General features: G+C 46.8%; 1 protein-coding gene across 1 annotated transcript; it reads right to left on the reverse strand.

The window, feature by feature from the left end:
* Positions 1–18266: 18266 nt before the first annotated feature.
* On the reverse strand, positions 18267–38333 carry DLX3 (distal-less homeobox 3). The gene is made up of 3 exons (XM_081838193.1): positions 37774–38333; positions 34383–34573; positions 18267–21503 (listed from the first exon to the last, which is right to left on the reverse strand). The coding sequence occupies exons 1-3, from the start codon at positions 38102–38104 to the stop codon at positions 21123–21125; spliced, it is 903 nt and encodes a 300-aa protein (XP_081694319.1). The 5' UTR covers positions 38105–38333; the 3' UTR covers positions 18267–21122.
* Positions 38334–71774: the final 33441 nt, after the last annotated feature.

Raw genomic sequence — 71774 nt, forward strand, 5'->3', positions numbered from 1 at the left:
TTCAAAAGTGCAAATCACACACTGATATGGAAATGGGGAGAATGGGATTTAGGATGGGAAATATAAGAAACAGAGAGAAACTGAAATTTACAGATTCACTCAGCACTATTTGTAAGCCTGCTATGTCTGTCTTCTCCTATTTTGCACCAGCTGGTGGGCCTTTGGGGCTCTATTACAAATGCACATATAAGCTAAAATAGCATGAATAAAACATGTGATATTCTAGGGGAATGTCTGGCAAAAAATGTGTATATTAGGCAAAACTGCATACTGAACTGCATGCATTAGGAGAAATTCGACATTGAAATGCTGATTTAATTCTCACAGGGACTTTTTTTAAAAGATACATGCTTGAAAATATGGAGAATTTTACTTATAATGAAAAAATGAGAAGCAGAGAAAACGAAAACTGACAGATTTGCCATTCCCTACTCCCAGGTAAGTGCCTGTAGTCTAAGTCAGCTGTAATTTGGACACCTGCCAATTCGGTTTACTATTTGGGTTCCGTCCTGAGCAGGAACGGCGACAAAAAAAGAATGTGTTAATTTCCAAAGCTCCTCCAGGACTCTAGAGTCAGCCTCTTCCTTTACTGTGCCTATTAAATATTTCAGAGTTAGGGGGAGAGCTCTTCCATGCCGGCAAGCAACACACCCACAAAGCAAGGACAACTGGGAGGGGATGTCCCGGATTTTGCTAACCGCACCCTGGTTGTCTCACTGTCTCTCTCTCTCTCCCTCTCTGGGCTGTAGCCGCCACCCACTCTGTCCCACCGGTTTGGTAACAAGTCACTGTTCGGCCTCGTCAGCGAAACAAGTTGGGCAACTTCTGTTTGGCACGTGGCTCTTCTGAGGGCGAGGTGAGCTTGGGCTGTCACCCCTGGGCAGAATGCCTCTCTTCCCTTGTCATAGGAGCTTCCTGTCATGGCAGGACACTGGGGACACCAGTGGGAGGGAGGAGGAACAGCAAAGTGGATTAGGGACCCGACAGGCCCACCTTTGAGTCACTCAAACCCAAGGCTCTGGGGCCTTCTGTTTCGTGTTGGCTTTGAATGATCTATTTATGCAGCTGATATGATCTGTGTTCTCTGAGCTCTCAAAACATGTGGCGGTTTGTAATTCCTGTGCGAAAGATAGAAAGCTTAAAGGTAAAGGTAAAGGGACCCCTGACCATTAGGTCCAGTCGTGACCGACTCTGGGGTTGCGGTGCTCATCTCGCTTTATTGGCCGAGGGAGCCGGCATGACTAAGCCGCTTCTGGCGAACCAGAGCAGTGCACAGAAACGCCGTTTACCTTTCCACCGGAGCGGTACCTATTTATCTACTTGCACTCTGATGTGCTTTCGAACTGCTAGGTTGGCAGGAGCAGGGACGAGCAATGGGAGCTCACCCCATCGCAGGGATTTGAACCGCCAACCTTCTGATCGGCAAGTTTAACCCACAGCGCCACCCTCGTACCAAATCAGACCATTGGTATAGCTAGTTCAGCACTTTCTATGTCAGGGATGGGGAACCCGATATTTGTTGGAGTATTTGCATGAGGTGTCAGGGGAGGGGCAGTACCTCTGGTGGGGCACACGTCGTGCTCCTTCTGAGGTAGTTTGTGCACCTTTGGTCCTCACCCTGCTCTCAGCTCTCACCCGTGGCTCCTAGAAGCTGCCAGCATGAAACAATGGCCACATCCCGGGAAATGGCTTCGACTTACCAACAAAACCAGGTTGAGGGTAGCTGATGGGTTTCAAACCCTTGGTGAGTTAGGGATTTCCCCTGCATGCAAAGACAGACTCCGGTGGATTGAGTGGAAGAGGCCAATGGTGGGTCCAATGGTCAAGAAGGTGGTTTCTGCATGTGCTGTAAAGGAAAGTAAGGGGCAGGTGGGACTCATCCACCTGGGAAGGTAGCCCATCTAGGAGAAGGGAAACTCTGGTGCTAAATCTCCACTGCCTTGCTGAGAGAATGCAACTGGCCCAAGGTCACCCACTGTGTTCCATGGCCTAGCAGGGATTTGAACCGTGGTCTCCCAGGTCTTATTCCAACCTTCGAACCACTACTCCACACTCCTGGTCTGCAGCATTAAAAGGCCAGGATAGAGATACTGTCAGGAACATGGCTCACCCAGCACGGGGGAAGAGTCAGACTCTGAAATTGAGTCAAGTGGAGAGAGGCCAACTTTGCAGATGAAAGCTGGCCGGGAAGGGGTAGTTCGACTCCCACTTCCTGAAGAAGACACTGTTAGCTCTCAAGAAGTGGGAGAGTTAGGAGGCAGCCAGAGCATTGCTAGGCAATCAGCAGAAAAGCAGAGGACTGAGAATGTGTCGAGTAGAAGTGGGGAGGGGGAAAGCCAACCTCTCAGTCCCCGTTTTTGGAGACTGGATAAGGTCAGAGGGCAACGGAAGGACAAGATGGGAAGGGCGGGTATTTGGCATATTTCCTGCTGTGAAAGGGGAGAGATTCAGACTGACCAACTCCCGTCAACGTGAGCAGGCAAGAAGCTGTGCTCCGGATGTGTTTTTGTAAATAAACGTAACATAAAACTGCCGGAGAGTCATTAATTATTTTCGGGGCTTGCATGCCTGCCTGTGATCATTACAGATACAGCATCTGCCTATTGGCCAATGAAGGGTGGGATAGCTGTGTTAGAAAATAAACAAATAAATAAATAGCAAGCAACCACATCAGCCTTCCTGGTGCTCTCCAGAGATTGCCAGACTCTGGTGGATGGTGTAGGATGGAATAATGGGAACTACAACCCAACAACATCTGGTCTACAAGTTGGGGAAGATGGTTCTAGAATTACTTGGCCTTACCTACCTCTGGCTGGGCTGATGATGAGTTGTGTTCTGAAACATCTGGAGGGCACCAGGTTGGCAAAGGCTGAACTAGATGGAGGAAGGCCACTCCGAGTTTCTTCAATTGTGTGTTGTTGTTGTTTTTTTAAAAAAATGCAAATGAAACAAACGAAAGTGAGAAATGGAGGAAGCGTCTGACAAGGAAGGAGACAGGAATGGGTGGAGGAAAGCAGACGAGCAGGAGGAACGTGAGATCTAGAGATTTCTATGGAGGAATAACTCAAACTGAATCCTGCAAAATATTGGGAGCCGGCCAAGAAATGCAAAGCAGAGAGGCAGGGTCATTTGGGGGGGGGGACGGGGGACAGGGGCTGAAGAGTTAGACAGCCTGCAACCTGTTTTCTGCACACCACGAAAGGTCAGGTGTGAAGTAATGATAATGACATAGCTTCTGAGCATGTGCAGAATCTGTCCTCTCAATCACTAAAGAAGGAGAAGGAGAAGAAGATACATGTCACCACCACTGCCCCCTTCCCAAAACCCATACAGAGATATTCTGCTTACTTTTAAACTGGATGATTGAGCATTCAGTTTGCTTGATGCTGAGACAAGCAGTTGATCCATTGAGCTGAATACTATCTACACTGGATGGCAGTAGCTCTGCGAGTGCTCTACCACTGAGCTGGCTCAATACATTTTGCTGCCTGAGGCGAAGGACAAGATGGCACCCTCCTCCAAGTCACATACAAAAGCCAATTGGATGGATGGTTCAATCTTACTCCAATACTGGCGAAAGGACAGTGTCTTCCACTGCTGTTGAGGGCAGCAGACTAGCCTAGGGGGCCACACAGCAGGCCACACAGCCCTCACAGCTCTGTGCCCCCCCTGCACCTCCGTGTTGGCCGCTTGAGGCAGCTGCCTCACTTTGCCTCATCGTAGGGCCGGCCCTGGCTGTGGCCCTTCTTCTTCAAAGCATCTTTAGCAACAACCAGAGGTGTGCAGTGTATGTGTGCATGTGTGTCTGCTTTTAAACGAACTCCCAGCATGGACTTAAACATGTCAGTCAACTCCCTGATTCTTGTTCTCTCTCTCTCTCTCTCTCTCTCTCTCTCTCTCTCTCTCTCTCTCATATATTCTTTAGTTGGCAGCCTTGTTGTAGTAAAATATGCTGCTGACTCCACATTGTCTGCCCACCCGCCGGCAGAAGGATCCTGTTTGCACGCAGCCCTGAGAGGAGAAAGCTGCGTGGAACCGTGTGTGTGTGTGTGTGTGTGTGTGTGTGTGTGTGTGTGTGTGTGGAGTTACTCCTTGGATTAACTCTTTAGTAGTTCAAGACATTCTATTCCAAAAATTGTACATAAGAAGCATAGGTGCCGGGTGCGGGGGGTGTGTGTGTGCTCCAGCTCCCACAACATTCTCCATGAAGGGGCACCCACAATTTTTTGCACTGGGGCCATGCACACCATGGGGGTGTGAGCACCTGACGTCAGCATGCCCAGCAACAGAGCATATGCTCCCGCTGCCTGGCTGGAGTGCATAGGATGTGCCGGGAGCCGGTTTGAGGAGAGGGGTGGCAATGCTGCCATGACTATTCTTCTTCTCTCCCCTTCCCAGGTCAGAACTGACCCGGGAGCGGAGCTGTGGTTGGGCAGGAGGGAGCTGGCTGCTCCCTCACATGAGCAGCCCAAAATGAAGCATAGAGATGCAGTGGTACCTCGGGTTACAGACGCTTCACGTTACAGACGCTTCAGGTTACAGACTCCACTAACCCAGAAATACTTGGCTTCAGGATGAGAACAGAAATCACACAGCGACGGCGTGGTGGCAGCGGGAGGCCCCATTAGCTAAAGTGGTACCTCAGGTGAAGAACAATTTCAGGTTAAGAACGGACCTCCGGAACGAATGAAGTTCTTAACCTGAGACGCGGGTGGTGCTGTGGGTTAAACTACAGAGCCTAGGACTTGCTGATCAGAAGGTCGGCAGTACGAATCCCTGCCCCGGGGTAAACTCCTGTTGCTCGGTACCTGCTCCTGCCAACCTAGCAGTTCGAAAGCACGTCAAAGTGCAAGTAGATAAATAGGTACCTCTCCGGCGGGAAGGTAAACAGCGTTTCTGTGCGCTGCTCTGATTTGCCAGAAGCGGCTTAGTCATGCTGGCCACATGACCCGGAAGCTGTACGCCGGCTCCCTCAGCCAATAAAGCGAGATGAGCGCTGCAACCCCAGAGTCAGCCACGACTGGACCTAATGGTCAGGGGTCCCTTTACCCTTTACCTTTACCACTGTAGTAAAAATCATACAGCAGCTAGCAAACTGCCTTACAATTGCTTACAACTGACAGAAGAAGAAATGACGTGGTTTGCCAAGGCAATTTCAAGTGGTCTGTGAGGGGAGCCACTGCGTTGATAGGTGCATTTCCTGAACACATTTATTTGGTTGGAGAGCTGCATTGCGAAATCCGGAGAGGCGTGAATTTTGAAGGCTGCCTGTCTTTCTGTTTCTGAAAGTGCGAATTAAGTAGGTTTGCTGTTAAACGTGAACGGAGTTGAATTTCTTCCCATTCCCTACCAGACAGGCACATAAACCCAGAGCATAACAAGAGCTTGCTTTTCCAGGTGCCTATGGAAAGTCCACAAGCAAGAGTGCTCTCTCTTCCTGTGGTTTCCACTAGAGTGGTACCTCGGGTTACAGGCGCTTCAGGTTACAGATTCTGCTAACCCAGAAATAGTACCTCAGGTTAAGAACTTTACCTCAGGATGAGAACAGAAATCGCTCAGTGGCAGCGTGGCAGCAGTGGGAGGCCCCATTAGCTAAAGTGGTACCTCAGGTTAAGAACAGGCAGAGTATAGCCATTGTGGCTAGTCGCCATTAATAATCCTCTCTTCCATGAATTTGTCTAATCCTCTCTTTTAAAAGACATAATTCTTTAATTGTTTTTCACAGGTTTTGCAAATTTACTTATATTTCAATATGGTTCCCCCCTCTTAAATATTGACTTCCCGCCCTCACTTCCACAACATTTTTATTCCTACTACTGCTTTGACGCTGCAACCCCAGAGTCGGTCACGACTGGACCTAATGGTCAGGGGTCCCTTTACCTTTTAACCTAATACAATTATCCTTTCTGTCACTTATCATTGTTTTCAATCCGCTGCTCAACATTCAAACCCTGCCTGCATTTTCATTTTACTATAACAGTTATTCAGGTATGCTGAAAAGGGTCTCCACTCTTCCCTGAACTGTTCATCTCTTTTTTTTTTTTGCCGTCAATTTTGCCATTTCTGCATAGTCTGTTAATGTTTGAACCATTCCTTCTTAGCTGGCACTTTTAGGGGAGCGAGTGGCGCTGTGGTCTAAACCACCGAGCCTCTTGGGCTTGCCGATCAGAAGGTCGTGGTTTGAATCCTTGCAGTGGGGTGAGCTCCCGTTGCTCTGTCCCAGCTCCTGCCAACCTAGCAGTTTGAAAGCACACCAGTGCAAGTAGATAAATAGGTACTGCTGTGGCGGGAAGGTAAACGGCAATTCCATGAGCTCTGGTTTCCCTCACTGTTGTGCCTGAAGCAGTTTAGTCATGCTGGCCACATGACCCGGAAAGCTGTCAGTGGACAAAGGCCAGCTCCCTTGGCCTGAAAGCGAGATGAGCGCCGCAACCCCATAGTTGCCTTTGACTGGACGTAACTGTCCAGGGTGGGTCCTTGAACTTTTACGTTTACTTCTCTTTCTTTCCATTTTTGTGCCTAGAGGATTCTGGCTGCTGTTACATACCTAAATAGTTTAACTACCTTTTTTGGGACCTCCCTATTATCCTGAGGAGAAAAGCTTCAGGGCTTTATTTTTTAAAATGTTTTTATTAGCAATTTCAACATAACAACACATCAAAACTTATCATATTCATTATCCCCCCCCTTTTCCCCACCCCTCCTCAAATCCTCCCCCCCCCCCAGAGACTTCCCTCAGCTCCTCTCTCTGGTTTCTCAACCCATATTGTTCTCTGCATGTTATAAAATTATACAAATCCTCACATTCATAGCTGTCAACTTTTCCCTTTTCTTGCGAGGAATCCTATTCGGAATAAGGGAATTTCCCTTAAAAAAGGGGAAACATTGACAGCTATGCTCACATTATCTGACTACCATGTTATCAATCAATAAACTTTTCACAAATTACTTAAAAAGATAACAAAATGAATTGGACTCCTTGGCAGGTTTTGAATAAACATACACAAATTTATTGAAAGCTTCAGGACTTTTTGAAAATTTTCTTCAATTCTTTATCTATAATTCCCCAAAGCCTTTAGCTTTTTTTACATGTCCACCAAGTATATTAAAAAAAAGACCCTTCAGTATGCTTACACTTCCAACATTTACTTGACACATTTTGTCTAATCCTCTTTTAAAGTCATCGAGGTTGTGGCAGGGAGTTCCATAGTTGAACTATGCGCTGTGCGAAGGGCTTTCTTTGATCTGTCCTGAACCTTCCAATGTCCATTCAGCTTCACCCCTAAAAGCATATGCCCTGCAACATCAGGGAGAGGAAAACGGGCGCACTCAGCATGTGTGCACCACTGCAGTTTTTGCAATTCGGTACACAGAGCGGGAGAATTGCAACACTGACAGGCAGCATCACGCCAGCTGGCTTGGTAAAACTGGTAAGTTAGCCAGAGCAGGAGGTGCAACTTTGGGTGACATTAGAAATGCATCTACGCAGGAGGGAGACGAGGGCTATGGTGAAAGCCTTGTGTGGACACTTCCTTCAAGTTAGGAGTGAAAGGGGACCAGTATTATTTTGCAGGAATCGACCCTTTTTTTCTACATTGCTGGGTTCCACCAATACTCTTCCTAGGATGGTCGCTTAAGGCACTGTCCCCAAAGAGAGAACGCGACACACACATGGGAGCAGCTTTGCACTGAATGCTCACATGCTATTTTTAAAGCGTCGATGCAAATTTAGAAATTAACCACTGTCATTGAAATATAGCACATCTCTGCACACTGGGGAGGGCAGAGGGGAGGTGACCTGAACACTTGCTCAGTCTGCTCTCTTGTTGCAAACTGTAGATAGGCAACTTCAAGGCCTCTGCCCTTCTTTTAACCCAGTGGTTCTCAAAGGGTGTGGCTCAATGGTCTCGCCAGATAGCAAAATCCGTGTTAAATTGCTGTTTTGTTGTTGTTGTTGTTGTTTAGTCATTTAGTCGTGCTTGACTCTTCATGACCCCATGGACCAGAGCACGCCAGGCACTCCTGTCTTTCACTGCCTCCCGCAGTTTGGTCAAACTCATGTTCGTAGCTTCGAGAACACTGTCCAGCCACCTCGTCCTCTGTCGTCCCCTTCTCCTTGTGCCCTCAATCTTTCCCAACATCAGAGTCTTTTCCAGGGAGTCTTCTCTTCTCATGAGGTGGCCAAAGTATTGGAGCCTCAGCTTCCCGATCTGTCCTTCCAGTGAGCACTCAGGGCTGATTTCCTTAAGAATGGTTAGGTTTGATCTTCTTGCAGTCCATGGGACTCTCAAGAGTCTCCTCCAGCACCAGAATTCAAAAGCATCAATTCTTCGGCGATCAGCCTTCTTTATGGTCCAGCTCTCACTTTCATACATCACTACTGGGAAAACCATAGCTTTTACTATATGGACCTTTGTTGGCAAGGTGATGTCTTAGGGGTTGTTTTTAAAATGGATTCATTACTTTCTATGGGAAAGCGTGCCTTGGTTTTGGAATGCTTTGGTTTTGGAACGGACATCCGGAACAGATTAAGTTTGAGAACCAAGGTACCGCTGTAGATTTTCTGCATTGGATCTTTGAGGTCACTTCCAATTCATTCATTCATTCATTCATTCATTCATTCATTCATTCATTCTTGTGGTGTATCCCTAGGGCTCAGAGTGGTCTTCAGCTGTTTTTCTCAAGCTGAATAGTTCTGTTCCCAGGAGGTTTACAGCTGCTCCCAGGGGTGGTACAGCTGGGCACCTGCTGAGGCCCACACCTCTGCAAGGATGTCCTCCCAATCACCACTGTCCTGCCCTTTCCCCTTCCATTCCCATTCCCTTGTCTCTGCCCAAGCCAGCTCCAAAGTCCATAAACAACCCTTGGGCTGCAGCAGAGAGCTTTTGCAGCAGCCGTGCTTCCATGGGGCAAGGACACAGAGTGCCTCTGCAGTGAGTCATAGCCCAAAGGCCTCCCCCGCAGGGGGAGGGTGCAGGAGGACAAACATGAGGCGCTCGCCGCCCCCAGATGTTTGGCTCTTTGTTTATGTGGTGTCAGCCTTCCTGATGTCAAAACACCCTTTCTTCTGGCAAGACCTCAAGGGCTTTTTTTCCTCCATAGACTCATCGCCTCATCCTGCATTCAGAGCAACTGGGGACAGGTCTGGGCAAGGAAGTGCAATATTGCCTGGCCAGAGAGAGTATGGCTTCTTGTTGGTTTGAGCCCCAGGACTTCTCTCTCTCTCTCTCTCTCTCTCTCTCTCTCTCTCTCTCTATCTCTCTATCTCTCTATCTCTCTATCTCTATCTCTATCTCTATCTCTATCTCTATCTCTATCTCTATCTCTATCTCTATCTCTATCTCTCTATCTGTGTGTGTTTTGCCAATTATTTTTTTATCTATTTTTCCAAATTTTAACCCACTTATGTGTTGTTTAGTCATTTAGTCATGTCTGACTCTTTCTGACCCCATGGAGCAGAGCATGCCAGGCACTCCTGTCTTCCATTGCCTCCCGCAGTTTGGTCAAACTCATGCCGGTAGCTTTGAGAACACTGTCCAACCATCTCATCCTCTGTCCTCCCCTTCTCCTTGTGCCCTCCATCTTTCCCAACATCAGGGTCTTTTCCAGGGAGTCTTGTATTCTCATGAGGTGGACAAAGTATTGGAGCCTCAGCTTCAGGATCTGTCCTTCCAGTGAGCACTCTGGGCTGATTTCCTTCAGAATGGAGAGGTTTGATCTTCTTGCAGTCCATGAGACTCTCAAGAGTCTCCTCCAGCACCATAATTCAAAAGCATCAATTCTTTGGTGATCAGCCTTCTTTATGGTCCATCTCTCAGTTCCATACATCACTACTGGGAAAACCATAGCTTTAACTATACGGACCTTTGTCGGCAAGGTGATGTCCCTGCTTTTTAAGATGCTGGCTAGGTTTGTCATTGCTTTTCTCCCAAGAAACAGACATCTTTTAATTGCATGACTGCTGTCACCGTATGCAGTGATCACTGATCACTGCCTTGCTGTGGCGAAGGGGCTTGAATAACTCAGAGAAGCTATGAGCTATGCTGTGCAGGGCCACCCAAGATGGACAGGTCATGGTGGAAAGTTTTGACCAAGCGCGATCCACCTGGAGCAGGAACCGGCAAGCCACTCCAGTATCCATGCCAAGAAAACTCCATGGACAAAGACAACCCACTTATACAAACTATTATTTCCAAATTGATAGAATTTTTAAAATTTGTTTTTAATTGAAGATTTTCTTGTGTTAGAAAATAAACAAATAGGCAAGGGAAAGTACATGGAGCATCTCCACTTTCGATTCAAAGAGTCTTTTTCACAGTTCGCTAGCATTCAGTATGAGACACCAATGTCATGGACATCTTACGGTTTGGGGAAGTTAAAGGGGAAAGAAAAGGGGGGAAGAGATGGAGATATTGTTCTATTGTTCTGTCGCTTAGTGCTAGTGTGGGAATTTGTGTCAGCATCACATGGGTAGGTTCTTTATTTATCTTTACTCAGCATTTGTACTTAGAAAGAGAATTACATGAAAACGATGTGCCAGTGGTATCTGACTCCTACTAAGCTGGCAAAAAATGTATAGGACAAGTACAAATACCTGATGGAAATGTAAAGAAAAAGAAGGTACCTTTTATCACATGTGGTGGACCTGTAAGGTAATAAAAGCTTTCTGGAGATGATATATAATGAAATGATTTTTTTTTTTAAAAAACATTTGTTAAAAAACCAGAAGCATTTTTTTTAGGAATTACATCCACACTACTGACTCCCTGTTGCTACTCAGCTTCAAAAAGGAAAAAAGGGGGGGAAAAGAGTCCCCTGGTTCATTGAAAAAAAAATCTGGTAACCATAACCTGGGAGGTAGAATGAGACCAAGTGATTGGCCCAAGATTGCCCAGTGAGCTTTGGGGAAGGGACGTAGCTCAGTGGTAGAGCTGTTGCCTTGCATGCAGAAGGTCCCATGTTCAATCCCCGTGATCTCCAGCTCCCATCAGTGCCAGCTCGCATGGCCCAATGATCAGAGGACGGTAGGACAACAACAAAGAGGAGGGCACCAGTTGGGGGAGGCTGACGCAAAGGCACGGCGGCACTGCAAGAAGAAAAGAGTTGGCCAACCTGCTCCACAGGAAGCTTCAAAGGCGAGGAGAAATTGGAAGCAGGGTTTATTACAGCCCAGCCCAATGCTCTAATCACTGCACCACACTGCCACTCTGCCTGGAGTACTTTTCATAAACAAGGCACGCACACACACATGCACACACAGTTGTCTGCTTTCTGATCTGGATTTCCAGCTCTTCCTGAGGTGTCAGTTTGGGGTGAACAGCAATGAATTCCAATCTGGTTCAGGGAGGTCCAAAGGAGCAAACCATCGCTCTGCTACATTTACCACCCCAAACTAGGATCCAGCAGAGCTTCCCAGAGCTGCTTAGCTCAATAAAAAAAAAGTAGGCCAGGTACGAGACTGTGAGGGAAGCAAATGATGCTGATGGAAAGCATGCAGTGAAATCGAATGACTTTCATTTCAGAGGCTGGAGAGTGGAAGGAACAGTCTCCTGGTCTGGGGATTCAACTTCCTTAATGCAGGGATGGGGAACCGCATGCCCAGAGCCCAAATGTGGAAGGATGTCTGGATTAAACCCGCCACAAATGCGCTACTACAGCATCAGTGGCGCGTGGCAGAATACACCCACCCCAAAACACATTTCCAATGTAGCAGCCAGGCTATTGACTAGCTCTTGTTGGTGGGGTCAGGGGTGTATGTAGGGGTTGGCCAGGCTGGCCGCCACCAAGAGCCCAGGCCCAGGGGAGTGCAAAAATTGTGACAGACCTGGCGATTGCCAAGGGTGCAAAGGACAGCAGGGGAAGGGAACGCTGAAGCAGCTCATTGCCAAGGGTGCAAATGAGCCTAAGTATACCTCTGTGGACGCGGGTATACCTCTAGGGACGCGGGTGGCGCTGTGGGTTAAACCACAGAGCCTAGGACTTGCCGATCAGAAGGTCGGCAGTTTGAATCCCTGCGACGGGGTGAGCTCTCGTTGCTCAGTCCCTGCTCCTGCCAACCTAGCAGTTCGAAAGCACGTCAAAGTGCAAGTAGATAAATAGGTACCGCTCCGGCGGGAAGGTAAAAGACATTTCCGTGCGCTGCTCTGGTTCGCCAGAAGCGGCTTAGTCATGCTGACCACATGACCCGGAAGCTGTACGCCGGCTCCCTCGGCGAATAAAGCGAGATGAGCACCGCAACCCCAGAGTCGGTCACAACTGGACCTAACGGTCAGGGGTCCCTTACCTTTACCTTTTTATGCACTGCCCTGGGAACCTTCAGATTGAAGGAGGGTTGAAGGTGATGAAATAGTGAGTATGCTCAAATCTGTGCTTGGTGTGGGGAAGGATACCCCCTTAAGTACTTCCTCAGCATGCTGTTAGCTCCCCCTGGTGTCTTATTAGCCGGGTTTGGGCCCCATTTCTGTAGGCACCCGCACCACCGGAAAGGAGTTGATGGACAATATGCCACTCAGAGTGGACAATATTGAGCTGGAGGAGCTCATGGTGCGATCCAGAGTAAGGGATCTTCCTGTGCTCCTATGACCTCAGCCTCAGGCAGCGATCCTATACTGCTACTGTCCCTCACACTTTATAATTTAATGTGTCGGGGTGGGGATCCACCAAACTCTCCGAGGAAGCAGACTCAGTGCTGGACTCTCATTCTGAGACCACCTATCCAGGCCTATCAAGGGGAGGGGAGGACAGGACCTGAGTTTCCTTCTCCACAAACCTATCAACTGCACATGGGACTTGTTCTCAGTGGCGCCATTGGGGCCAGACCATAGGGTCCAAGTCTGGGACCTGCCCAGCCCAGCAAACATGGCTGACAAGAGCAAATTGTTAAGGGGATGCTAGGAACTGAACCACTGGATTGGCAGCTAAGGTTCCAGCAGCCCCTCTCACTATTATGGCCCTGCAACACCAAAGGTGGCATCTGATTGGCTGAGCTCACCAGCAGTCTCCACCCTGGGGTTGGAAACAATTTAAATTAAAATGGAGGGCAGCCGGCAGCCCAGAGGAGTTGGAGGGTGTAGCGTTTTGCTTTGCAGTGTGGAGGTGTGCTTCCAACAAAAGCAACATCTCTGCCACTTTGGAGCTGTCCGAGGTGCTGCAGAATGTGGTCATTCTCTCAGTTGCCCCAAACCTATGACCTGATTATTCAGATATCCTGCTGCCTAGCAGCCTGGTACTCAACCCACTGATTTGTATGTCTGAACGCTCCCCATAAATAAAACAAATATGTACACACAGAAGCAAACCATGCATGTAGAAAGTCAGGTCAAGGATTGGCTTATACCATTCCCCTTGACATGGTAGCTCATTTAGCTCTGCAGTGTAAAGATCTTCAGAGTGATCTCTCACATCAGCTTCTCATTATTAAAAATCCATCAAGGGTCCTTGAGCGTTAGTGAGGTTTTTCCACTATTTCAACATATATATTTTTTAAAAACTCTTGCAAATGTCTCTTATTCTCTCACCAGACTTACCTGTTCTTCTGGATTTACCTGCTGTTGCATCTAGTAGCTGCTGGCGACCACTTTGGCGTCTGCTAAGCTAGCAGTCAAAGAGTCTCTGAAAACTCTTATCTACCTATCCCTTTTTTCTAGGGATGGTTCTGGAGACGCCTTCTTTCAGACATCCCCAGTTCCTTTAAAGCAGCCCTTCAAACTGAAAATCTTAAATTCTTCCCATGGCCCTACATTGCACAAGGAAGCTTCAGGGTTATTAATGGTTATCTCCATCAGAGCCAGCTCCAGGACTGAGCAGCGCAACAAAGAAACCCCCTCCCCATACAACGATGTGCTGTCCACTTGGGGTTCCTGGGGATCTCTAGCAGGCATACTCCACAGCATCCTTCACTATCCGTCCCTGCCCTGGACCTTTGTTAAAACATAACAGAAGACCTCTGACCTACTCCCAGTGGTGGCCGTTTTTCCTTTGCAACCTCCCACAAGTTGAGCCAACTTCTGGGGCCTTGTGGTGATGGAGAATGTCCATTGCTAGGAGTTGTTTAATCTTTATTTTTGTTTAATGAGGGGCCTAGTCAAAGGGAAGGGATGTGGGTGGCACTGTGGGTTAAACCACAGAGCCTAGGACTTGCCGATCAGAAGGTCGGCGGTTCGAATCCCCGCGACGGGGTGAACTCCCGTTGCTTGGTCCCTGCTCCTGCCCACCTAGCAGTTCAAAAGCACATCAAAGTGCAAGTAGATAAATAGGTACCACTCCGGCAGGAAGGTAAACGGTGTTTCCGTGTGCTGCTCTGGTTGGCCAGAAGCAGCTTAGTCATGCTGGCCACATGACCCGGAAGCTGTACGCCAGCTCCCTCGGCCAATAAAGCGAGATGAGCACCGCAACCCCAGAGTCGGTCACGACTGGACCTAATGGTCAGGGGTCCCTTTACCTTTACTTAGTCAAAGGGCTGGGACCATGTCAGCTGCCTGAGGATGCCTGGTGGTGCTGCTAGGTCCGGCCTCAGATTTGACTAGCCTATGATTAGGGCGTTTTGTGAGCTTCCAAAACAATTGGCTGGCCTCTGTTGGAGAAATACAGGCAACTCCCCATGGATGCAGAGCAAAAATCGGCCCTAAAAGAGCTAAAAAAATGGCACAAAAACAGCATCTGGCAATTCCACAAGCCTTTGTGAGTGCATTTCCAGGAGCCCTTTCACCAAACTTTGAGGGCTGTGAGAGCTGGAGTTTGAGGAAGGAGGTTTGGAGGGAGCTATTGTGGTGGAGTTTGATGGATCTGTGGTTTTTTTAAAAAGGGTTTTCCAAGGGTTTCAAGAGGTTTAGAGGGTGTTTGTAGGCTTTTTCAGTGGTGTTTTCAATATACAGTGGTACCTTGATTCTCAAATGCCTTGGTACTCAAACAACTTGGTACCCAAACACTGCAAACCCTGAAGTGTTTGGGTTTGTGAACTTTTTTTCCGGAAGCAGAACGTGTTCTGTTTTGAGTGCTACACTTCCAATTTGAGTGCCACACTTCCATTTTGAGTGTTACACTGGGGTCTCTCTGTTTTTGCTGTTTATTTTGCGTTTTTGTATTTGCGGCTCTCCCCCCCCCCATTCTTGTGACTATGTGGAACCCAGTTCAGCTACGCATTGGTTGATTGTGTGACTGCAGTACATTGTTTATTGCTTTTATTTTATGGATCAATGGTCTCGTTAGATAGTAAAATCCATGTTAAATTGCTGTTTTAGGGGTTGTTTTTAAAAGACTAGAACAGATTAATCCGTTTTGCATTACTTTCTATGGGAAAGCGTGTGCCTTGGTTTTGGAACGCTTTAGTTTTGGAACGGACTTCCGGAACGGATTAAGTCTGAGAACCAAGGTACCACTGTATGCGATTTCATTTAAACATGCAGTGCCTTGGAATGTAACCTCCCGCCTAAATGCAAACTTGCCTGTAGTGATGGGCTACACAATGGATGGGGAACCTGTAGCCCTCCAGATGTTGGGACTCCCCACTCCCATTGGCCTTGCCAACTGGGGCTGATGAGAGCTGGAGTCCAGCCACATCTGAAGGGCTATTGGTTTCCCATCCCTGGAACAGACTCACCTTTGGTCTGATACAGCAAGCTTAACTTTTCTGTCCTCTGATTAGTTTTTTCTTCTTCAAGGTTAGTACAGTGGTACCTCGGTTTATGGACGCGGGTGGCACTGTGGGTTAAACCACAGAGCCTAGGACTTGCCGATCAGAAGGTTGGCGGTTCGAATCCCCGCGACGGGGTGAGCTCCAGTTGTTCGGTCCCTGCTCCTGCCAACCTAGCAGTTCAAAAGCACATCAAAGTGCAAGTAGATAAATAGGTACCACTCCGGCGGAAAGTTAAACGGCGTTTCCATGTGCTGCTCTGGATTCGCCAGAAGCGGCTTAGTCATGCTGGCCGCATGACCTGGAAGCTGTACGCCAGCTCCCTCGGCCAATAAAGCCAGATGAGTGCCGCAACCCCAGAGTCGGTCACAACTGGACCTAATGGTCAGGGGTCCCTTTACCTTTACCTCGGTTTACAAACACCCCTGTTTACAAACTATTCGGTTTAAGAACTCCGCAAAACTGGAAGTAGTGTTCTGGTTAGAGAACTTTACCTCGGTCTATGAGCGGAAGCCGAATGGTGGAAGGGTACCGGCGGCTTGAGAGCTTATTAGGGAAAGTGCGGCTTGGTTTAAGAACTGATTTGGTTTAAGAACGGACTTCAGGAACGGATTAAGTTCGTAAACCGAGATACCACTGTATTGCTTCCTTCTGCTGCTCACGAAAAGCCCAATTTCTAAGCTCATTGTCTATTGTCTGACTCTCTCCTGGTTTGAGGACTCTTAGCTGCTGAGCTGCTCAGGGTGAACAGAGGCCTCTTCTTGCCCCAAAGTCTCACACACCCATCACATAAACCATCCTTGTTATGGGGTGAGGCTCTTTGCCTGCAATACTCCCTCCCACCTTGTTTGTTTGCAAATGGCAGTATTGGCCTTGGCCTGCTGGAGGACGACAACCTTTGGTGCTGTGTCAGAAACCATACCAGTTACATTTCTGTGGTATATTTGCCCCTTCAAGGGGTCAGGGAGAGAATCCAAGAGCTTGGTAGTTCCTTTTTTCCTTCTCCAGCTCATGGAAAATAAAAACTTATTTCCTTGAAAACAAAGACCAGCTGAAGCTGAGCCACATTGGTGAATGCAGAGATGGGGAATCTGTGGTTCCTCCAGAGGCTGCCACACTCCTACTCCCATCAGCCCACAGCCACTGTAGCCAATGGTCAGGAATGATGGGAGTTGTAGTTTTGAATGATCTGGAGAGCCACATGTTCTCTGTCTCTGCGCAAATGTACAGTATGTCACGAGCAAGACTGAGGACCAATATATTTCTTGCAAATGGTAGACTTCGCAACATGGACTGAGCTTTGAAATGCGATTTAAGTTTTGTGTGTGTGTTGGCTGAATTAAACACCTGCATGTGGTATCGAAAATACGGCCCTTCCCTTTCCCTTGTTGCATTGTGAGTGAGGTATACACACACACACACACAGGCTGACATTTCCCGTGATCCCAGAACAGATCATACAAGGGATCCATATGATTGCAGATATACATATCGCAATGCAACCACATGTTCTGTCGCCCGTTCCATCACCCATTTGCATCTGATGTGGGATCAGTTCCTCCTAGCCAAATTTGCCGGTGGCAGGTTGGTACAGATGATGAGAGTTTACCCCCATAATAGTTTGCCCAGCTGCATGAGGTCCTTTAGGCAAGAATTGCAAGTCCCCTCCTGCAAGGGGTATGTGCAAAGACTTCTCTTGCCTACATCTTTCTAGAAAGACGGCCCTAGTCTGCCTTGCTATTTCAGCTCGCTCGGAGAACATGCCCTGTACAGAAGCTGCGTTGAGCTTGGCACAACACACATCCACATTTCAACTAGAATATAGACAGTGGGTCCTGCATTTTAGTCCCTTGTCCACCTCTGCGCATGTCAAACAACCAGGACCAGTTGCAGGATCGCCCCCAAGATGACACATATTCTGACTTAGTCAAGGTTTGGAATTCTACCTTTGAAACCTTTTATTGCAGCTCAGTTCTGAGAGCCAGTGTGGTGCAGTGGTTAAGAGCGGTGGACTCGTAATCTGGTGAACCGGGTTCGCATCTCTGCTCCTCCACATGCAGCTGCTGGGTGACCTTGGGCTAGTCACACTTCTTTGTAGTCTCTCAGCCCCACTCACCTCACAGAGTGTTTGTTGTGGGGGAGGAAGGGAAAGGAGAATGTTAGCCGCTTTGAGACTCCTGAAGGGGAGTGAAAGGCGGGATATCAAATCCAAACTCTTCTTCTTCTTGCAACGCTTAGGCTGCTAGATTTAAGGTATGCTGACAGAATGAGGAAAGGGTGATTCTGTTAAATAAACATTCACAACTTTCTGGATAGGGAACAAATAATGTAATAAAAGGGGACATATGATATTTGTAGAAAATGGCAGAATATAATGAGGATAATAAATCAGAAATGGAAGTTGAGGGAAGTCCAAAGGGTGGGGGGGGGGAGAGGGAGAGATGTTATGTAAATTGTCTGTTATATTTGCAATGAGAAAAAAGAAAATAATTTTTTAAATTTTTAAAAATTTTAAAAAAGGAACAGGTGATTCTGGGGGAACTGTTGGCATTGCCAAACACCAACAAGGGCATTTGCAGCCCCAGATTGACAAAACACACACTGCAAGATGAGAAACAACAAAAGGGCCACTCTGTGAAGTTCAAAATGTTTTATTGACATTCTATGAGAAAGTTTCCGTTTGCTACCGAAGCACAAAGAAGCTCGAGCAAAGTTCTCACCTTGCTCTTCCCCCCCCCAAGCCAAGATAAAAAAGAAACTTCTTTTAAAATTTAAAATAAGCTTTATACAAATCAGCCCTATATACATTCCCCCCACCTTTCTCTCCTTATCTATTATACAAGGCGACATAAATAGCAACCTTGACACTGTACAACATTAGAGAATGCTTATTAAAATTGCAGCTCTTTGTTTAAAAAATAACAACTCCCCCCAGCTTTATTGTTTTTTTTAAAATCCAAGGTGGATTCGTTTTTTTTCTTCTTTAAAAAATAAGCTTTCCTCTCTGACAATAGCTTAACATGATGCAAGTAGAGCAACACTTAAGACAAATTTTCACTTTCTTTTTCAAAAATAACAATAACTTAAATTATTCCCAAAGTATTTTAAATATCTCCCTCAATTTTTAAAATAAACATTTATCCGCCATCCAACCCCTTACAAACCCTAATGTGAAGGTCAAGGGATATAAATTCCCAAGCCAAAAATTTTAATTCTTGGGGTAATTCTGAAGCATCTCTAAAAGGGTTAAGATTTCTCTTTCATTTCTGGGATTTTGGTTTGTTTTATTTGGCTGAAAGGGAAACAAGAATCTGGTCCCTTGGAACAGAATAATAAACAGGTCTGCCAAAATAAAACAAAGGACATGAGTTCAGTAGAAATCAACTCCTATGAAAGTGGGCACAGAACTATATGGGTTGCCATATTTCAAGAAACAAAAAGTTTTGGGAAAGTTGAGATTTTGGAGGGATATTGCCCAAAGAAAGTTATTGAGCTTTTTGGGGGAAGGTTTCAAAAAATCCGGACATTTTTATGACAGCCTGAAAGGAACTCAGAAGCTGTTTTGTACTGAGTTTTATACCATTGATCAGTTTTGTCCTTAACAGAGATGGGGAACTGATGGTTCTCCAATATGCTGTTGTCTCTGACTCCCATCAACCCCAGTTAGCACAACCAACATCGAGAGGACCACTAGTTCCCCATATCCATGAAACAGAGTTTCAGACTGGGGAGATTCCCAGCACTAGCTGGAGGTGCCAGGATTCAACCATGGGACTTTCCCCATACAAGACATGTGCTGTGTCACTGAGTTATACAGCCCATCTCCTAACCTGATGTAAACATGGAATAACCCACGATAATTTGGGCCAGGTTCCCTCTCCCCACGCCTTCCTCCCCGCCACCATGCCACTCCACAACACCGACTGGTGTAGAGCAAGGACCCAAACATTTGTCCTTCCAATCCTGTGTAAGCTGAATGCCCTCTTGCGTAACTTTAGTTCAAAAAATTGGTAGCGCAGATGGGCAGTGTCATAAAGGAGATCAGAATCTTTCACGCACACCCCATGGCAAATAGTTCCGTCAGGGGATAGCTCAGTTGGCTAGAGCATGAGAATCTTAATCTCAGAGTCGAGAGTTCGGGCCCCACAACGGGCCAAAGATTCCTGCATTGTGGGGGGCTGGACTAGATAGATGACTCTTGCGGTCCCTTCCAGCTCCATTTTGGTCCATATTAAACCTGGACTAATGTTCCTGGGATCAGAACTTTTCTTCCTGCATTGGGATTTTTATCCTCAGTTTATTCCCAGTTGAAGAACTGGGTCTAAGCCCCCACCTGTTTGGCTTTCCTAATCCAGAGGGCTCCTGGAGTAAACCTGAAATAGCCACTAGTGAGATCAGAATTGGTCCTTTCCATCACAGCTCTCTGAACTTCCCCCCTGTTCTCTTTGACCACAAGCTCTCCAGCACTATGTTAACACTGCACACCAGGAGGGGTAACCTTTGACCTTTCGGATGTTGCCAAACTACAGTTCCCGTAAGTCCCAGCAAGCATGACCAGTGCCCAGGGATGCTGGGAGTTGTAGTTCAGCAACATCTGGAGGGCCAAAGATTCCCCACACCTGCTATATGCTGCCCAGTTTTATAACACAGTCATGCCTATTTCTAAGGAATTGGCTTTCATCCTAAATTTATTAAATGCGTGTGTGTGTTTAAAGTTGTGACAATGTTTACTTGCCCCCACCATCTCCTAAATGTTCCTTAAATTAATAATAATAATAATTCTAGCTGGATATTATTTCTGGGAGGTCATGTAGGAATAGAGAGAGGGGGGTTTGTTAGACTGCCCCCATTCCCCAAATGAATGGACGAGTAACAACAGAAATCCTGTTCCTGTCATAAATGACACTGATTGGACTTTGAAACCTTGCCAGATCCTTCAGAGCTCTCCAAGGAGATCCCTCTCTGAATCACTTTGCTTGGGAAAGTGAGCAAACAACACCAAATCAACAAAACAAGAGGAAGGTAAAGAAAACCAGTTGTATACTTTCTTCTCGGGAAGCTGGGGCGGTGCTGTGTGTGACGCTGGGCTTCTCTCCAACCAAGCAGAGAGCCTTCTGACTGAAGCTGTTGGTGGTGGTGGTGGTGATGATGATGGAGAACTGCCTACAGATAAACCACGCAGGAAGTTGAGGAGGTTGGTCACGTAGGGCGGGTGAAACCAATTTGGCTGAGATACGACATGGACTATGAGCTTTTCTCCCTCCCTCCCACCCACCTTTCCCTTTCCCTTGTTTTTAGATGGTCTCTCAAAAGTCTTAGCCTTTACTGCAGCTCAGTTGTTCCTGAGATGGGATGGAATGTGTACATGTCCTGCAAAACACATCAAAGAGTTTTGACTTGTCGCTGTCTGTCTGTTTCTCCCTGTCTCCTTCTCTGTCTCCTTCATTCCTTTGTTCCTGCTCCACTGGTTTCATCAAGGAGGCAAAGGAGGTTAATATACCGCTCCAGGATTGGGAGGAGGCCCTGGAGATGGGTGATGCATAGAGCCAGGAGTGGGCGGAGGTCCTTGCTGTAAGTGAGGCCCGCTCAGGTTCTGATGATGGTACCAGGGGCTGTGCTCCTCCAGGTAGCTTGGTGGGGAGTTATAGGAGAGCGGCTGTGGGAGCTGGCTCCGGCCAGCTGGGTTGTTGTTGTTGTTGCTGTTGCTGTTGCTGTTGTTGTTGTTGTGGGTGTTACTGTCCCAGAGGGTGGGAGATGGCGGAGAATTGCAAGCCATGGAGTCACTGTTATTGGGGCTGTGTTCCAAGGGGACCTCTCCATTCTTGTACAGTTTCTTGAACTTGGACCTTCGGTTCTGGAACCAGATTTTCACCTGAGAATAAAGAGAGAATGAAAAATGAAAAAAGAAGATAGAAGAAAAGGTTTCACAGCTGTGTGGTAGGACTGAGAGCTTCATCTGTGGCACTCTGTGCTCTGAAATCAGGGTATGGGGTTGAAACAACAACAACAACAACAACAACAACAACAACAACAATTTATTTATACCCTGCCCATCTGGCTGGGCTTCCCCAGCCACTCTAGGCGGCTTCCAACAAACTATTAAAATACAGTAATGCATCAAACATTAAAAGTTTCCCCTAAACAGGGCTGCCTTCAGATGTCTTCTAAAAGTCTGGTAGTTGTTGTTCTCTTTGATATCTGATGGGAGGGTGTTCCACAGGGCGGGTGCCACTACCAAGAAGGCCCTCTGCCTGGTTCCCTGTAACTTGGCTTCTCTCAGTGAGGGAAGTGCCAGAAGGCCCTCGGTGCTGGACCTCAGGGTCCAGGTAGAAGACATCCCTACCATGGACTCCTGAATGGAGAGAGTTGATACCACTCCTTCTTGGTCCATGTGGTGGAGCACATGCATGTTCCACGTTCAACCCCTGGTTTCTCAAGTTTGGGTTGGGAAATACCTTTTCCCGAAACCCTGGAGAAACGCTGCCAATCAGTGTGGGCAATACTGCGGTAGATGGATCAGTGGTCTGCTTTTGTGGTAATGCATCTTCCTATGTTGAGTGCTCACTTATCCCAGATCATGTCAACTTTAGAACGCCAAAGAGAAGGTGGATCTCAACCAAGACAATGTGCCAGCATCTAAAATACACATTCAGTGGCATGGCCCCAATCTGTGGCCCCAATTTCACGCACAGGAGGCAAGAGGTGGCCTATGACTCTTATTTTCCCAACTGCAGTTCTAGAGATGATCATGGAAGCTCCCATCAATCGAGAGGAAGTTTTCTGAACAGTGTGTAGAATAGATGTCAGAGGGAAAAGAAGGACTGGAAAGACCCACTTGGTGTACTTAATATAGAATTTTGGAACTGGGTTGTAGCTCTACAAACTACTAACGCTTCTAAGAGCTCCACGCTGTACCAGGCAGAGACCCCCACACCCAGAACTAGAACTCAGAAGAACTGGGACTTCAGTGTTCTACAGAGTTGCTCCATCATAATGAGCCAGGATTTAACCCGAGCCAAAGCTTGTCAGCTTTCAGTCAACGCATTTCTTTTCCAGCCTAATCCCAGCCTGGGAAGATGTGGAGAAACAACATTTGTGCCTCTGAACTTGTGTACAGTTCATGCTTTGAATTACCACAGTAAAACACACCTCTGGAATCGTGATGGGACTTCCAGATCTGAGAATGTAAACCTCTCCTTCTGTTTCCAGAGAAATAAATTGTTTCCAAGAGGAAGCCGTCCTCAGGCAGAAGTGCCTGGTTGAGACGAAGGCAGAAAACATAAATTCCACACATTGTCAAAGAGTTCAGACGAAGTGAGGGGGAAATGGCTCTCTTCCAAGTAGGAGTGGGGGAAATCTGTGGCCATCCAATTGTTGTTGGGTTCTCAACTCGGTCCCAGCCAGAATGGTCAATGTTCAAGGATGATGGGAGTTGGCCTCTAAAAACATTTCGCAAGGCCACAGGCTCCCCATTCCTGCTTTAACTGTAGTCTAGACTCCTTGGACTCAAGGTGAAATGAAATAATAAATATATTTTCCCAAAGCTTTCCCACGTCACACTCCCTAGAAGAGGTGCCACATCTACCCGTTTTTTCAAAACAATCGCCCTTTCCCCCCAAAACTGATCTTTCAAGAAGTCTTGGTGACAAGCTCTTTCGGAACGTTTTTTTACAAGTCCTCTTGGGCTGGGAGGACTGAGGTGACGAAACTTAGGGCAGGGCTGGGAGGGTGGCCTAGCTGGCTTGGAGCCTTTCCGATAGTGCTCTGAGGGCTGCAGTGATGACTTCACACGCGCCCCACTTTGGAGAAAGAGCCGAGGAGCAGCGAAAGAAAGTGGGTGGTAGGTGGGGAAGGAAGAGGTAAGGGAGGAAAGACTAGAGAGGGAGAGAAACTCCTGGGAGTCAAAACAAGGAAGGAGGAAAGATTAGGACTCCTTTGTGCCTGGTTGGGAAATAGCCATATTTGTGGGCGGGAGGAGGGAAGGAGATTTCTCCCCCAAGGTGGTGACTGACGCTGCAAACCTGGCAACGGGTTCCTGAGAGCAAAGTCATCTTCCAGTCTTCCAAATTGCAGCCTTCAGTATTTGTTGCCTGTCAATTAATTAATTCGCGAACGGATAGATTGCAAGGTCACGAAGGACTGAGCACGTTACCTGAAGTCAGCCAAAGTTCTCACAGCGCGTGCTTGCATTAGAGGGCAAGGGGAAATTACGTATTAGAGTCTGTGCAAGCCGGCTGTAATTAAGGAGCACACACACAATGGGAAAGGCCCTTTCCAAAGGCCAAAGGGCCCCATCCACCAGCACATTCCCCTTGCGAGCTCCGCTGAAATGAATGAGAAGCAAGGGCACTACTGCAGATCGTGACCCCTTAACAGTATTCCAAAGTAGGCAGCAGTCCTATATACAGTGGGAAGTAATTTTGGGACTTCTATCTGACTGCAGATGTCTAGGACTGAACTGTTAGTGGTCCAGGACCGACAAGGAAGGGGCAAAGTGAGAAAGAAATTGCTAGACTCTTTTCGGAGAAAAGGAGATGCCAAGGCAGAAACTGAAAGAAAAGCGCCAGGGGTCATGTCCACAACACACACCGTTTCCCCTAAAGGAATCCTGGGAATTGTAGTTCGCCAAGGGTGCTACAGCTCTGTGCAAAGTAAACTACAGTCCCCAGAATTCTTGCAGGGGGAGCCATATCCCTTTATGGCTTGGCTGCCTGACAGATCAGCTCGATTTCCCAATCCAAAGAGGTATTTCCAAAATCCACCAAGATTAAAGAAACAGCTCCCCCTCTTGTCTGAAGAAAAATCAATTGGGGCTGGTGTGTGTGTGTGTGTGTGTGTGTGTGTGTGTGTGTGTGGAAATCAAGCCTTTGAAGAGGTCCCACTAAAAGCAGTTCAGAACAGTTGTGTTTAGGATGGGTGCTCCTCATGTGTGAAAGTTTTTTATTTTTGCAGGGTCCACCTAACACCATTAGCATCAAAATGCCAGCCTGTATTCTCCCCGCCCCTCGGCCAACTTGGTCAGATTTGCTCTTTGGGGGAAAATCCATTCAGGTTAGAAGAAGAAGAAGAAGAAGAAGAAGAAGAAGAAGAAGAAGAGGAGGAGGAGGAGGAGGAGGAGGAGGAGGAAGAAGAAGAAGAAGAAGAAGAAGAAGAAGAAGAAGAAGAGGAGGAGGAGGAGGAGGAGGAGGAGGAGGAAGAAGAAGAAGAAGAAGAAGAAGAAGAAGAAGAAGAAGAAGAAGAAGAAGAAGAAGAGGAGGAGGAGGAGGAGGAGGAGGAAGAAGAAGAAGAAGAAGAAGAAGAAGAAGAAGAAGAGGAGGAGGAGGAGGAGGAGGAGGAAGAAGAAGAAGAAGAAGAAGAAGAAGAAGAAGAAGAAGAAGAAGAAGAAGAAGAAGAGGAGGAGGAGGAGGAGGAAGAAGAAGAAGAAGAAGAAGAAGAAGAAGAAGAAGAAGAAGAAGAAGAGGAGGAGGAGGAGGAGGAAGAAGAAGAAGAAGAAGAAGAAGAAGAAGAAGAAGAAGAAGAGGAGGAGGAGGAGGAGGAGGAGGAAGAAGAAGAAGAAGAAGAAGAAGAAGAAGAAGAAGAAGAAGAAGAAGAAGAAGAAGAAGATTGTTGCCAAAAACCTGTTATCTCAGTGTCCCATTTGCAAATTAAGCCTTCTGTCTTGGAAGCACTGTGAATCTATCAGTGATGGCACCTTCTTCATTTCAGAGCACCTTAGCTCTGAAGAGCTTCCTAAAACAATCAAGCACACCCATCAGGTCCTCTCCCAGCCTCTGCACACTTTTGGACAACAAACACTGTTCAGCCTCGTAAGGAGGTCAGAAACACCCAACCTATAAATCCTAGTGACATCTCAAGCAAAACAAGAAGAACGGATGCATTCATTTTGGGGAAGGGATCCTGGGCTTTCAGCTACAGAGCTCATTTGGTGAGATATCTATTACAGGGTGAACCTCCGGCCCTCCGGATGCCAGTAGACCCCAATTCCCAACCCAGGTGAACTTTGAAACTCCCTGCCTGTTGACATTAAGGAGGTGCCTTCACTATCATCTTTTCATTCATAAAGTCATTCATAAAGACATTTTTGTTTAGACGTGTCTACCCAGATGCTTAGAACGTTGGGGTAATTTTAATCTGTTTTAGTATTTTAACTTTTGAATGCTTTAAAGTAGGGTTGTGTTCCCCCCCCCTAAATTTTATTGTTTGACCTTTTCGTAAACCACTTTGATGCTTTTTAGCAGGAAGCTGTGTATGAATTTCATGAAATGAAATAAACGATAGGAGTTATAGGATTATAGAATCATAGCGTTTGAGGGACCCTGAGGCTCATCTGGTCTAAGGTTTTTCTGTTTTGCAGCTGTGCGATTTGTGCTCCTATCGTACAGTGGTACCTCAGAAGTCGAACGTAATCCGTTCCGGAAGGACGTTCGACATCCAAAACGTTCGATTTCTGAGGCGCAGCTTCCAATTGGCTCTTACAATCAGAAGAGCCAATTGGAAGCCGCTTGTCTGCCGCGTCGGATGTTTGGCTTCCAAAAAACGTAACACTTACTTCTGGGTTTTTGACATCCAGGAGCCGAAACGTTCAGCAACAGAGACGATCGAAAACCGAGGTTTGACTGTATTGGCTACAAACAATAAAACTGATTGATTGATCTGGTCTAACCCCTTGTGGTGCAGGAATGCAGGGATCGAACCTGCAACCTTGGCGTTATCAGCACCACGCTGTAGCCAACTGAGCTAGTCCAACAACAACTGGAGGGCCACAGGTTCACATTTCCACCCCCCCTAAAGCAGGAGTCCACCTTGTGGGCCTCATTTATTGGGGTCAAATCCTAAGAAAAAAAGCTCAGCAACTTCAGTCAGCCCCCACGCATGTTCACTTCATCAAATATGGCCTTCTGCCCTAAAATATGGCCCCTGCCCTAAAGAATAATGGGAACTGTAGTTTATCAGCCCCCTTAACTACAGTTCCAAGGATTCTTGTGAGGGGGAATGTTATTTAAATGTGCATATGCAGCCTTAGTAATGACGCGGAATATTTTACGATCATGGAATGGCAAGGGACCTTGTACAAGCCTCCAAGCTCATCCCAACCTGGCCACCCAGTGTGTCTCTTGAGCAAACAACAGGTACACTCTAAGCAAGGAGTTTCAGATGACTCAGGCAAGCGAGCCAAGCCAAGCGCCCTCCTGCAGGAGACAAATAAACACCAGCCTAGCCAACAGGACCTTGGGGGAAATTCCTGTCTCGATCATCACATGGCTACCAGTGAGCAAAACGGCAAAGAGCTCTAGGCAACTCAGGGGGGTGAGCCAACTGCTATGTTGCACCAAATTAGGGGGGAAAGGGGGTCACTAATCAATGTGTGACCCCGGGGAGTCACCTGATCACCATGAGGCTGTGTCAGTGTCACCCCACCCACAACATGTGCCCTGAGAACATTTTACTGGGGACAAGGGTGAGCCTTCTCAGGTGGCCATGAGCGTGCTACATCGCCACATCTTTCTTGGCGGTATCGGGCAGCTCAGAAGCACGCCAGCTTGCTGCCTTATTTAGATCGCGGCAATTAAGAAGGCCGACCTTTTAAAAGAGAGGGAGCAGAGGGAGAAGCTTTGCTGTCATCAAAGTGCTTGGCCAACCTTGCGTTCCATCTTCGCTTCTTCTCCCTGACTGACCTGCTTAACAGGGATAGTCTAAGTGAGGAGGAAATGAACATTCAAGGCTTCGTGTCCGAAGGTGGGAGGGATGAAGCAGAGGAAACCAAGATGGCCGGCCGGAGGAGACTTGCAGGAATTCGGCATTGATGCTCGTGAATTTAAAGACGAAAGTTTTCTTAAAAAAAAAAAGATTTTGAAGGAACTAAGATCTTGAGACTCAAAATGTCAAGGCTAGGGTGTGGAACAGCAGCTGTAACTGGTAATGCACTAAAGGGGGGATGGAGTTGGGAGAATATTTTTATTTACTTATTTAAGGCCCTTATATACCGCTTAGGTAAAGGTAAAGCAGTGTAGATTAAAATAAATCAAGTCATCTTGTCCAACGCCCTGCAACACAGGAGTCCCCACTAAAGCATCCATGACAGAAGGCCATCCAATCTCTGCTTAAACCATACAGAGAATTTTTTAAATCATCATAAAGCCAAATACAAATCTAATTTATATATTGTATATCAATCAAGGGTGGGGAAATTATTACCCTGAAGATGTTGTTGGACTCCAGGACCCATCAGCCCCAGCTGGCCTGACCAGGACTTTGGCATGATGTGAGTTGTAGCTCGACAACATCTAGTGAACCACCTCTGGTTTATACTATTCTCACAATTTTAAATTATTTTTTTATACCACATTTCTAATTATACATGCTGTTCCAATTACACTTCTTCTTCCTCAAGGAAGTTTATCCTGTTGAAGAAGACGAATTAACACTATGCCCCTAACATTTTTCAGTCTCAAGATTTTAGATCCCGTAATAAAACAAAACAAAATCTTCACCAGCTTAAATCCACGAGGAAATTCAGTTTCAGCTCAGCCAAGCTCGTCTCTCCCACAAAATAAATCCTTGCTTTCAATCCTAGGGAACCATCTGTATGTGTGACGGGGGGTGGGGGTGGGATCCTGCCCACATAAGGTTTTGTGCGGTAAAGAATCCTTTGAATCTTTGCTTTTTGCTGAGCTATTTTAGCACAGCTAATTCTAAGCATGGGTAAACTTTCTTGTGGATGCTTTTCAAGGGTAGCTGGATCATGTCCTTTCCATCATCACCCAGGTAAAGCCTTTGAGAAGCAGGTTATGCTGGGAAGAGGAGCTGAGGGCAATCTCCAATTGCATGTGAGAGCATTTGTGAGCAACCACACATCTTCAACAAAGCACCCCTCCAAAAAAAAAGAATCATGGGAACTGTAGTTTACCCCTGGCTGAGCTACAATTCTTTGGGGGAAGCTTCAAATGTTTGGTGCGGGTCTTCCACTGGAGAACTTTTCGCAGAGGCTTTTTAGAAAGCCAGCAATGGGGATCTGAGCAGGTGATATACATCACCAAGCAGGGAGCTGGATCAGATAGACCAGGGATGTCCAACAGGTCGATCGTGATCCTGGAAGGTCTTGGTAGATCACGGTCAATCGCTGGGTCCCTTTCCTTAGCATTGGTAAAATCGAATCCTGCCCCGCCCCCTCGCCCTGTCCTCCATTGTTGCACGATCTGCAGAACGGAAGATGGAGTTTACTCAGTGAGGCTGTTTGTTTCCCCAGCGATTTGTTGGTTCTTCTCCCCCCCCCCCTTAAAAAACAGGGCTCCTCCATAAAAAAGCTCAACAACGTTGACCTGAACCCCCCCCCCCAAAAGGGGGTAGATCACTGCCAGTTTTTAATTCCGTAAGTAGATCGCAGAGAGTTGGGAGTTGGCCACCCCTGAGATAGGCCATGAGGCTTCTACACAACTCTATGGCACCATGCCTTTATCTTTTACCAGGCATACGCAAACTCCGGCTCTCCAGATGTTTTGAGACTACAATTCCCATCATCCCTGACCACTGGTCCTGTTAGCTAGGGGATGATGGGAATTGTAGTTCCAAAACATCTGGAGGGCCGGAGTTTGCCTATGCCTGATCTTTACTGTACAAGTTTTGAAACGGAACCCTGGGCTTGGAAAGATTCTGGTTCTGAGCCTTGATTGGCGCTGGAGACGAGAAGGACTGCTCCAAACCCATCTCTGTGGTTGTACCAGATAAGAGGTCAGCGACTCTTCAAGTCACCCTACTCCTCCTTGCCTAGATAGCCACCGCCTTCTAACCAGAGCTTGGCGTAAACAGCGGAAGTTGCATGACTGCTATTATGTCCTCATGCCTCTGCCTCCCCAAATTGCAGCTGGAGTAATTGAGTCAAATTGCTTCTGGCATCGGACGTCCTACTGGAGAGGGCCTAGCAAAGTTTCCAGGCAGTTTGCTATATAATATATATATATATATATATATATATATATATATATATATGAGAGTGAGAGAGTGAGAGCTGAACAATGATATGAGCCTTCTGTGAGCAGTTCTGCAACTTTGCAATACGTAAAACTTTTATCTCCATGTGCTTTAAAGGGCAGGCAATCCATCCATCTTCTAAACAATACAAAGCAGGTCTGTGGTTATCTGCTCACTGTACATCATGATGCAACCCCTGCATTTTTAATAGTGGCGTTGAAGGAGGAATTTCAGCAGCTGGATTTTGCATACCAAGCTACACCTGCTGAAATTCCCTCTTCTGCATAACAATTAAAGGCGCAGGAGCCCTGCCTCCCCTTTTTTAACATCTGGCACCTGGCTATATTGCCTACTCAGAAGTAAGACCCACTGAGCTCAATGGGTTTAGGCGGGCTTTGCAATCCACACTAAGCTGAGGAATGGATGGGCCTTTACTGGCTGGGAGTGAGGCCCACTGAACACAGTGAAACAACCTTCTCGTGTAGATTTGCATGGTTAAGTTTCACAGGAATAGCCGACTGAGTTTAACTTGCAATAAAATGTCTACCAGATAAGGCCTGAGAGCTAAGTTTAAGCAATCTTCCAGCTTTGGGGTTTTAACTTAGGTTTCGACGCAGCCAAATGCCACCGGGCCTGTTTCTGATTTTCAGACAGCAATTAATTTCACGGGCAGAGTTCGAATCCAGAACTCTGACACGAAACCCCTGCCAGGTATATGAAGAGACGCTAGTGGGAAAGTAAGTGGTGAAAGGAAGGCACTCTGCACATGCTTAAAGGCAGCCTGGTCCTAATGGCAATAGGTTCCAGACTCAACTTAAAACCTTTCTGATGAGTTTTATACTGGGAAAATCGAACAAGAAGCCAGAATTGTACAGTTAAACCTTGACATCTAGGCAAACATGTCCCTGCACTGATTTCATCTCCCAAATGTTGTGAAGCAGTACTTGCCAATATTGCTTTATTTAGTATTCTGCATCATTGTATCAGAAGGAACCCAAATGCTATTAAAGTCTAACCCCATAATATCCTTACCAACTCTCCATCACTGTTCCCATCCAAGCTCCTTAAAAGTCACATTAAAGGCTAAGAAGGGGTGTCAAAAGTCCTTTAAGATGGTACAATCTGGCCTCCTGTCATGCCTAAGAGACAGATGGCCTAACCCCGCTACTTGCCATAGTTGTCTTAAAAACCAGATTTATTTTATTGCAGATTCATGCTGATTTGCTTGCAGGGAGGCCAGATGCTGCTGGATCAAAGCAAAGCAAATGTTACCCTGCACTTTGCAGCACAATTTCCCATCGCGTATCGCAAAGAGTCCAATTTAGGAGGGGGGAAGGCTTGTTGCGCAAGACTTCCCAGCCAATTATAATTGTGCAACCTAAACCGGCTGGTGCTTGTGATTGAATCCCACCCCAAAATAGCAAGCTTCTGGAAGCACCCAGAGACTTTTTGGCCTCCAAACATCCCATTTAAGCAAAGACAGGCGGAGAAGCTTCCGTTGCTCAGGAAACTTGCCAAATTCATCCAAAAGCATCGGAGGATGGGGATAGCCCTGCCCAGGTAACTCAGGTATCACTTGGGGAACCGGAAATAGGATTGTCTACATTTAAAAGAAAATGCTTATAGCAAGCGATGAGCCCTTCGCCGATTAGAACTGAAATTATGGCACAGCGCGGGAGGTTAAGCCTTTTGAGCGCACTATTTTCCTGATCAAAATACTATCCCTGTTCCACTGCCAAAAACAAAAGACAGAGGTATCATAAAGTTTCTGTATTTGATTTGAGAGACACACACACTGCTGCAGTTAACACTGCAGGAAATGTGATCTCTGCTTTGGTCCTCCACAGATGACTCTTAGCTGAGATTTCAACTGACAGTACAAATCCTTTTGATGGAAATCTCCCTCTATTCAGTGGGTCTTACAGAGCAACCCTACACAGGTCTTCTAAGAAAGAAGTCTGGGCTGAGTTCAAATGCCCTTTCCTCCCCGGTAAGCATGTGTAGGATTGAAATCAGTTAGTGCTGGGCTTTTTTCATCTGGTTTAGATGTTTCAAAAGTCTTTTTCTTCTTTTTTGTCCTCCCTCCCCCTTGAAAGCTGCAGCCACCATTTGCCCAAGGAAACAGATGGTTATCGGCAGTCTAAAAAAAATGACATACAGGTACACACACCTTCCCAGTGCTTTAAACTGTATGGGCAAAATTCCAAGAAAAGGAGAAATATTCACAGCCTGACCCTATTCATGTAAGTTAAGTCCTGCTGGATTCGATGGGACTGATTCCCAGATTAAGAGTGCAATCCTAAGGATGTCTACTCAGGAGTAAGTGTAGTCAGGATTACTGCCCAAGGCTCCAGCCCTGCAGCCTGACCCACAACGCATGTTTTGCTAGGGCCAAAGTAATTATGCAGAGGGGCAGGAAAAAAATAGGGGGGGGTGGGGACGGGACACAGCTCAAATGGAGGAAATCAGATGCTGCAGTATAATGCCGCCAACATTTCTCTCTTCCTTTCTTTCAGTTTTTTTGTTAGCCAAGGAGAGTTTGCCTTGAATAAGATCTGCTCAGCTGTTCCCATGGCCTACTACTAGATAGTTTGGTGGGCTGAGATTCTGGTAGATCCATCCTCAGCTCAGTCACACTTGGAGCAGCCTTGCGGGAGTAGCTCTTTCTTAACCTTAGCTCCCTCCTCCCTCAATCCTGTAAAATGGGAATAACAACAAGGCAGCTTACGAGTCTGATCAGACCCTCCAAGTGTCCCCATTTTCCAGGGACAGTCCCGGATTTATGAAAGCCGTCCTGGTTTCTGATTTGATCCCAGAATGTTCCGCTTTCCCCTTAGAACGTCCATATTTTCATGGAGAAATGTTGGAGGGTATGGAATAAGACGCTCCTATTTTCATCAGAGAAATGTTGGAGGGTATGGAATAAAACGTCCCTATTTTCATCAGAGAAATGTTGGAGGGTATGGAATAAGACGTCCCTATTTTTATCAGAGAAATGTCGGAGGGTATGGAATAAGACGTCCCTATTTTTATCAGAGAAATGTCAGAGGGTATGGAATAAGACATCTCTATTTTCATCAGAGAAATGTCGGAGGGTATGGAATAAGATGTCCCTATTTCCATCAGAGAACTATTGGAGGGTATGCTGTTTGTGTGGAGGAGCATGGGAGGCAAATATTTTGTGTCTTTAACAACAGTACGCAAAAGACACAGGCAAGCCATCCTACTTAGGACATGGCGCCTTCTGTCACCCAACAACTGTCAACCCCGATATGCAGTCGCTAGTTGGTCCACCAGCTGCTTGTGTTCAGCCGATGTGGGGGACCTGTGGCTTTCCAGATGTTTCAGAACTAACAAGCCCCATCATCCCTGCCCATTGGTTGTGCTGGCTAGGGCTGCTGGGAACTGCAAGTCCAGCAACACACGAAGTGCCACAAGTTCCCCACACCTCCTCCAGAGGCTAGCAAGGAGTTGTTTTCCAAACTTGGTCAACTTCCTCCTCGCAGTTACCCATCAGCACCTCTCAGCTGAGCCTCCCTTGGCCTCAGGAGGAAGAAAGGGACTCTGCCAAAACACAGGAGTTGCATCGCCACACCTACGTGTTTCCTGCCACCGCCGCCGCCTCTCAGGGCAGTCAGCATTCCGCTCTGGATCACTGAGCCCCAGCCAGAGACGAATGAGTAGGCCTGAGACAGTGGAGGAGCGATGGAGACTTGACTCCTTCCCTTCCGTGCTGCGGCCCATTGCTCCAAACCTGTCAGTATTGTCTAAGCCGATGCCAACACATGATTCCCATGTTATCAGAGCTACTGCTCACATCAAAGAGACACCGACATATGTCGCCTTGCGCAGCGGCATAAAAACCCAGACCCCTCTTCTCTGCGATTCCCTCCACCCCAAAACTTTTTGCTGCGATGACACGGAATGCGCAAAAACATTCTAACTGCAGAGGTTGAAAAGGCTGGTCGTGTGGAATGCTGGCATTCCGCACAGCTGCCGAGAGAGAGAAGTGAAATATTGGCTGTGTGGGTTAAAAAAACCCCCACACACCCCAAAACAAAACACCCTCACAAATGGCTAGGAACTGGAGGGGCTGAGGAAAATGAGGTCAAAGCGGCAGATGGGGGGAAACCTGCATGCAGTGCCTAGAGGAGTGGGGAGGGGGTGAAGGAAAATACAGCCGGGGGGTTGAATTTCACATAAGGATTTGACACGTATCATCAGATTTTCAGCTGCAGGACTCCACTTTTGTAGTACAGTGGTACCTCGGGTTACATACGCTTCAGGTTACGGACTCCGCTAACCCAGAAATAGTACCTCGGGTTAAGAACTTTACTTCAGGATGAGAACAGAAATCGTGCTCCAGCAGCGCGGCAGCAGCGGGAGGCCCCATTAGCTAAAGTGGTGCTTCAGGTTAAGAACAGTTCCAGGTTAAGAACGGACCTCCGGAACGAATTAAGTACTTAACCCGAGGTACCACTGTAATGGTCTGGGATTCCAACAGCTGGAAGTCCCAAAGCAATTGGGAAATCGAGAAGAAAGATCAAACATCCAAACACCTGAAACTATTTTTTCTCTTACTGTCCTAAGCTATTTTATTCCAGAGCTGTGAAACTCCTGCTGGGGATCTCCCAACCATCTAGGGCCACTGAAATCCAGCAGCTTCCTGAGATTTTGCTGGAGTTCCACGCACATGTCCCTCTCTCGCTCCCGTTTCCCTAAACAGAGTCGGAAAGCTAAACAGACCAGGATGTTCTTTTTTCCAATGTGTGCTTGTTTCTACCTGAGTCTGGGTCAGTCCAAGCTGCGCGGCCAACTCTGCCCTCTCTGGCAGCGCCAGGTACTGCGCCTTTTGGAATCTCCTCTGCAAGGCAGCCAGCTGGTAACTCGAGTAGATCGTGCGCGGCTTTCGGATCTTTTTGGGCTTCCCGTTGACCATCCGCACTTCTGGCTCGGGTTCTTCCTTCACTGAGACTGCAGAAAGGGGCAGAGGGAGGAAAGGCAGAGGAAGAAATACATCAGAGCGCAAAAATAAATAAAACCACAGCGAGTTGCTGGATCGGAACTGGAAAAGGAGTTGCGGGAAAGGAGTTTGCTTTTTATACTTTTGGAGAGGCAAGCTGCCTTTCCGCAGAAGGCTCCAAGTTCTCGGTCTCTGCTGGAAAAGAGAATGAATGAAAGCCTGGCTGCAGAGAACAACGTGCATTTCTCTAGGAGGGCAAAGATCAGCCCTTTGAGAATGGCGGCTTAACAGAAGGGCAGGATAACTGTGATCTCCTCTGGAGACTATTTTATTTTGCTGGGCTGCTCCCCAAAACTCTTAATTTGCCCCCAAGAACCCGCCCGACTTCTGTACACCACGAAAGCATCTAACTCCCCTCCACTGGTTCCCAGGGGTGCAGAAAACATGAAAATTAGAAAACTGACCTCTGATGTCAAAGACCCATCACACAACCCTATGTGGCCTGATATAACGCCGCCATAGACATGGTACCCCCATCATCCATTCCCCCCAACCCTACCCAGTTCTCCATCAACAAAGCTTCATAAACTCCATATTTTAGGGCTAGATCGGGGAAATGATGTGTGGTTTAAATGGGGTATCTGGAGCATGCTATGGGAAGCGAAGATATAGGGTTGCATCCAACCTGAGTTTCACTCAAAGTCGACCCATAGGAATCATGCATTCCAATTTCGCCCTGTCAATTCATTTCAATGGGTTTACTCTGAGCAGGTCTGGCATTGGGTACGGCATATTGTACACTTGGTTTTAACCAGTCAATTCACCTCTCTGGAGTCTGTACCGCAGAGGTTGCTTCGAGCCAACTGTTGCTTTATTGTCATGAGACAGAATCAACTTTACCCACAAATATTGAAAAAGACCCTTCTCCTGCCCAGTCTTCTGGGAGTCTGTACCATCCTATTCAGTGGAAGCAGAAGAGATTGCACTGATAAGATTTCAGAAAATAATCGAACTTCCCATGGTTTTAGCACTTTTCTTTCTCTTCCCTTGCCCGATATTTTTCTCGTTTTCAATTTTTCCTTCGCTCGGCTCGACTCTGGTGATTTGATCGCTGCTTGGGTTTCTGTATTCAGATTTCCCTTTCTCCCTCTGTTCTAGTCTCAGTTTCTTCACTTTTTCACCTGATGTTTTTAGCATTTCCAGGGCTGAACATGGCTGGACTTTGGCCTAGCCGGCTTTGCTCTGCTTCAAACCTCCTGGCTCGCAAAACCTGCCTCCTCCTCCTCCATGTCCTTCCCAGTTTGCCTTTCTAAAACTGTCTCCATTTCTCAGTCTCACTCGTGTATCCATGGATATTTTTTCTCCCTGGCAGGAAGCATTGTCCGGTTACGTGGGGACAGTCGGAACCACACAGCCCCCATGTTCCCTTCCTGAAATATTTGTGGGGAGTGAGGGCGTGAATTAGGCCTCAAACGGACAGCCAGCATCTCTAGCCTGCTTCACTTAGAAAATCGGCATGCTCATTTTTGTTGACAGAGACTTTTCTCACCTTTACACACCTCCATCCTAAACCCATGTACTTGGAAACAAGAACTACTATTTTCCATGGAGCTTTTATTTTTATTTATTTTTATTTTTAATAAAAGAAACATATTGCCTTCTTGCTGGCATCTTTTGCTTCTTAAACTTTCCACTTTATTTCCTACGTTTTAATCGGTGATACCAATTCAAACGTCTCTCCTCTTCCAATCATAAGTTGCAAAGTATCTCAAATAAAAAGTTTTGGAGAGGAGGGGGAGAGAAGCCCAGCAAATTCTGCACACCTGTTCGTACACTCACAGAAAATAAATATGTATAAACTTGGAAGAGACGGTCACAGGACAAAATAGTGGTGTTTATTTTTTAAGTGTGCATGTTGGGGGAGCGGGATATTCTTTTTGCCTTCGAAAAGTCACAGAATCAGCATGGCGGGGGGATGTACAAAATATCAAACCCTCACTTGAACAAAAGAAGCCATTGTGATATTGTTGTAAAAGTCACTTGTAGTTTACATAAGAAGAGACAGCAATCAAAAGTCACTGACCAGTTCATAATAATTTTTTATGTAGACTGGGTTACGAAGTTACGGTATACTGTTGGGTATTCCTAAACTTGTTTCTCTTAAGTACACTGAAGAGATTTTATTGATCTAAGAGGGGAAAGCCGCCTTCAGATATTTTTCTCCCCTCTTTCTTGAACTGAGAGAAGATAGTCCACCACCGCTCTGAATCCCCTTTTGACCAGGAAAAAAGTTGTATAACGCGAAGACCTCCATCAGTGACTTTGCTATTTCATGCCAGAATAAAGCCTGCAATGAATTCTTCGTATTACATCTTTTATGGCAGAGTCTGAATGTGGCAAATGGCAAGGGAATAAGGAGGGACAGGGCAGGAGCCCCCTTGGCTAGGCTGTTGTCGCCTCTAACTTGCCACTGGCCAGAGTTGTGCTTCTGAATGGGATCACAGAACTGGAAGCCCTGTTTCAGTCTTTTAATATTGCAGGATAACTTTATGGACGGGACTAGCAATCTGGTTCAAGAGATGCAGAAACGTCTAACAGCAGCAAGCCCTGAAGTGAATGTTTGTGGATTGAAGGCACTGATTTAGCCTCATCCTAGAAGTTCATGTTTCTGATTCAAGTGGGGCTGATGGACCCCTCCAGAAAGTGAACTTGTTGTCTAGTGCGACAGAGCAAAATAGACGTTCCCCGTGTCCAGTTTTCCTGTTCAGTCGTAATACCTTTCTCAGAAGATATTACCAAAGTATATCCTCCTCCTCTTCCCCTCTTCCATAAGCAGTGGCGTAGCATGGGGGGTGCAGGGGGGCCCGGCCGCACCGGGCGCAACATCTGGGGGTTAGGGTTAGGGGGTGCAAATCCACGGGTTAGGGGGCGCAAATTACTTGCCTTGCCCCGGGTGCTGACAACCCACGCTACACCACTGTCCATAACTAAGAATATCTTCCAAGAGAATGGGGGGGGGAAAGTGATTCCACTTTCTAGGAAAGTCTTAACCTCTCTGAACCCTAAAACTCCCCTTTCTCAATACGTAGTGTCACTAACACACACACACACAAACACACACACACACACACACACACAGAGAGAGAGAGAGAGAGAGAGAGCTTCTCATACCCTTGACTTCACTCGCTGGGAACGTAAATATTCTCCTTACCTGTTTCTTGACTGGGCAATGGCTGATCCCGGAAAGATCCATACGGCCTGTAGGAAGTGCTGTAGGGGTAATCAGATTTCGGGGAGTACGTCCCAGCACCCCCAATCCCATTGAGGTTAAATTGGGGGTGGTACGCATAATGGTTCATCGGCTGGGTGTACGTTTGGCTGGGATAATACTCGTGCTGGTTATGTGGGGTGCTGTAGTAACCCAGATCCGTGATGGACGACTCGGGGAGCGTAGGGGAGTCCTTGGTGGCCACATGGCAACTCAGTGAGCTGGAGATGTCCGTCAAAATACTGGTGATCTTCTTATCAAAGGATCCACTCATGGTGAGAAGGTCCACGCTGGCGTTGCAAAGGTCCACCAAGTTGGGCAAAAAGAAACCAAACCCACCCACCCCTAAAAATAAAAGTGTGCAAGGCTTGCTTGTAGGGTTTGGGGCAGATCTCCTCCTCTTCTTCCTCCTCCTCCTGAGTAGGCTTAATCAGTCATTGCTGCAGTAATTGCTGCTGCTGTTCCAGCCCTCCTCCAGGGAAAATGTGTAAGAAATCCAACCCAGCCAGCTTGCTTAAACCCTTTAATTAGGGAGTAGGGAAGGGTGGATACTGCATTCCGATTGGCTCCAGAAATATTGCCTTGCAGGCAAAACAGACTCTTTCCCCCCCTCCCTTCTCTCTTTGCCTTTTCTTTCTTTCCATCTCTCCATACTTTAAAAAAAATAAATTAAAAAGGGAGCGAAGGAGAAAACAAATGCAACCCCTTCGAAGCACACATACACACACACATTTACATATACATGCCTCTTAGGAGCACGCGTGCACACACACACATATATAACACCTTTGGAGAGGAGATGGATACCTCCCCCACACAAAAAGCCCCAGGGTGGCTCTCCCTATATCTCCCCCCTTGACTGTGGGAGGGATTAACTGTCTTATAAAGAGGTGCATCCGTTGGGATGGGGAGAGAGGCAGACCTGTTCTGCGTTTGTTCTGTTCTGTTCACCTATGGAAAAGTGTGTTTGGGTGGCGCTGGGCCTGATTTTGGGGGGTCTGCATGTGGCCTCCATCTGTCCCATTGCAGCTGGAATGGCGGAGGTGCACTCAAATTCTACGGGTTTTTGTTTAAATGATGCACAGAGCATTCTTTATCTGTTTTTAAAGCACTTCACAAACCGTTGCCGGCATTACAGTCTGAGGTGGTTGGAAACCGCCCCCCCCCCCCGTTAAATTAAAAGTTTCTACCTGTCCTTCAGAGTCCCCTGTGAATTCTCTTATAACACCTGGATACCTTGATGACGGATGTAGCACTTAGTTCACTTGGTTAGAGGATGGTGCTGATAATGTCAAGGTCATGGGTTCGATCCCTGTATGGGTGCGTATTCCTGCTTTGTAGGGGGTTGGACTAGATGAAACGTGGTGTCCCTTCCAACTTTATGATTCTATCATTCATTTGCAAATTGCTTTCGGGTCTTCATTACACACACACACACACACACACACACACACACACACACACACACACACCAGATCCAGCACTTGTTCATTTACAAACTGCTTTGCAAATCTTTATTATTATTATTATTATTATTATTATTATTATTATTATGTCTTTGCAAATCTTTATTCCACCTCCCGTTCCTCCGACACGTGTACAGTGAATCCCGATTAAATCCTGCTGAAAGGAAAAGGTGGGGTTTAAACAAAGTTGTGACTGATTTCTTTGTTGCCTTTTATTGGAGGGGTAATTGTTGGCTGGACCTGAGCCAATGCACTTCTCATAATAACCGCCTTGCGAGGCAGATCCTCTTCTTCCCATTTTATTGATAAGGAAGTGAAGCCCAGAAAGCAACACACCCAGAGACAGGATTTGAACTCCCTTCCAGATCTATTGCACCACATCTAAGCCAAAGTATCAGTGTTCCAATATGTCATGTTCAGGGGCGCGCATATGCGATGCGTGGGTTCTAAGCGGGCATGCATTTGTGCATTTATACAAGGATATCTGTGTCTGGGCTGGGAATATGTGTTTCTAGTTGCATGGATAAAGGACCTGAATAAATCACATACACATTTTTACATTTAGCAAAAAAGTTTCGGGTCTGGGTTTTGATAATGTTCCCATTTGGAAAGGTGAATTTTTTTAATAGAAAGTTTTAACTAAGCATTTTAAGGCTTTAGCACCTATCTGGCAAAGTCGGGGCTTTTTTTGTTTGTTCTGAAATCCACCCAAACCAGCTGTTTCCAAAATTAGGCAGACTGAAGAATCTTCGCATGAATGGATTTCTGCAAAGCGTATTCAAGTTAGGGAAAGTTGCGGGAGAATTTCCCACTGGCTGCTATGTTGGAATCATTCTTCTGACTGTATAAAGCAAGTGTGGTGAGCCTTTGGCCTGCCAGATGTGGCCAAACTATAACTCCCAACAGCACCAAGAAGCAAGTAAACATGCCCACGCCTGCGCTTGTCACAGTGTACCTATTGGGTTTCGTGCATACCTTCCAGTACAGAATCATGTAGGGGACAAGATAGTTCAGTGGCTCAAAAGTATTGGCCCCAACCTGAGTTCAAATCCCACTTTCCCCACAGACTTAACCTTGGGCAAGCCTTTTAGAGAAGGCGATAAATTAAGCTGATGATAACAACTGGCCCACCGCTGCTAATGAACCCAGTGGCTGAACAGGGATTCCAGCTTCTCTCCCTATGCAAATAGTAGCTTTGGGTGGGCAGGCAGATTTTAATTGGGACTATTGCGGGGGGGGGGAGTTAAACTCACCATGCTACATGGACCCGATCCGCCATGCCCACGTGCTGCTGTGAAGACAACCGCACAACTTAAAGTAATGCTGGCCGCATTGGCCGCAAGAGAGGCATGAAATACTCACCCCTTGATAAAAATGGAAATATATATGGACCCAATGCTAGTCCTACTCAGAGGAGACCTGTGGACATTCATGAATCTAGGTTTGTCATGTCCATTCACTTCGGTGGGTCTAATCTGAATAGGACCAGCATTTGGTACAACCCATTGGCTGTGTGTGTCCCCTTTCTTAAAAAGGAAAACAAATAAACAATTATTTACTTGTTAATTCCATTACAGTGGTACCTCGGGTTACAGACACTTCAGGTTGCAGACGCTTCAGGTTACAGACTCCGCTAACCTTGGGTTAAGAACTTTGCTTCAGGATGAGAACAGAAATCATGCGGTGGCGGTGGTGCGGCGGCAGCGGGAGGCCCCATTAGCTAAAGTGGTACCTCAGGTTAAGAACAGTTTCAGGTTAATAACAGACCTCCAGAATGAATTAACCCGAGGTACCATTGTATTATTTTGTCTTGCCGCCTGCCTGTCCTCATGAGCCAAGGGCTCCTCTTGCTTTTTACGTTGTCCTTGGCCACTGTGCTTTGAAGGGACAGCCCCGTGTGTGGGAATGCGCCCACAAATAGATGCCTTTGCGCAACATCTCGCAATCCTATGTGTGATTCATTGCTCCCATCTCCCAGAGCCCACAGACCTGTATTTCCGAGACTCTGAGATATGTTGTTGTCTCGCTTTGCATATATGCAAAAATGTGGCAACTCATCAAGCGCTTGCTAAAGGATCGAGGTTGAGAGCTGGGGATTGTGGGTGTAGCAGATATTTCTGGTGCCAAAGAAGAAAGGAAGCTGCCTTGGGCTGAGCCAAACCAATGGTCCATCTGGTTTCGGGTTCTCTGAACTAGACAGCTACTCTTTTCCAGGGTTTTGGGGATGGGGCAGTCACAGCCCTGCTCAGAGATCCCATTGGGGAATGAACCTGGGACCATTGCGCTACCACTGAGCTACTGGCATATGGGTTTGTGTGTTGGCTGGGGATAAAGGACAGGTGGAGTTGTGCGATGGCAAAGAATGCTGGAGAACATTTGTGTAGGTGGCAAAGGTTAGGGCGTAGATGGATTGAAATATGCGTAAGGCCACAAGGTTCATCTCTGAGCACATGGCTGAGCAGTGTTTGTTTTTTAGAAAACTCACCATGAAGTTGTGACAGTGAGTGCCACAATTTTTAAACCCCCCCCAAAGGTACCGTTACCATTGAGTACCCCCTGAGGGAAAGCACTGGGCAGGAGACTGAGCACATAGGGGAAAGATAATCCATGGGGTGTGTATGTTTAGGGATGGTGAGAATTGGGAAAACAGAAATGTATGGGATGCACTATTTAGAGCCAAAATAGTTTGCAAAAACACCACGTGGAACGGAAGCCGCAGCCTTCGAGAACTGGGCATTTCAAAACGTCAAACGTTTTCTTTTGCGAAACTGGATACATTTGTGTGTGTTTTCCCCGACACTTTTGCTTCACCGAATGCTAAGCCTTGTTGATGGATCTGAAAGCAACTTGGCCCCAGATTCAGTAGCACACGATCCTGTATTTCTGAGGCTGCAATCTTGCTTCTGAGCAGAAGTTTCCAGGATGGCACTGAAAAAGTCCGAACTGAAAAACAGGCTCCACAATGAGGAATAATCAAATCAGAACGAATGATGAGACTTGATAGACTCCCCTTCGATCTATCCCAACACTTTTCTAAGAATTTTTCTCTGGGTTTATCTCCATGCTCATTTATTATTATTTATTTGCAAAAAACTCCTGTTCCACCAATTAAGGGGAGGGGGGAAACCCCGTGGTGGTCAACAACAAAAAACCAGCAATTAAAAAAACAAGTACAAAATCCATCACAAAGCAGTAGATCGACTTAATCCATCACCCCTCAAGGAAAGCTTGGGTGATGAGTTTAGTTGTAAGCAGATGTCTACCTGATGTTAATTTGAAGTACATTTCAAAGTGGCAGGTGACCCCACACTAAAAGTCCTGCTCTCGGTGGATATAAAGCAAACCTTGAGAGCATAGAAGTAAAGGATCCAAGCAGCAGGACAGGGATCTAAGATGAGACACCTTTGGTCACAAGAGGGGTCAGGTGTGAAGGGGGTAACCGGAATATGCTTGTTTCAGAGGGATCAAGTGAATCGAAGCATCTCAGAGTTTCAGCTTGTTCTCGTCCCAGCAAGGATGCTCGCTGTACGCAGCCATTTGACACCTCCGATATGGGACATGCAAGGCTGCAGTGTGAAAAAGATAAATAAACTTTTGTTTCAAAAATTATTAGTGCTGGCCTGCTGTTTGTTCCTGACTTAATTGCATTTATACACCAGCTTTTCCCCACAGGGCCAAACATGGTGTGTGGTTCTTCTCCCATCAGTCCTGTGAGGCAGGTTAGTCTGACTGGGCCAAGGTCAACAGCTGAAATTCATGGCTGAGCAGGGATTTGAAATTTTGGTCTCCCAACACTCTGGTGCTCTAACCACTACGCCACCCTGTCCTTCTGCCTTCGCAGCCTTTGAGGCCTCTTACAGCACACTCGCAAACATAAACTATACCATCCCGCTGCTTGTCTCTGGAGCCAAAATGCTGGCGTCTTGTGGAATCGGGGAGCAAAGGAACCAGTAGTTCAGAATGACTTTGAATTTAGCCCTTAAGCTTCCTTCCTTGTCCAGGTTGAGATAAACCTCAGAGCCGATGAGATTGTATTGTCGTTGTTTTCCTTCCATGCTTTCTAGAAGAAGAAGACCTCTGCCAGATTAGGCCAATGGTCCTGCTCTCGTAGCAGCCAACCGAACAGCGCACTCCCCTCCTGTAGTTCCCAGCGACTGCTCTTCAGAAATATACTGCCTCTGGCAGAAAATAGCCACCAGGGTTATGAATGACAGTGTGCTCTTCCTTAGTCCCTTGCTTGAATGGCAGCCTGTGGCTTTGTGAGCTAACGCGGCCTAATGGTTAAAGTGCTGGACTTTGACTGAGGAAACCAGAGTTCGAAACCCCACTTAGCCATGGAGCTCGCTGTGTGACATTAGTCCTGTCGCAGACTCTCCCTTGAGCTCCTGGGAGCAGGGGGACAGGGACAGGATATATGTGTAATATTTAAGTAAATTGTATGCCTGATTTAAATCAGGGCTCAGTCCCTAAACATGTTTGGAACACTAAGCCAAATGCTGGAGCACGTGCAGATTATCGCATACCCTCCGCCATTTCTCTGATGAAAATAATAACATCTTATTCAATAATAATAATAATAATAATAATAATAATAATAATAATTCTACCCCACCCATCTGACTGGGTTGTCCCAGCCACTCTGGGCAGCTTCCTATATAGAAAAATAATAATAAAACATTGAACATTTTTTAAAAAGCTTCCCTATACAGGGCTGCCTTCAGATGTCTTCTAAAGGTTGCATAGTTACCGTACTTATCTCCTTGGCTCTGGGAGTTGAATAACTCCACACCCTCCAACATTTCTCTGATGAAAATAGGGACGTCCTGAGGAAAAGCTGGACATTCCGGGATGAAATCAGAAACCGGGATGGCTTCTGTAAATCCGGGACTGTCGCTGGAAAATAGGGACACTCGGAGGGTCTGTTATTGTGAGCGTCAAATGGGGACTTTGCTGAGGTCGCTGCCCCACACTCAATTGCATACTCAATCAGAAGAAGGAGAAAAGTGAATAATATACAGTAGAAGAAAGAGACAGATCAGTGGTCAAATTATTGGAGGGCATAATAGTTTGTTTGATTCTCACTTCATTAGAATAGCCCCTCCCCTAGTCAGAAGATTAAATTTCACCTCTGGCATATTTCTTCTGCATTCGTGCTTTGAATAGATTCCCCAGCAAAACATCTGAGGCTCCTGGGGACACTTTGAAGTGGATCTCATGAGCACATGGGATCATTAAGTCAGAACTTGTTGCACATCAAACGAGTCGCGAACAGGCACATCTCCAGATTCTTCCTTGGAAGGGGTACGCGGGGAAAATTTTGATCGAATGGGCTCTCCTGTGTGTGGTTGTGAGAATCTGTCCACAAATTGGCCGTGGGGCAAGGGAGAACATGGGAGGAAATCCTACCACAGATCAGGGGCAAGCTATGGAGTGCGCTTCAGAGCTCGTTGGATTTCAGTTCTCATCAACCGCAGCCAAAGGAAGGCTGAAAAGGCCAGAGGTGATGGTTGTTGCAGACTAGTTCCTTCGTCCCTTCACAGAGCGGTGATGATTCTTCTGCATTTCCTTAAGTGAGTCTTAAACATGGATTTCAAAGAACAACGAACTCTAAAATACAAATGGGACTTAGTTCAAAATCATGCTCAAAGTTTGGGGTTAGGGAGCTGAGGTTTTGTTTTTTTGCTTTGGGTGGGATATCTAGAATGATAGGAGTTACGTCTGGCCACAATATTTCATTTTTCATCATCAGCGCTGGACTCGGGCGCACAAATGGTGAAGGAAAAAGAAACCCCATCAAAGCAAATGCCCCTTTGCACAGATTTGATTTCTTTTTTTCAGTTTCCAGGTCAAAAGAGGAGGCCAACAGGCCAACCAACGTGCTACCCTCCCATTTCCCAGCATATTTCTTGCATAAATGAATTACCCTGGAGGATCTTCTGTTCTTTCCACACGGACAATTACGCCAGGGAGAATTCCAGTGTTTGTGATGGCTTTCAAATGGAGATCGCCAATGTGTCATGTGTGCCACAGATGCCAATTCAATAGCTCTTTAATAGGAATTAATTCCCCAACCATTAATTTTTCGCTCAATTAAGTCACGTCATATGTTTAAAACATATGCCCCCCAGCACAGAGAATCCTTGTATCTGCAGTTTACCCCTCTCAGAGCTACATTTCCCAGCACCCTTACAAACTACGGTTCTTGGAATTCTTTGTTTTCCTCCATGTGCCATTGAACATTATGTGGAATGGGAAAATGAAGCACAAACCTTTCTCCCTTCCCTTCTCTTTCCTTTGTTTTCACAAAGTTTAATCTTAAGTACTATTCTCCCCCCTTTAGGTAAAGGTAAAGGTACCCCTGCCCGTACGGGCCAGTCTTGCCAGACTCTAGGGTTGTGCACTCATCTCACTCTATAGGCCGGGAGCCAGCGCTGTCCGCAGACACTTCCGGGTCACGTGGCCAGCGTGACAAGCTGCATCTGGCGAACCAGAGCAGTGCACGGAAACACCGTTTACCTTCCCACCAGAGCGGTACCTATTTATCTACTTGCACTTCGAACTGCCAGGTTGGCAGGAGCTGGGACAGTGCAACGGGAGCTCACCCTGTCGCGGGGATTCGAACCGCCGACCTTCTGATCGGCAAGTCCTAGGCTCTGTGGTTTAACCCACAGCGCCACCCGCGTCCCATTCTCCCCCCTTTAAAACCCGTTAATTTACAAGCCTTTTTTCCATGTGGCAAAGTAAACCCCATCAGTGCAGCGTGTAAGGCACTTTTGCAGTGTGCAATAGAACGAGTCCCTGCCCCAAGGAGCTTACAGTCTAAAACCCAACAATAGGGTGTTCAGTGGAATTTCTTTGTTGCCAATTTCTCTTCTACCACCCCAGATGATAAATTAAAAAAAATAATAATAATAATTGGGTGAGGGGGTAGTTATATAACTGGCACCAAAATTCCCAGTCCGAAAGAAGTTATCCTTGACACATTGAGTAATCTATTTATTCAGTGCCTCCATGTTTATATTCGGCTCCTAATGTGTTTGTGTGACAAGAAAACTTTCTGAATAAATGTGACACTCATGTGACATGCCCATTGACTCATATATGATATCCTCCTGTCCTGTTTATATATATTAAAAAAATCCCATTTAGGGATGTGCAGTGCAACATTGCCATCTACTGGGAGTCATTCTGTACTACCACACTGCCTATATCCTGTAAAGCCTGGAATCTGCAGTCTTTCAGATTTTACTTTTTTGTTCTTCAACTTTCATTTAACGCAGCCAGCATGGCCAATGGTCAGGGCTGCTGGAGGTGGTAGTCTGGCAACTCCTGGAAGGCTGCAATTTAAAGATAAATGTTGTAATGCAATTTGTGCTGTAAGGCCATATAGGTAAAAGTAAAGGGACCCCTGACCATTAGGTCCAGTTGTGGCCGACTCTGGGGTTGCGGCGCTCATCTCGCTTTATTGGCCAAGGGAGCTGGCGTACAGCTTCCGGGTCATGTGGCCAGCATGACCAAGCCGCTTCTGGCGAACCAGAGCAGCGCATGGAAATGCCGTTTACCTTCCCGCTGGAGCGGTACCTATTTATCTACTTGCACTTTGACATGCTTTCAAACTGCTAGGTTGGCAGGAGCAGGGACTGAGCAACGGGAGCTCACCCCATTGTGGGGATTCGAACCACTGACCTTCTGATCGGCAAGTCCTAAGCTCTGTGGTTTAACCAACAACGCCACCCGCGTCCCTGTAAGACCATATAGGTGGGGTCTTTTTTGTTTTTGGTGTTGCATCCTTCCTTGCCTTCCCGTTCAACGTTTCAGCTTCACCCGCTCCTAAAAACTAGGCTGTGCTGAGCTCTCTTCTCCTCTTCCCTGTTGCAAGCGATTGCTTGATAGCTTTCCCCTGAACCCAATGTTCTTCTCCAGTCCAGTCGCAATGAACTTTTACTCAAGGGGAGGCCCACTGAAATGACGGGATCAACATTTGCAACGTTCTTTCGTATGTGGTGGACCTGTAAAAGGGTGAAAGAGTATTGGGAAATAATCCACAATGAATTGAAGAAAATGTTTAAAAGCACTTTTGTACCAAAAACCACCATAGTCCTTTTTGTTGGTGATAAGTCGGATGGAAATTCCCAGGTGTCAAGAAAGGTTATTTATGTATGCTACTACTGCATCCCTTGTTTCGTTAGCCCAAAAATGGAAAGCGAGCGAGGTCCCAACTCAAGAAGAATGGCAACTTAAGCTGATGGCATATGCACAGCTTACAGATTTAACATATAGAATAAGAGGACAAGAGGAACATATGTTTAAAGAAGATTGGAAAATGTTTATTGAATACAGTGGAACCTCGGGTTAAGAACTTAATTCGTTCTGGAGGTCCGTTCTTAACCTGAAACTGTTCTTAACCTCAGTACCTAACACCTCCCAGCCGCATTTCTCCTTTTCTGGTGCTCCCTGCTATGTTGTTCCTCCTGCTTGCAAAACACCTGCATTCATCCATTCCCATTTCTCTCCTCCTTCGCGCCTCTCCATCCCTTTTCTTCTGAAAGCCTTTTCCATCCATACTTCACCTTGGCAGGGTAGCGATCACCCGAACATTCCCTTCTCTAAAGCGGCTCGCTTTTATTCCCTCCCACCGACCCACCTGTGATCCTACCTGGTGAAACTCTGCAACACAATTTTTCAGATCGCCAAGCGGTTACATTGGGGTACGTAAATAGTAGCACGGGGGCATTTGTAACCACCTGCTGAGGCAGCAACTGCAAACCAGTTGCCCTCCAGATGTTGTCAGACTCCAGCCCCTTCCAGACCGGGCTGTGGTTGTTGTTTTGTGGGTTTGCGTGGGTGAATTTCGCAACATAACATTGACGCACCAGTACTGCTTTAATGGTGAGTTTATTCTGGGCTGTCCACATATCAATCTGCTTGAACAGTTGTTTTGCAACACTATTGTGTTGTCCCCATCTGGAGAGGCTCACCAAAGCAGGACAGTCACCAATAACACTTTAGAATCAAAGACCTATGGCCGGCCTGAAACTTTTGCAGGCACCAACACTATTCTTTTTTTAACATTGTTTTTATTTACTGTTCATGGTACGGAAGATAAATTATGAGAAAACAGTTGTTGCAACAGTAAACGACAAATACAGTCATACCTCATGTTACGTTTGCTTCATGTTACGTTCTTTCAGGTTACGTCCTGCGGCGACCCAGAAGTACTGGAAAGGGTTACTTCCAGGTTTCGCCGCTCACGCATGCGCAGACGCACAAAATGACGTCACGCGCATGCGTAGAAGTGGCGAATCGCAACCCACGCAAGCACAGACGTGCCACTGTGGGTTGCGTTCCTTTCATGTTGCGGATGGGCCTCCGGAACAGATCCCGTTCGCAACCAGAGGAACCACTGTAACTTGTCCCGATACAGTTACAAGCTTTTGTCATGCTAAGCAATAAAGTTTCATTTGATCAGTCTAAAACCACAGAGAACCCTACAGAGGGCCTTCTTGGTAGTGGCACCCACCCTGTGGAACGCCCTCAGACCAGAAGTCAAGGTGATGATTATCTACATAACCTTTAGAAGACCTTCAAAGGCAGCCCTCTGCCTTCGAAGTTTGTTGATGTTGTTTAGTCATTTAGTCGTGTCCGACTCTTCGTGACCCTATGGATCAGAGCACGCCAGGCACTCCTGTCTTCCACTGCCTCCCGCAGTTTGGTCAAACTTATGCTGGTAGCTTCGAGAACACTGTCCAACCATCTTGTCCTCTGTCGTCCCCTTCTCCTTGTGCCCTCCATCTTTCCCAACATCAGGGTCTTTTCCAGGGAGTCTTCTCTTCTCATGAGGTGGCCAAAGTATTGGAGCCTCAGCTTCAGGGTCTGTCCTTCCAGTGAGCACTCAGGGCTGATTTCCTTCAGAATGGTAAGTTACACACCCTGAATTCCTTATTTGTTATTGTCACCTGAAGTCATCACACCTTCACAATCATTGTGCAAACACAACAATTTTAACCGCAAAAGACCAATGCAGATCTTGAAGGAAACAGTCCCCCCGTCATGGAGACTTATAATATAGGGCATTCTGAAGTTTACTTTGGGGTTCAGGGACTTATAAACTTTACTCCTTTTTTCCAAACCTTATCTGAGTGAGCTGTACACTGTAAATGGAAAGCACATTTATAGCACAGCCCCCTCTCCCCAAATCATGGGAATTTTAGTTCACCCCTCACCAGGCTACAATTCCCAGCACCCTTAACAAACGATATTTCCCAGGATACTTGTGTGGGAGGGGTCCTTTAAGAGTATGGTTTCAAGCTTTCAAACTGGGAACTAGTAGCCAGCATGGTAGGTGGTCATTATCTCTCAGCTTTTTCTCTTGCTTGGTGAAGCAGCGCCATCTACTGGCTTTAGTAACCCACAACAGAGCATATGAGAGGCATTTAAGCATGGACTTCACATTCCCAACAAAGTTGATGTGACTCGAAAGCATATGCAGTGCAGTCCTGCGCATGTGCACTCGGAAGTCAGTCCTGTTGAGTTCAATCTCTCTTGATCCCTGTAAAGATAAAGGTAAAGGACCCCCTGGACGGTTAAGTCCAGTGAAACTTGGCTATGGGGTGCAGCAGCTCATCTCGCTTTCAGGCCGAGGGAGCTGGCGTTTGTCCACATACAGCTTTCCAGGTCATGTGGCCAGCATGGCTAAACCGCTTCTGGCGCAACGGGACACTGTGTCAGAAACCAGAGCGCACGGAAACGCCGTTTACCTTCCTGCCTCAGCGCTACCTATTTATCTACTTTCACTGGTGTGCTTTTGAATGCTAGATTGGCAGGAGCTGGGTGGGACAGAGCAACAGGAGCTCACTCCATCATGGGGATTCGAACCGCCGACCTTCCAATCGACAAGCCCAAGAGGCTCAGTGGTTTAGACCACAGCACCACCCGAGTCTCTTTCCCCCATGAAGAGCATAGTGGGATTGCAACTTTTCCCAGTGAAGTCAATGAGATTTCAAAGGGCAGGACTCAATCATCTCCTAAAACATCAGGACTCTTTTTGATGTTGTTTTGAGGAGGCGGGGCCAAGATGTTGGCTTTTTCCTGCAGGGTGAGGACAGGGCAATTCCTTTACCCGTTTAGCAGAAGTGACTAAGTGGGTAGGTTCCCCTGGGTGCTTTGCAGAAGCAACTTGAACTAGCAGGAGTGCTGGACTGGCTCTGCTGCTGTGGCTGCACTGCGCTGACCAGTGGCATAGTGTCACTTGCCAGAGCCTGGGGGAAGGTGCAAAAGGAGAGTCCACAGAAAGCTCAGCTTTGTCCATGCAGGTGCTCCAGCAATGCCCTGCCCTGCGTGCGCTTGCCTGTGGTTGCCTGCTGCCACACGGGGGCCTTGCAGTGGTCCTGGGGCAGGAGGGAGCTGAGGAGGCTTCCTGGCGCAGCAGTGACCTGGTGCGCACAGCGACAGTGCAGCTATGGTCCGTGGAGTGTGTGGCGCACTGTCCCGAGGTACCTAATTGTGTGAGCAGCAAGAGGGGGCTCCACCCCAACAGGGGAGGGCCCATCTGGCTGCCTGCTCTCCTCTTGCAGTCCACCAGGCCACCTAGGAGATGTGTGCACTGGGAGGAACACAGGGCCAAGGCTCCCCGGAAATTGTAAATCAGAGTGCCGCCTCCCTAAGTTATGTGGCGGCCGCATGACACACGTGTCAGCACACCACAGAGCATGCTGATGTCATATGTACATGCGCTGATGTCATATGCACACACCGTGGGGCCACTGATGTCATGCGCACACACCATGCGACATGCGCACATGGCGTGCTGACGTCATGCAGCCCCAGGCCCCCTCAATCACAGGGGCAAGGCGGAGTGTGTGGCGCACTGCATATGCTGATTGCTGCCGCTGCAAGAAAAGGGAGCAACCTCCCTCCCAGTTTCGTGGTGCCTTTGGGACCGCTAGGGTATGAATACCAGATTATTATTTTTTAAGGAATCCGGCGACCCTTTTTTTTTTTGGAAGCTGAGTAGCAACAGGGAGTCTGTAGTGGGGATAGTGAGGCAAAAGACCCTGGGCCCAAGCAGACATGCATATTGTATAAGGGTGCAAAGCCCTTCTTTCGCACCCTGCAAAACATAAATGTGCAGAGTTTTTAAAAAACTGGGCAACGGCCGCTGCCCACATCTCCTGAGCCTCCCCTGATCAGTCAAAACAAAGGGGGAAGGGGCCTGGAGATCTGTATCGCCAGACATCTCTGGTTCCCCTTTGGCAGTGGCGGCAGCAGCGGCAGTCAGCAGCCCGGAGACAGCCTGATAGTGCAGTTGGCTGTGGCTGGCTTCAGGAACTGCTTGCTGCCGTGGCGCCCACCATTTTTCCTCACTGGAAGTCCCCATATGATGCGTTGCGCACATCATATGCAGACTTCTGGCGAGGAAAAATGGTGGGCGCCATGGCAGCGAGCAGCAAGCAGCTCCTGAAGCCAGCCAGAGCCAACTTCGCTACCAGGCTGGCTCCGGGCTGCTGAGGCTGCTACTGCCACATTTCCCAGGGACAGATTTGCAAATCCAGGGACTCTCCCTGGGAACCGGGGACATCTGGTAACCCTACACTAGGGCCCAGTCACACCCTTCAGATTTTGCACTCGAGGCAGCGGCTTCTGCTGTCTCCCTCACACTATGCCTCTAGCATTCAGCTCCTCCACCGCTTCACCCCTCTCCCCTCCGGTCAGCAACAGCAGCCTACCAGCAAGCCACTTGGGTTGTTGTATTTGCAATCCTCCCCAGTCCTCCTTTTGCACCCTCCTTGAGTAGCCGTGGCCTGGGCAGGATGTGTCCTTGACCTCTGACCATGCCTCTTGCTTGGTGGAGATGGTAAAATAAAACTCTCCCATTGAAGCACAGTGGGGTTTAGAGTCATTCCGTGCAGCAGGGAGTGCCTTTCTACTCTTCCTTTTCCTCCGAAAGCTAAATCAGCTTTTCTCTGTGCTGGAGCGGTACAGCGAGAGAGCACGTAGCCCCTACAGCCTTCTGAATTAAATTCAGTTATAAATAAATCTCCGAAAGGGTGCGGCCATGTTTGTGTGTCTGTCAATGTGGGGCTGTTGTCGCCAGGCACCCTGCCTTAAGGCAGGCAGATACATCAAAGGCAGGTGGGTTTCAGGCTGACAAGCCAGGCAGGCAGGAGGCCATATGTCTGTCGGTGAAGACTGGGGAGACACTCCCAGAAACGGATTGGAAAGTCAGCAGGAACGTGAGCTGCTCCGTATGGGGCCGGCTCTACTGTTAGGGTTTCCAGTGATGCACTGCCCTAAGAGTGGATTTTCAACACTGAAAAAGAAAACACACATCTGCATAACCTTTGCATCAGCTCAGCGTAATAGATAGGTGCAGATTTAGAAATCAGTATAATTTAACTGGGGTGGAGGGGGGTGATAGGGAAGGAGCAGTCCCTCTGGTGGGGGACACTTCATGCTCCTTCTGGGGCAGGTACACGGGTGGTGCTGTGGTCTAAATCACTGAGCCTCTTGGGCTTGCCGATCGGAAGGATGGCGGTTTTTTTTTTATATATAAAATATTTATTAAGGTTTTACAAAAAAGCACATACATACATACATACAACATAAAAAGAAAGAACAAACATAGCAAAAATAGACAAAAAATAGACAAAAAATACACAATAAAACATCAAAAAAGATAATAGAAAACATAAAAAAGAAAAAATCCAATTTTTAACTTTATACTTATTTAACCCTGTTTCTTGACTTCCTCACACCTCCCTTTTTTGTGTTCCCATTTACCCAATCAAGTTCAGCAAATCCTTGCCCTCTTTCAATTCTCATTGTTAATTATATAACTTGACCTATTATGTCTCCAATCTTCCTCTCTTTTTGATTCGTTCTTGCATATTCCTTATAATTTAATCACTTATACCATGTTATTTAAATTTGACATAATATAACTCTAATCTTTCACCCCTTTTTAATTCATTTTTGCATACTCTTTCTAACTTTGTCACTAATGCCATATTATTTTTATATCCAACATCATTTTAACATTCATAAATTTTACAATGTTTCTGCAAATAGTCTTTGAACTTCTTCCAGTCCTCTTCCATCGACTCTTCTCCCAGGTCTCGGATTCTGCCAGTCATTTCTGCCATCTCCATATAGTCAATTACTTGCATCTGCCATTCTTCCAAGGTGGGTAAATCTTGTGTCTTCCAATGCTTTGCGATGAGTATTCGGAAGGATGGTGGTTTTAATCCCTGTGATGGGGTGAGCTCCCGTTGCTCTGTCCCAGCTCCTGCCAACCTAGCACCCAGAGCGAGATGAGCACGCAACCCCAGAGTCACCTTTGACTGGACTTAACTGTCCAGGGGTCATTTACCTTTTACCTTTTACCTTGTCCATCTTTGGTTCCCACTTTGCACTCACCTGTGTCTCTAGAAGCTGTCAGCATGTGACAGCCTGGGAACATAGCTTTGAATGGCTGGCTAAACCAGGTGAGGGTGGTCCATGGGTCTCAAACCCTCATGAGTTAGGGATTTCCCCTGCTTGCGAAGACAGGCTCTGGTGGATGCAGTGAGCCAAGAAGGTGGTTTCTGCAACAGTCAAGAAGGAGGGTTCAGCACATGCTGTAGATCAGGGTTTCCCAAATGTGGGTTTCCAGCTGTTGTTGGACTACAACTCCCATCTTCCCTAGCTAGTAGGACCAGGGATGATGGGAGTTGTAGTCCAACAACAGCTGGAAACCCACATTTGGGAAACCCTGATGCTGTAGAGGGAAGTGAGGGGCAAATGGGGCTCGCCAACCTGGGAAGGTAGCCCAACCACGTAAGAAAAGAAAAAATCTGATCAGGAAAATGCAGTGGAAAGGATAACAGCTACTTGATGCAACATCTTCTAACCTTCCTGCGAACAAATCAAAATGAGTGCTCAGTCAATAGCCGGCATCCTCTCACATTCCTGCAAACTTTGGGCAAGCAGATTAGGCAAGCAGTGTATGAATAAACTTCATACACAACCTGAGCAAGTAAATTCACTCTCAGGCTTTCCTCTTAAATTTTGAGCAGCACATCCCAGTGGCCACTTGGTGGCAGAAGTAAACTATTTTCTTTTGTGATGCAGCAGTGGTTTTTCTACTTTCAGGGAACTGCTTCCATATACAGCGGTACCTCAGGTTAAGTACTTAATTCGTTCCGGAGGTCCATTCTTAACCTGAAACTGTTCTTAACCTGAAGCACCACTTTAGCTAATGGGGCCTCCTGCTGCCGCTGTGCCACCGAAGCACGATTTCTGTTCTCACCCTGAAGCAAAATTCTTAACCTGAAGCACTATTTCTGGGTTAGCGGAGTCTGTAACCTGAAGCGAATGTAACCTGAAGCGTATGTAACCCGAGGTACCACTGTACATTTGCCTACCCAAAGGGCACCTTCATTAGTTGCTGATGGGTTGTGTTCTAAGCCATTCCTCTTTGGTCTCCCATGAACACGACCAACACAGCAGAATCTGCAGAATCCCAGAAGGTGGTGAGCTCTCCTTCACTTCAGGTTCTGTGTCGAAGTCCTCTTGTGGCTCCACTCGGTATGAAAAGTTGAGCTGCCCTGAGCCTAGAACATACTTTGCAAATCACAGCTTTAAAGGCTCCCACCTCCCAGTTTTACTTCTCTCAACTTTCCCTTCCGCCCAGAAAGATTTTGGGTGTGTTAGATTCATGGGAAAATGTTATGTACTGAGTTGAATAGGATTTAAAGGCAGCAGTCTGATTGGTCGTAGAACAATAGGATCCAGAATGCAGCAGTCTGATTGGTCCACAGGAGCCACCCAATCCAGCTCCAGGTCGGAGGGAATCCGCAACCTGACTGGCCTACAGGAGAACCCGGACTTAGCCAATCACGTGGGGCCCATTGTGTAAATAATGTATATAAACCAGACATTCTGGGGGAACTTCCATTCCTCCTCACCACTATGAGCTGAATAAAGAGCATGAAATCCACTCTCGACTCCGAGTATATTTCAGCAAAAAAACACCTGGGGGGATTACGAAGTCACAGCCTGCCAGACTACCTGGTCAGAGTTATCTCCCCGACTGGCAAAAGCTTAATTTGGAAGGAACACTGCATTTTTTAAAAGAGAGAGAGAAACAAAAAGCAGGTAGCCCTTCTGTTCTGTGCTGACTGCTCAATATCTGTTCTATTCTAAACAGTAGCAGCTGGAGACATTGGTGCATCCCTGGGAATCTTATCTAACTCCAGAAGGACTCTGGATACTGTAAAAGACTGCAGTCCTTGTCTGCTTGCACTTTGAGCAGCGAGGACTGCAACTGGGGAGGATCTTGCATTGTTGAAAATACTTTTTGCATGCTGAGAGCTAATGTCTTAGCTAAGAAGGGTCTGGAGAGGCCCAGATCTCCATGCACCCTTGCTCCTGACTTTGGAGAACTAGGATTTCTAAAGCTTCTTTTCCTGTCCCAGAGTAGGAAGTGAAACTGATTAGAGATGCAATGAGATGGATGGGTTGCCATCAGAAGGCCAGGAAGCCACAGTTTCTTCCCGAAGACATTTGTGGCTCGCCTGCCACACCCACCCACGCCATCTACAAGGAGACAATCTGCCAAAAAAAAGGAGGGGGAAAAGGGGGGAAACATGTCAGAGAACTGTTTGGGACAAACCCAAAGTAGATCAAAAGTTTTCCAAAGTGCTCTTCTCTGTGATACATCATTGCAAACCATCATTTGGGCCTTCAACCTTTCAAAGTTGGACTACCACACTGCACACATCATGGGCTGCCCTTGGAGACCGTTACCGGCGTTTCGGCTGGTTCCAAACATGGGGTAGGTTGCAGAGAGCACCTGAGGCTGGGCTCCCTCTTGACTTCCAGTTGTGCTGGCTCAATGAAACTGACTGGCGGGAGATTCAGAACAGACATACAGTGGTACATTGGTTCTCAAACGCCTTGGTACTCAAACAACTTGGAACCCAAACACTGCAAAGTAAGTGTTCCGGTTTGTGAACTTTTTTCGGAAGCCGAACATGCTCCGTTGAGTGCCACACTTCCGTTTTGAGTGTTATGCTGAGGTCTGTCTGCTTTTGCTATTTATTTTGCGTTTTTGTTTTTGCAGCTCTTTTTTGTTTTGTTTTTGTGACTGTGTGGAACCCAGTTCAGCTACTGATTGATTGATTGTGTGACTGTAGTACATTGTTTATTGCTTTCATTTTATGGACCAATGATCTCCTTAGATAGTAAAATTTGTGTTAAATTGCTGTTTTAGGGGGTTTTTTAAAGTCTGGAACGGATTGTTCCATTTTGCATTACTTTCTATGGGAAAGCGACCTTGGCTTTGAAACGCTTTGGTTTTGGAACGGACTTCCGGAATGGATTAAGTTTGAGAACCAAGGTACCACTGTACTGCACATATAGAATAGAAATCAGTGTGTGTATAGAATTGTAAGATTGGAAAGGGGTCCATGGATCATCTAGTCCAAACCCTTACAAGACCGTCACCCATCCAATTTGAAACCATCCCGGACCCTGCTTAGCTTTGCAAATGTGCTAGCAGTTTTACTAGGAGGGGGCATACATAGGATAATAGTATTGTTGAATTGTAGAGTACGAAGTGACCACGAGGATCATCTAGTCCAGACCCCTGCAATACACTCTGAGAAAGGCACCTACAGAGAAAGGCACTCTGTACATGCTCAAAGAAGACCCCTTCTTTGTATGATCCCGAGTGGAGATCTAGCATTGAACACAGGCCCTGCGGGGAACAAGCAGATGCCTGTAGCATTTCCTCCCAAAAGGCATGACCCTGCCATCTTTTTCCAAACATTGCTACATTTTTGGAGGGGGGATTCATTTCCTCCCCCATCAGCCCCATTCCTGCACCAGGTGGTATCATGTAGGAGGGATGCTCCCGGTGCCAGGTATAATGGGGAGTCCTAGCTTTTCCAACCTAGTTGTCACATTCCTGGAATTCCAGCTGCCCTGCGGAGGAAGTATGAGCAATGTTAGCTTTGCAAACAAAGTCTGCTTTTCTCAAGTCATGCCTCCTGATAGCCAGTGTTCACACATAATGTTTAACTAGAGGTGAATTGAAGCAGGCTCATGGGGTATTGGCTCTCTCTCTCTCTCTCTCTCTCTCTCTCTCTCACACACACACACACACACACACACCCTGAGTCTCTCTAGACTGCTGTTGCTATTTTTGTGAATGCACCCTGCAACACGCCATCGATACGATAACAGTGCATTATTGGTGAATTTGCACTGGACCACCCAAACACTATTCTACTTTCTTTGCTGTCCTGCGATGTTACCCCAATATTACTGCGCTGCTGATGCTGTCTGGAGGGGCACCACAGACAAAATTAATATAGAAACAAACCAGAACATCTTTTCTTAAAAAATAAATAAATATGGCATACAAAAGTTTGTTTATTAGGAGGAATACAAGCTAGAATGCTGACAAATTTCCATGAGTGTTCTGCTCTTTCAAAATTGCTGTGGAAATGTGGAGGACTGATTTTTAAAAAAAAAAAAAAAATGTGAGAAGCTCAGAGAACCAGAATTGACAAATCCATCCCTGCCTGCCTGCCTGCCTGCTAGAAATCGTTTACCTTAGTTACCCTTTAGCTTCGGAACATTTGTGGTAGGAAAAGTTACAGGATTTCAGCAGGAAGCTACAAGACATGCATTGATTCCAAATGGAATGGTATGTCCATTCTGAAACCTTTGCAGGTGCAAATGGTATGGAAAGTGGGATTGTGTGTAACCTCCCCGATATCATCCCAAGTGCGAATCATCGTGAATGCACAAGGGAAAAGAGACCTATAGGGGGAGCCTCTTCAATTCTAAACCTGCTTCCTAATCTACCTAGAAAAAGCAACATGATTATTTCCTCCCGACCAAGGAACTGAGCCCAAATGGAGCCTCTCTTAGGACTGAATCATTTATTTCTAAACCAGGAAGCAGCAACAGCAGCAGCAGGGCACTCCAGCTAAGCGCTGTGATGGCCTGGCAGGCCTTATTCCTAATCCCTGATGGGTTGGGGCTGGTTATTCTTTTTTATATATATAATTTTTAAATTAGTTTTTCAACATATCATTTTCAACAGTAATTAAACATACTTTCATATCTTATGCCATTTTTTTACTTCCATCAATCACATCTGAAAATTTTCCAATCTATTCACTAAATATATATTTCTTACTTCCACAATTACATTTAACTCATAACTGATATCTCTATTCTTCCTCTACTTTGCAATGTTTCATACATTTCTCCTTACAAAACTTATTGTACTCCTACTAGCGTAATTTTTTGATTACAGTTGCCCTTCAAATAGTTCGTATATTTCTTCCAATCTTCTGTGAATCTCTGGTCCTGCAGGTTTCAAATCCTTCCTGTCATTTTATCTAATTCTGCGTAGTCCATTAATTTTGTCTGCCATTCTTCTTTCGTTGGAATTTCTTCTTGCTTCCATTTCTGGGCTAACAATACCCTTGCCGCTGTTGTTGGGTTGGGGCTGGTTATTCAGTGGGACAAGGAAGACGTTCGTGGTCGGAGGCATTTTTAAATATGATGCTGGTGGTGATCTTATAATTACGGTCTGGAATTGTATCATTCTTACAAGAGTCTAGCTCTGCATAGAACCCTGTGTCTGGATGTGGCAGCACGCACACGCACACACACACACACACACACACACCACCATGCCATGGTTGGCACCTTGTTCCACCTACCCTCCCATACTTCACAGAAGAAAAGAGTGACGTTGTGTTTATTTATAGCGCTCGCCTGTACAGTAGGGATCATTGTTCTGCCTCTCGCCAAATAAGGATTTAATTCTCTGGTAGCATGATTGGTGTAAGTAAATAATAATAATATACAGATGAGACACAGTTCCTTATATAGCCAAAATGGCACCGCCTGGAAACAAAAGGGAGGTACAGACATACAGTGGTATCTCAGGTTACAGACGCTTCAGTTTACAGACGCTTCAGTTTACAGACTCTGCTAACCCAGAAATAGTACCTCGGGTTAAGAACTTTGCTTCAGGATGAGAACAGAAATCGTGTGGCGGCAGCGGGAGGCCCCATTAGCTAAAGTGGTACCTCAGGTTAAGAAAAGTTTCAGGTTAAGAACAGACTTCCAGAACGAATTAAGTTCTTAACCAGAGGTAGCACTGTACCTTGGTTGTCGAATGGAATCTGTTCCAGAAGTCCGTTCAACTTCTGAAAAACATTTAACAACCAAGGCACAGCTTCCAGCCAGCTGCAAGAGCTTCCTGCATTCAATCGGAAGCCATGAAAGCCACATCAGATGTTCAGCTTCAAAAGGACATTCGCAAACCGGAACAACTCACTTCCGGGTTTGCGGCATTTGGGAGCCAAAACCGATGAGTACCAAGGCATTTGACAACCAAGGTATAACTACTGACAGTCTTGGGCTGAAGAACCCAAAATCTGTGGAAGTACAAAAAAGGAAGGAAGGAAAGGAAAGGGTGAGTTGGAGATGATTAAAATCTCAAAAAAGAGCTCATTGAGGGCTGAACATGCTCAGTATGCATAGAATGTTGACTATTCTTGGGGATGGAACTGGAAACCAGAGTTAGATGGAAGTGGAATAGAGTCTTCTGTGAAAGGGCATGGCTGGCCATCTACAACCCTGAAGGGGAGCACTCCACAGGTTCCAGGGGTTGCTGTGAAAGACAGAGGCTTCATCCATTCTCAGTAGTTGCACTCACCTTGTGGAATGCCCTCCCATCAGATATCAAGGAAATACAGTGGTACCTTGAGTTAAGTACTTAATTCGTTCCGGAGGTCTGTACTTAACCTGAAACTGTTCTTAACCTGAAGCACCACTTTAGCTAATGGGGCCTCCTGCTGCTGCCGCGCTGCCGGAGTACGGTTTCTGTTCTCAACCTGAAGCAAAGTTCTTAACCTGAAGCACTATTTCTGGGTTAGCGGAGTCTGTAACCTGAAGTGTATGTAACCTGAAGCGTATGTAACCCAAGGTACCACTGTAAACAGCTACCTGACTTTTAGAAGACATCTGAAGGCAGCTGTTTATAGGGAAGCTTTTAATGTGTGATGTCTTGCTGTGTTTTAATTTGTTGGAAGCTGCCCTGAGTGACCGGGGTAACACAGTCAGATGGGCGACATATTAACAACAACAACAACAACAATTATTTTTATTTTTATTAGAAGCTGTTCCCTCTGGCTTGTGTACTTGCTGCAGTGTCTTCCAGACTGGGCTGTGTAGTGTTAATAAGCCTGTTGTAAGATTTCCCTAAGAATGCTAAATGGAATGTTTAATCTCGCAGTGGATCACAGTTGTGTTTAGAGAATACTTGCAAGACAAAAATTGCATTCTCAGGCATTTATTATCAGCGCAGGGCAGCGGTAACAGAGGAGGGAGAGGACAGAGTGTACTGGTGTTTTGAGTCCGTCTTTGTATATTCACTTGCTCGTGTATTGGACACACACACTGTCCCCAATTCCCCACTTAGTTCCTGAACTCCTCACATCCAGCAGATGTGAGGAAACCTGGAGTGCTCTGGTCTAGGGACAATGTGCTGTAGCAGTTAGAGCACAGGAAGAAGAAGAAGAGTTTGGATTTGATATCCTGCTTTATCACTACCCGAAGGAGTCTCAAAGCGGCTAACATTCTCCTTTCCCTTCCTCCCCCACAACCAACACTCTGTGAGGTGAGTGGGGCTGAGAGACTTCAAAGAAGTGTGACTGGCCCAAGGTCACCCAGCAGCTGCATGTGGAGGAGCAGAGACACGAACCCAGTTCACCAGATTATGAGACTACCACTCTTAACCACTACACCACACAGGACTAAGGACCAGGAAGACCCAGGTTCAAATCCTCAGTCTATATACACGTTACTGGCTTAAATGCAACTGGGTCATTCTTTTTCTCAATACGGATTGAGCTGGTTTGGTGGAAAGCACATCAAAACTCAGTACTTCAAAAAAAAAAAAAAAAAAATTGGTCTGCTTGAGTGGGCAGAGTCAAACCGGAACATTCTTCACTAAGACGGCTGCTGCTTGTAAGTTCAGTTGTTTACCACATGAGGCAGCCATGCACAGATTCCAGAAGCTTCTGGCACACCATGCTCCCAAAAGTGTAATAGGTACAAGAGATGGGGCAAAATTATTGGAATCAATAAGTAATGGGAAAGCTCTCAGCTTCCCCTAGCTCAGGAGCAGGGCCGTCTTAACCCGGGAGTGCAAGGGGTGCAGGGCACCTGTAATGGGATAAGGGGTTGCTTGTGCGTAAGCGCCAAAAACGCTCCCAGTTGCGTAGTTGGTTTCAAACTCTCCCTAACCGGACAGCCATAAGTTCGTGGCTGCCTTAATCGCTGGCAGAATCCGTCAGTGGGCGTTTCCTGAACTTCTTCCAACATAAAAGTTCTTTGACAGAAAGTCTCCTCCTTGATTCCCTGCGCGACAGCTTTCTGCGCAGAGTGGGCGTTCCAAGGGGAGGTCCTGAGCTCTCACCGCTGGTCTCGCTGGAAGCGTCTCTGAGCCTCACCTCCGACGCTGTCTCCTCCTCCCCTCCTTCTTCAGCGGAAGCCCTCCCTCTTCCCCGGCTGGTTCCCTCCTCAGCATCCGAGGGTCTCCCAGCATCCGAGAGCCTCTCCACCACCCTGAGCTCCGATGGCTGTTCCCTGACAGCATCCAAGCGCCAAATTCTGGGGGGCACAGAATGTATACCTACTGTATATTGGTTCCTCTCGATCGGCGACAGTGAAAAGCAATGGAGCAAAAGTCCCCACCCCCCCTCCTCCGCCGCTCTGTTACTCTGTAGTGTCAAAAATTCCTGACGAGTCAGGAAACAAAAGTTTTTTCCGAGGTGTCGTTGTTACAGGTGAGCGATTCCTCCCCCCTCAAAAAACGCTCAACAACTTTGAGTTTGGCTTTTTAATTAAAAGTTAATTTGGGGACGGCAAAACTAAATTTGGGGGTGCTGAGTGGATCTTTGCACCCCGGTGGTGCATATGCTAAAGACAGCTCTGCTCAGGAATGGTTGTTGAAATGTCTAGGGCTGTGTGTACATATTGCCATTTCATCTGGGTCCAGTGCAGCCCCACCGCTGACTTTTGAATCCATGCACATGCAATGTTACCCCTGATGCAGAGCTACCCTGCAGGTTATTGAGAAATGCCACTGTCTGATTCATTCCCTTCAAAACAGCTTCCGTCTGAAAGGAAAACGTAAGCCGTATTCAATTTGCAGGGAAACTGAGGTGTGTACGGCTGAGACAGGCATTGCACATGCTCAGATGATAGTTTAATGAATAAGTGTTCAGGAGGGTTGCAGGGACAGAGGAAGCGAATGAGCATTGCACACTGGGCGAAGATATCCCCATCACCTCACTGGTGTGTGCAGCAACATGGAAATGCGCCTTGAAGCACAGCGCGGGGAGAATGACCTCGCTGTGTTTCAAGCCGCTAATAGCCTAGATTTGGCAGAAACGAACCAATTAGCAGAAACAATTCATGAAGAGAGGTTTGCAACAGTCAATTAATGTAGCAGATAAATGGATGGACTTTATATTTTACTGGAATACGTGTAGTGGTCGTATTAGGTTGGACAGAAGCCTGGCTTTATTTGTTTTTTTTGTAATCGGCGCTGTTATTCCTCATTTTGTTTCTTGTGCCTTATTTCTTTCTCAGGGAAGTTTAGCTGGCACCTTCTTTATACACCTTTAGGCGCCAGGCCAAAGCGTTCCTCTTCTAACCAAGCCTGAGCTGATTGATGTCCGATGCCCTTTTAAACTGTGTTGGGGAGGGGGGATTATTGGGTTTTCCTTGTTCTTGTTTTTATCACGTATTCTGTGTTTTTATATTGTGAATAACTACCCTGAGACCTGTGGGTATAGGACAGTATACAAATTGCATAAATAATTATAATAAAATAAACTATGTGTTGTGCAACAGTTTTAAAATGCATATACAGTGGTACCTCTGGTTGTGAACGGAATCCGTTCTGGAGGCCCGTTCGCAACATGAAAAGAACGCAACCCACAGTGGCACGTCTGCACATGCGCGGGTTGCGATTCGTTGCGTATGCGCATGCGTGTGACGTCATTTTGCGCTTCTGCATATGCGCGAGTGGTGAAACCCGGAAGTAACCCTTTCCGGTACTTCCGGGTTGCCGTGGGACGTAACCTGAAAGAATGTAACATGAAGTGGACGTAACACGAGGTATGACCTTAGAAGTCGAACGGAATCCATTCCGGAAGCTCCTGCAGCCAATCAGAAGCCGCAGAAGCAGAAGCCCAGTTTCCAAAAATAGTTTGCGAACTGGAACAGTCACTTCCGAGTTTGCAACATTCGGGAGCCAAAACATTCGGGAAATAAGCTGTTTGACTTCCAAGGTATGACTGTATATTGAAAGCAACTCTTTACATCAGGGCCGTGTGAAATAAAGACTCTCCCTGAGAATTAGAGACAGCGGAGCCTAAAAGAAGGAAGGATGAAGAGAGACAGATCAGGGCTTCTCTCTTTGTCCCCAAAGCAGACTTCCAGCAAGTCGTCTTGCAGCAGCTATTGCTCCGTTTGCACACCTTTTCTATATTTGGGTTGACAGACAGCTGCCGGTATTCCTTGTGGAGTGGGAATAAGCCCTGGGACTCCACTTCCTAATCCTGTGCCAGCTTGACCTCTGACCTCTTCCCTTCACCCACTCCTGTAGCACCCCCACCCCCAAGCCAATAAAGGTACAGTGGTGCCTCGCAAGACGAAATTAATCCGTTCCGTGAGGCTCTTCGTATAGCGGTCTTTTCGTCTTGCGAAGCAAGCCCATTGACAGCTTAGCGGATTAGCGCTATTAGCGGTTTAGCGGCTTTTAGCAGATCAGCTGATAAGCGGCTTAGGAAAGGGGGGGGGAGGAAAAAACCCCCGCAGGAACTCGCAAGACATTTTCATCTTGCGAAACAAGCCCATAGGGAAATTCGTTTTGCGAAGCGCCTCCAAAACGGAAAACCCTTTCGTCTAGCGGGTTTTCCGTCTTGCGAGGCGTTCGTCTTGCGGGGCACCACTGTATCAGGAAAAAGCAATGCAGACCTTTTTCGGCATGAATTTGTGCCCTGGACTGCTTGGTTCTTCCTGCAAGGAATGCACCAGCAGGGGGGCGGATGCATCCTGGCAGCCTAACTCATCATGCATCATCGCTTCTCATCATTTCTCCTGCTGGCTCCTGCCTCAAGGTGGTTGCTGCCTCGGGTGATGAAAGGGCAACGATCCAGGAATACTTCACTGTGAGATGACTCAGGAGGAGTGATCCCAAGGCTGTACATGGTTACATGCCACCCCCAATCTCTGAGCAGTGTGTGATTCCGGGGGGTGGGGTTCCTGGAGCTGTTTCCTTTTGGAAAAAATGAGGCACAGTGCAGATTGTGGTATCTTTGAGATATAGTGGTACCTCGGGTACCTCGGGTTACAGAAGCTTCAGGTTACAGACACATCAGGTTACAGACTCCACTAACTCTGAAATAGTACCTGAGTTAAGAAGTTTGCTTCAGGATGAGAACAGAAATCATGTGACGGTGGCACGGTGGCAGCAGGAGGCCCCATTAGCTAAAGTGGTACCTCAGGTTACGAACAGTTTCAGGGTAAGAATGGGCCTCCAGAACGAATTAAGTTCTTAACCCGAGGTACCACTGTATATGGTTTATTTAATAAATAATAATAATAATTTATTATTTATACCCCACCCATCTGGCTGGGTTTCCCCAGCCATTCTGGGCGGCTCCCAACAGAATATTAAGAACACGATAAAACATCAAACATTAAAAACTTCCCTAAGCAGGGCTGCCTTCAGATGTCTGTCAAAGTCAGAAAGTTATTTCCTTGACATCTGATGGGAGGGCATTCCACCCTCCAAATATTCCTGTAATAAGTCCAAAAGAACAACTCTTTACGTGTATACTTGTTGCTGGTGCAATTCCAACGGAACTCCGGCAACAAGATAACTGTTTTGTGACTCTTCTACTGGTTGGACCGAAAAGGAACTATGCAATGGCAATTCAATTAGGGCTGCCATACGTCCAGAATTTCTCAGACATAGCCGGGATTCATTTGTTGAAAATGGCATCCGGGCTAAATTTTCTAAAAGTGGTTAAAATGTTTTGGGAAACCCAGGCATATGGAAGCACATATCAGAAGTTTTTGGGTGAATTTCTGGAAAAATAGTTTTAAAACATTTTTTTTTTCTTTTGGAGAAAACTCAACAACTTTGGCAAAAAGTCTGACTTTTCAATTCAATACTCAACCAAATAGGACAGCTCTGACTTTAGAATGGCACCTTGTTCCTCATCTGGTGGAACGCTCTGTCACAAGAGACTAGGGCCCTGTGGGACTTGACATCTTTCCGCAGGGCCTGCAAGACAGAGCTGTTCCACCAGGCCTTTGGCCAGGGCACAGTCTGACCCCCTCTCTCCTTCTGTAATCCTCATAGAACTTTAGCCCAATGGTTGCCATTAATTTGACTGAACTGATTTTAGAATGAATTGATTTTAGAATGTATTTCAATTAATTGATTGTGATTTTATGTGAACGGCGTTATTTTTACTGTTGTTAGCCTCTCTGAGCCCGGCTTTGGCTGGGGAGGGTGGGATATAAATAAATTTTTATTATATATTATTATTTATTATTTGAATTTTTGTACATTGCTGTTAATGAATTTTTGCAAACCACATACAGAGATGTTTAGTTTGGGACCGAGAAGCTGTACGCCCACACAACCCGCACCAATCCTGTTGTTTCTCATCAAATGCTGGCTTTTGTTGTGTTTTTCACCCAGGAAGCTTCGGTCCTCGTTAAGAAGCGGAATGATCTAGCAGTGTTTTAAATGGCTAATGTGCACACAGCCTTATTGTTTGTAGCTGAAATGTGGGTGGGTGCACTCACAAGCATTGGGGGGGGGGAGCTTACACAATCCCCGGCCTTACTTGTTGGTAGAAGTTTCGACTTGTCCATTCCTCCCCCCCTCCCAACTCTGTACATGAGCTAGAATTCTCGAAATTTTATTGCATTCCTTTCTCCCTCCTTCCCAATAACAGCTCTCCCCTCTGGGCATGCAGTATTCAGGATGAGGCTTGCCCTTCTACCTCCCATGCCCTAGTTATGTCTACGAAGGGAGGAGAAGGGAGGGGACCGTTTTCTTTGGGTGGGGGCTCAGCAGGGATGAGATGGGACGCCGCATGCCTTGTGTGGGGAGTTGTGTGCGTTTTGTGGTGCGGCGATGGTTGGGGAAGACGTTATCACTGCTGACAAACATGGCTTGCTCAGGTTCCTTGGGCTTTAATCAAGGTGTACGGAAGACTTTCTTCTCGCAAAAGCAGATAAATCTCCGGATGTCTCACAAACTAGAACTGAGCCCCAGAACCTGTTGAGTCAAGGATCTGGAATGTGTCGAGTTGAGTGATGAAATGGCTTTTTCTCAGAATGTGCAAAGTGCTTTTCTTTACCGCCGCTCAACCATGGACAGCTTGTATATATATCTGGGACTCTGTGCGGGATCTTCCAGAATGTCTTGAGCAGTGCCGGATTTACGTATAAGCTAAACAAGCTATAGCTTAGGGCCCCACTCTCTTGGGGCCCCCCAAAAAATTAAAGGGAAAAAACCCCTGGATGTACCTTTCCGAAATATAAGATAAAAAACAAATAAAATAAAACCTACATACAGCAAGAGTGTTTTGTGTTGTGTAGGCTCCTATGATGCAAGTCATGGGCCCCGCCTGCTAGCCTGCTCCCTAAAATATCACTGGTTTGCTCATTTCTATATATAGGGTGCCCACATTCTCCATGGACTGGTTGCATGGCAACATGGGCAAATGGCTTTAGATACCTATTAGGTCCATAAATTACCATATAGCATATATTCAAGACAGGAAACAGCGGCAATTTGTTGTTGGCAAAGCACAGCTGGACATATAAAGGGCGCTGTTACCTTCAGTAGCTTAGGGCCTCATGAAACCTAAATCCAGCCTAGTCATGAGCTCTGGTGGCTTTCGTTGTAGAAATTAACCCCTGCTTTTACATTCAGTGCAATGGTTGCCTGTCTCTTGGCTGTAAAAAAAAAAAAAGGTGCATTTCCAAGTCACACAGAGCTCTTCACGGCTGTGACTTATCTCCAGACATCTCAGAAATGACATGAGAAATGCCTGCTGGATCAAGCCAATGGCCCATTTAGTCTCACATCCTAAGCTTGCACATCTGCTAGGCACTATCAATCTGTACACGCAGCAGCTTCAACTATGCCTTGTGGCCATTTGTGGCTTGTTTGGGTTCTCTAGATGGACATATTTGCATTTGCTTTGTTGCCACCAGCTATTAAGACAGCTGCAATTTCTTCCCCTTAACATTTCAAAACATTGGTTGGTCTTTTCCCCATTGCCCGTTTGTCCCATGCTTTCCTTTCATCTGGGGAAGCTGCATAAACAAAACCCAGATATACGAGGAACCATAAATATCCTGTAAATATACAGATGGAGGGGAAGATAAGAAACAGTCGCTGGAGCTGCTATGTTTCTACAGCAAAGGGATAGAGGGACGGAAGGGTGGGGTTTCTCCACCCCACCCTAAATGGCTTGGAAAGACAATTGATGAATGTCAGGCAGACGGCAGCTGCTTATGGGATCCTGAGACCCGAAGGCTGGATTCACATAGACGCGCCAGCAGAGGCAAAACCTGAACTCCACGTGGCTTGGTCAGCTCTCTTTCAAAGAAGGTAGTTTGCAATGGGTGAAACCAGCTGTTTAAAGTCTTGCAGGGAAAAGATCATAGAACCCAAAGAGTCATCTAGTCCAGCCCCTAAAATGCAGGAATCACAGGTAAAGGCTGTTTAGTGACTGCAGAATGTGTGTAAGCTCTTCTGCGGCAGCCTAGGAGCAGTTTTTCCTCTGATGTAGCTGAATCCCCGAGGGACGCAGGTGGTGCTGTGGGTTAAACCACAGAGCCTAGGGCTTCCCGATCAGAAGGTCGGCAGTTCGAATCCCTGTGACGGGGTGAGCTCCCGTTGCTCGATCCCTGCTCCTGCCAACCTAGCAGTTCGAAAGCACGTCAAAGTGCAAGTAGATAAATAGGTACCACTCCGGCAGGAAGGTAAACGGCAAGAAGTGGCTTAGTCATGCTGGCCATATGACCCGGAAGCTGTACGCCGGCTCCCTCGGCCTATAGAGCAAGATGAGCGACGCAACCTCAGAGTCGTTCACGACTGGACCTAATGGTCAGGGGTCCCTTTACCTTTACTAGCTGCATCCCCTAGTAGAGATGCAACATTGGAGAAGACACAAATTTACCCTCAGTGTGTTCTGTCATATGTGGTGGACCTGTAAAAAGGGAAAAAGAGTATTGGGAAATAATTAATAATGAATTGAAAAAATATATGTTTAAAAGTATATTTTCCCCCCCAAAACCCCAGAGTCCTTTAAAAAAGTAAAGGTAAAGGACCCCTGACAGTTAAGTCCAGTCACGAACGACTCTGGGGTTGCGGCGCTCAGCTCGCTTTAGTGGCCGAGGGAGCCAGCGTTTGTCCGCAGACAGTTTTTCTGGGTCATGTGGCCAGCATGACAAAGCCACTTCTGGCGAACCAGAGCAGTGCACGGAAACGCGTTAACCTTCCCACTGGAGCGGTACCTATTTATCTACTTGCACTTTGACATGCTTTCGAATTGCTAGGTTGGCATGAGCAACAGAAGCTCACCCCGTCGCGGGGATTTGAACTGCCAACCTTCTGATCGGCAAGCCCTAGGCTCTGTGGTTTAGACCACAGTGCCACCCACGTCCCTAGAGACCTTTTATTTGAGGATAATTCAGACGGAAATTCCCAGGTGTCAAAAAATGTTATTTCTGTATGCCACTACTGCGGCCCCTGTTTTGTTAGCCCAAAAATGGAAAACGAGCGAAGTCCCAACCAAAGAAGAATGGCAACTTAAGCTGATGGAATATGTGCAGCTCGCGGACCTAACATATAGAATAAGAGAACAAGAAGAACATACGTTTAAAGAAGACTGGAAAATGTTTATTGAAAATATAGGGGGAAATTGTGTACATTTGAAAATGTGGGCAGCATTTCAACAGTGGAAATAAGTTTTGATGCATGTAATAATGGAATATTGAATGGTATAGTTTATGTAAAATATGCAGGGGTTTATGTTATGCAAAATGAACCATGGAAAGAGAAGAAGGGAAGTTTGTGGTATTTTAAGGTTGTTTAAATGAATATTCTAAAATGTAAAAGGGAAAATTTAATAAAAATTATACAAGAAAAAGAAAACACAAATGGGGAAATGCGTCAAAATGTTGCAGAATGGAGAGCTGTGCTTCAGGGTTCCAGCCAGCCTGCCTGCCATGCAACAAACACGGGTCCGAAAGGAAATGGCTGTCTTCTGACATTCTGTCTCGGACCCCAACACACAGAAGCCACCTCTCAAGAATGCCTCTGGCAGTTGGCAATCATATTGAGAAAGCACACTGGTTGTCTTTTTCAGACCAGGCTCCAAGTCAGGGAAGATGGGTCCCTATGCCACCATGGGGAACTGCTAGCACTGGTGTGGAAGCCATCAGCCCACGACCTCACATATTCCAGGCCTGAGCCTGGCTTTGAACCCAGATTCCTAGTGGTGGTGGTCATGGGGACCATCACAGTTCAACTGATCTCAACTTCACATCTATAGTTCAGATGGCCATGGTGCAGGAGGTCTTGGGCTCTCCAGACATCACAGGACCACAACTCCCATCATCCCTATTGGACATGCTGAAAGGGGCTGATGGGAGTTGTAGTTCAGCAGCGTCCAGAGGACCAAAGGTTCCTCACACCTGGTGCAGATATTCTGTGTGAGGAGCCAGCTAACAATAGGGAGGCTTGCACTGAAGCAAACAAACCCAGCAGATTTGCATTTTTTCCTCCTTCTATTTTCAGACCTTTTTTTTCTTTAGTGTAAACCCTCCCTCACCCCAACAAAACAATTTGCAACTTATCACCAGCACAGCAGGGTAGGAAGACTGACCAGCCAGGATATCCTAAAGCATTCATAGGAAACTTTGGGGTTTTCCAGTTCCTGAGAAAACCAACACTCTGTGATCCAGGCTATATTTCTGAGCCTCGGTCTATCGGAGCTTAGCTTCAAGCTTAGTCTTGGTGCCATTGGGGCTGTTCTTTGGCCCAACTAGCTCAATCTTGTAGACACCGGGGTTTCCCAAACTTGGGTCTCCAGCTGTTTGGGGACTACAACGCCCATCATCCCTGGCCACTGGTCCTGCTAGCTAGGGATGGTGGGAGTTGTAGTCCAAAAACAGCTGGAGGCCCAAGTTTGGGAAACACTGGTCTTACCCTGATTAGCTCTGTAGGGTCTCCTGCTTCTTTCCAACCCTATCAGCAGATGCTGAGGATGGAACATGCCCATCTGGTCCTTTTGGGACACACTGGCTTTCAATATGAGCCAAGAGGCACCACATGTGTTTGGGATTCCCTTCTAGGACAACTAGGAGCTCAACAGCTAAAGAGTTTGGCTTGCTTCTGGATTTCCCATGCAGCTTCCCTGTCATCTCCCCATTCCCATTCTAAGTGGAAAATCAGCATGGAGAGGGCAAATTTGAGCTGGAAGCATAGGAGCCAACTCCTAGGGGCTGAGGCTCAGCCCCACAAATGGACTGTCATTCAATAGGGCACAATACCAATGAAGGAGGAATGGCAGACAAAACGGATAGACATAGGCGCTGACTCCATGGGGCCTGAGGGGGCCCGAGCCCCCTCAAAAATTCGTTTGCCCCCCCAATAATTTAAGAAAAACAAAGCCACTCCCGATCTAGAGAGGGGGTGGGGTTGCGGGCTCTCGACCCATCAACAATCTCGCGGGGCTGATGTCAGCCCCACGAGAAGCAGGGATTCCCCCTAGCTCATTAATATTCACCGCCCACGGCGGCAGCCAATCGGCTGCCGCAAAGGGCGGGCCCTCACAGGTTCACTTAAGGTCGGGGCAGCCCGGGGCTCGCCCCTTTCGTTCCCCCAGCAGCAGCGGTTTGGAGGTCTTGGCCCCCCCCAATATTTTTTATAAGTCGGTATGGGCCCCCGCCCCCCCAATATTTTTTATAAGTCGGCGCCCCTGCGGATAGACCAGGGATGTCCAACAGGTTGATCACGATCTACTGGTCGTTTGCGGGGCGTCCCTGGTTGCTCATGGGACCCTGACCCCTCCCCCCCAAAAAAGAAAAAGCTCGGCAACTTTTGTTGACGCTCCCCCCAAAAAAGGCTCAACAACTTAGGCTCCCTAAAAACAGTAGTCTTTCAGAAATTGGACATCCCTGGGATAGACTATACAGAAATGGCTCATTTGACGAGTAGACGAAGAAACCAGGATGAAAGAAGAAGAAGAGTTTGGATTTGATATCCCACCTTTCACTCCCCTTCAGGAGTCTCAAAGCGGCTAACATTCTCCTTTCCCTTCCTCCCCCACAACAAACACTCTGTGAGGTGAGTGG

The sequence above is a fragment of the Podarcis erhardii genome, assembly GCF_964252035.2.
Source record: "Podarcis erhardii genome assembly, chromosome: 13".
Lineage (NCBI taxonomy): Eukaryota > Metazoa > Chordata > Lepidosauria > Squamata > Lacertidae > Podarcis > Podarcis erhardii.

Excerpts from the sequence above, each read along its gene's own strand:
- DLX3 (XM_081838193.1), bottom strand. The coding sequence starts at position 38,104 with ATGAGTGGATCCTTTGATAAGAAGATCACCAGTATTTTGACGGACATC. Across the intron at positions 34,574-37,773 it reads ATTGCCCAGTCAAGAAACAG|TCTCAGTGAAGGAAGAACCC; the intron begins GTAAGGAGAATA and ends CCCTTTCTGCAG. Across the intron at positions 21,504-34,382 it reads TTGGACTGACCCAGACTCAG|GTGAAAATCTGGTTCCAGAA; the intron begins GTAGAAACAAGC and ends CTTTATTCTCAG.